Genomic DNA, 72,089 nt, shown 5'->3' on the forward strand with positions numbered 1-72,089 from the left:
AAGCCAATGCCAGTAAAAGGGAGCAGGAATACTTGTATGAAATGTGCCTCTACATTAAAACTGGCTGTGTCACTACACTTTTTTTCCTAATAGCTGGCAAGTTCCTTTTTTTTATAAACCATTTAGACTCACCAGCTCAGGTCATTTCAAGGCTGGGAATTAATTTTCATCTTCCCTTCATATTGGCATGCCCTTAGAGACAGGTGCTTCCTTCTCATCTGCCTTCCACTCTGATATGGTCTCAGGTTAGGAGGGTTGGAACGGTTCCTTTATTTAAAAATTCTTCTATTTATTCACACATTGGGACACTTGTGACATAAACACCAGGATGGACTTGTCAGCAGAAGGAGGTTGGTGTAGCCCCACCTCTCAATACAGACACAGTGTGCAGTAGCTTTAGCAATCAGTGACAATGCTAACACAAAAATGCAGTCTTGCCATTTGCACAGTGATGGTTAATCTGCAAATTTTTAATTATGTGAGTTGGCCTCCAGTTACTGTACACTTAAAAAATACTGTGGAATAAAACATGCATCTCAGACAGCTATGCATTACCTCCACAAATTCTAAAAGAGTGCCTTCAGATTAGGAGACAAGCAGCACAAATCACAGCAACGAGATACGCTTGCAAACATGTAAGGCAATGTAGGTAATAAATACATAGAGGATTTATATATAATTTACTGTTAGGTGATTAAATATCAATGCAAATGTTTCTCAAAGTAGCTTCTAAATATTTTAAGCTTTATTTATGTTTGATACATGCCAATGTATCTATCTCTGTGTAAAATGTCGGGCTTAATTCTTTATCACACTTTGGTCTACTCACATTTATTTTATTACTTTTATTTCTGATTTACTCCAAAATTACTGAGAGGGGTGGTTCAGGTCCTTCATATCTGGGAACAGTAGTACATCTCAAAGACACTTTAGAAATACCAGGATGAATGGCTTCCAGAAACAGATATAATAGCTTGAAGGAAATAGTGACTATCTGTACTACCATTGTTTGGTACATTTTCAGCTGTTCCATAAAATTAATAGAAAATTTCTTAGTAACAGATTTTCACGTGTAGTCTGCATATTAAATTTGGACTCAGAACTATTGCAATCAAGTAGCTTGGGTTTCTATTCATTCACATTTCCAAATTCCAGCAAAGATATTCCTGCAAATTGTCCAGATGCCTCAGAGACAGGGGTTATCTTTCCCGATGATTATGGTTCATGAATGCAAGTGATAGAAAGGGCAAGAGTGTATGGACAGAAAAGATCAGAGGATAACTCTGGCAAGGACAACCACTGTGGACTTTAAGAAAGACATCTATGTGGGGAAATATCTGGCAAAAAACATCTTAAATTTATACAGAAAATTATGTTTGGATCTTAGATGATTACAAATCCAACTGCTGATTGCAGGACATTACATCATGGAAACTCACCTGTTTGATGGAGAATAGGCATCCTTATGCATGAGGGCTTATGCCAACAAACTGGGAGTCCAGCCAAGGTGACAGATCAGAAAAATGAGGTACCAGCTTTGCAGCACCCATAAAGCATCATGGCAGAATACCAGAGCTTCAAAATATTCCAAGTTTGATCTGTGTAAGTGATTTCATGTGATGTCATTTTTTTCCCAGTTAATGGAAATTATGTATTTAAAAGAACAATCTATTCACTGACAGGTAATTCCTTTTTATAAAAATTCAAGCTGGAATACTTTGACAAAGTCCTAGGTATATTTTTTATCCAACAGTACTGCTATAAAATTATTTTTAATCCAATAATCTGCTAATGTAATTTCAAATTCATTTTAAAAAATGTAATAGAATCCATCACATTTTAAGAAGAAAAGAAAATTTCTTTTGCCATCCAAAGGTGAAACTTAGATAACTTGTCATGAAAATTTGTTTATAAAATCATCAAAGGCAAAATTCTCTGTCTGCCATATTTTTTCTCAACTCCACCAACAGAGGGAACAGATTTAGGGTTTGCTTTAGCTCAACTCTAATTAATTGTGGCAAATATAGCAATTATTATGTGAACAAATACAGTACAAGCATGTTTAATTTTTATTCTGTTTTGGTAATCATTTATCTTTCCCCAAATTTAAAGCTTTGCAGAGTTAATGAATGGCTTTCATTTAAATTCTGTAATTTCTCATTCTATATATTGTTCATTAATTTCAGTGAACACTGGATGAAGGAATATTACTATCTGCATCCCAAAAAACCCTAAAAAGTCCTACTCTGAGAAAAGTTGTTCTGTATGGAAACTAAATATTGCAATATCAGTGGTTTTTATTTGGGTAAAATACTCAATAGTATGAAACAATGTGAGTCTGGAAAAAGTCTTGAGAGCATCCATTATTTTCAAAATTAAAAAATTAATGCACTTCTTAGGTCACACATTGTAATAAGGAAAAGTTTATTTTGATTTTTAGGGGTGATGTAATAAGGGAATGTTCCTAAATTATTTGCTGAGTATTTAATTCTAGTAAAAAGACATTGAGAATTACTTTGACTTTTAAGTCTTTTCCTATATATAGTTTATATATATATATATATATATATATATTTTACACACACACACACACACACACACACACACAGAGGTTTTCATGTATATACATAGGAAAATGAGCAAAATATTTATTTGCTTGTAAATATATGTTAATAATACAAAACCACAAGTGTGCTTGCAGGTTTTTGCATATATTTGCAGGGTGAGACTTACTAATTCTGCAGAGACAGTCGTCTCTCTAAAAACCACCTTCTGCTCTCCACCATGAGAGAGTGCAGTGACTTGTCTGCCAGACTTGGGTAGCCTGTGTCCCTGACCTATATCATTCCTGTGCACAAAGAAAAGGCAGGAAAATGGAATTTTCTGCACTTGGCTACTCTTGCAAGCAATTAATATAATGTACTGCTTACATACTAACACACAGAAACAAGTATGTGGCATAAATTATGGTGCTTACTTATAATTAAAGGCTAAAGGCAGTATGAACCTAAACCAAAAAGCCTGTGAACCACTGCTGTTTACACTACATTCATTAAAAAAACAGGGGAAAAGAATTAATCCCCTTTTTATTTTTTTTTTTTCCATCTAGTTGCTCTACTGTTTTATTTTAAGGCAGATATTAGATTATAGTTCTAAAGAAGACACATCCTTTATTATTTAATTTGGTTTTTTAGTTATGATTCACTCCAGATGTGTATTGGTTCATAGCCCCCTCCCTACCAACACCCTGGAAGTTTGGAGAAGAGCAAGGAAACCTCTCCATTTCAATATAAACAATACTTAAATAGTAAGTCAGAGATCTGTTGCCCATAAAACTTAGAAGGGTTTTTTCCTGCATTTTTCCACCTTCGCCATGTCAATGCATTTAAATACATCTTTAATACAGTAGCAGTGCTCTGGTCATGACCTGCTACTGTTTATGTTGCACAACAGCTTTCCTTAGTTGCTGTTTAGTCTTGGAAACCTTCACCATTCAGGCTGAAAATTCTATTTGTTCTCTGCATGGGGCTAAACTTCAGTGGCAGGTTTGGGCAAAAGCATTTGTCAATGAGGGGAGGGTGAATAAACAAACAACTCTTTTAATTGCAAAATTATTGCTTCTGACCAGTTCAATTTTTTTGTTGTTGGCTTTTTTTTGTCCTTTGTTTTATCTGAAATGCAATCTGAAATTTTAGAAGTAATTTTCTTTTGCTGGTTGCTAATGTGTAGACACTGAATTGTATTCCTGAGAATTACTGCAGTTTTCTGTACTTCACACTCCTTTTATAGTGCAAATTCATGTACATTTAGCTGTGAGGAAAAGAACTGGGAGGGGAAGGTCTTGTCAGAAAAGCAATGAAGCAAAACTTAGGATACTTGGATTTAGTTCCTAACAGAGCCGTGCATGCCTTGAATGGTCAAGCTCCTTAGGGACAGATCTTTCAAAAGCACCTGAAGACTTTCCAAGTGCAACTCACTTGCTTTTTGGAAAACGAAAATCATGGTTTTCTTCTCACAGCAGACTTTAAAGGTATATTGGGTATGTCCCAAGAAAGAGGAGCATGTAATAGATTTTCACAAATTCCACTGAAATTATTTTGTAAAAACAGAGATGATAATGCTTCCTTTCTTTCCTCTATCTTGCTACTTTGTGAAAGAAGCTGTGTTTTATTGTGTTTGCTTAGTACAATGAAGCTGGGAGCTGAATAGCAATCTGCTGAATAGTGATGGTGATACTGTGGACAAATTTATACTTCCTATGCCATTCATTTCACAGTCTGAAGGAACAGGGTCACAAATGGTAAATTGATCAAGGGCACCAAATGTCACAGGAGGAATAGACGGCTGAGTATTTCCACAGACCACTGAAACTCAGCCAATTAAATAACTATAAGGGACTGCATTAATTATGGACTTGATTTAAATCATGAGCTTAAAGTTCCAATTAGGAAAACATTTAAAAACATGCTTAAGTCCCATCAAAGGCCATAACTGCATTTCAGCTTTTCACTAGAACTTCATCTGGCATTTAAAATTAAACATGGATTAAAGGATAATTTTTCTATAAAATTCTTTATCTCCCAAAGTAAGTCTTTCAGTAACTTGTCGGTATCTGAACGCAGTTTTGTATCTGTGAAACGCTGTACAATTGTAACTTCAGAAGTCATTGCCAGATGCATTTCTGCATGTATAGCCATGTGAAAAAATATTTTAATATTCACATTGCTGAGAAAATAGTGTTATAGATGCAGACTAAAACCCAGATGAGATTGTCCTAAATTATTTACATATTGTATACTACAGAGTATGAGTATAGAAAATTGCATTTCTAGTGATAAAAGATAACTTAGATTATTAATTAGTGATTTTTTTTCTTCATACCAGGAATTTAAAATTAATTCTGATTAGTCCTGATTTTGCTTAGTAATTAATGGAAATTATACTGTAGGTCCACAGGTATTAGATCTTGCTGTTCTATATGCTTGTCTTCTGAAATCGGTTTGTGCTATTGCATATGCATTATTAAAATCTTTATTCAGGGACATTTATCCAGACATTTTAAAGCATAATGGGGGAACAAGAGTTTCTAAGTGTTCACTGAGTGTCATCTGGCTTTGAATTATTTCAGTGATTGAAATACCTCTGGCACCTTTGGATCAATTGTCAGTGAATTCAGACAATAGCTTAGGGGGGGGGAAATGCAGAATATAATGCTAAGAGATAGTTATGAAAATTCAAAAGATATCAAGATTTCCTACATTTGTCTCACATATTGTATTCCAAACAGTTAATAATATTAAGATGATTAAAATAACTATTCAGATATATGTATGCAAGCAACATAATTTTCTCATCCAATTAATGCAATCAGTAATGATGTTTCTCATGATGTTATTTTCTATTTTGCTCCAGGTTGCTTAAGGTAAGTAGTCTTAGTCTTTTATGTTTAAGAAGACATTGAGTTAATATGTAGAATTCTCTTATTTAAAATGTGTGACATGCTGCTTTTCCTTCTAGATCAAGCAACTGGATTCAGGGGAAGGACACCATCGGCAGAAAATGTCACTGACACAGTATTATATGCTGTGGGTACTGGAAAAAGGCACCCCAGGAAGCACTGCCAGTCCTGCATTTCTCCACACATCCAATGGATATGTAAAGGGACTCAAAGGCATTTTTTATCCTTCAGGAGATGGATCTAGGGAAAGGGGACTGAGGTCCTGCTCCTGCTCACTGTGAAGCTTGGGTCCTTGGTAGGGATGTGTGAAGACTTCACATCACAGGGTACCAGCCCATTCAAAATGGCTTTTTATAACAACTTTTGCAGACATATCTTACACTGGTATCTAGACTGACTTCTTTAGTCTTGTAAAAAATCGCATCTGTTCAGGGGGATCACTGTGACCTGTTCAAGCACAGGTTAGAAAAATCTGATTTTTGGCAGGTGTGTGATGGGGTGCAGGAGCCCTCCAAGTGGATTTAGTTGATAGGACTTGGATGGCTATGTTTATCCCAAACCAGTTCACTGGGAAAATTATAATCCTTGTGAAGTGACTTCCTTGAAACCATCACTTGTATTTCCCACCCTCAGTGAATTCCCTATTTGTCTCTCTCAGTATTTCCTCTCCCCGAAAAAGCTGCTTACTTACAGATAAATTTTCAAGGTCTCTTCATTCTTCCAAATGACTCATATCTCTCCCAGTCTCTCCTCCTGAGCAGAATAATAGGATCCTTCTTGCTGTCATTTATCTCTGTGAACACCCTGAATTATAATAGTCAAGCAAATAAGATTCAAACAAATGTTTTAAATATGGGGTTTTTGGTCTATTACATTTGCATATGATGAAATTATATGACCTTCATGATAGTCCCAAATGAAGTGTACAAAGTGGAATTGGTATAAAAGAGGAACTTTTCAAAGATGATTTCCGTCACTGGATATAACCAGACCTATTATTTTTCTCCTGCAAATGGCTCCCAAGTTGGCCAAAATTACAAATGGATTCTTTAAGGAACATAATTGGAGAGTGCTTTCAAATTTGGTTGTTTCTGAGGAAGTTTTGCACCTTTAATTCATTCTTTATAATAATGGGGTAGTTCCTCACTGTGTCATTATAAATTATGATAGAGATCCAGCTGAGTCCTTGGAATTGAGTGTAAATTTAGTATTAATGTTTCTTGGGAATGTAGAACTTAATGAATAGGAAATTTATAAACGATTGTATTCTACCAAAGCAATCTGCTTGTAAGCTCTTTGTTCTGAATCCCATCCCTTGTGCACAGCCTCAAAAAATCCTTTGGGAGTGTTGAGTAATGCATCAGAGTGAACAGAAGATGGATTTGGAGAGAAGTCAAGATGTTTCTGATCACTTTGGAAAGAGACAATGTCATTATACTAAGCGAACACCAAAGTGAGCTATGGGGTGGAAATTGCAAGGTAAAGCTGAGGGGCTTGTTTTTAGTCCATCATCTACATGCTTTAGACCCTTTAGGAAGACCGTGCTGGTTTTACAGAATGTTGTATTTAAAATAAATATATTAATAGGAGACATTAAAAATCACTGTGGCTTTAGGTAATGTTTTTAATGTTCGGATCTATTTGACACATCTGTCTGGAGCCATGGGAAAACTGCAAATTAAAAAGATCCACAAGATAAGCACACACCAGTGTCTGAGGGAGACTAGTCATTTGGGTAGGCCCTTTTTTCTGCATACTCTGACCCAAATAGCTTATTTTTCCCCTTTGATTTAGAACACAGAAGTTATTTGCTATTTGCAGATCAGGTTATTTGGGTCAAAGCACTGGAGTAGGCCTAAAGTATCTGAACAGTTGGGGGTTTTCTTTTTTTCTGATTTTTTTTGTTGTTTTGGGTTTTTTAGTTGTTTTTTGTTTTTTGGGGTGTTTATTTTGGCGGGGGTTTGTTTGTTCTTTTTTTGCATCGGTTTTGTTCTACTTCACTGCTGCTCCACATTTTAGCATCAGTAACCTGTGCCAGCTCACTGATCCCAGAATAGCAAAACTCCATCTGGGTCGGGGTGCAGGTGGGATAAATATGCCTTGCAGGTGTGTGTGGTAAGGACATATCTTTTAAAACAGAATTAAACATTAGTTTGCAAACTATATGAGCTGCATGCAATAGAAATGATCTTTAATAAGCCACTTGGTGCAGCATTTATGAACTGAAAATATAATTCAAAAAATTATCTGGATTCAGAACTCTGCCACTAGGCAATAACAGGTAGAAGGTTTCGATCAAAAAGTACTGTAGCCAGCAGAGAGGTGCAGGAATCACCTCTTAGTCCAGTTGTCCTTAACATTCGTGGAAGAGCAGGAGCAGCATATTACTATTTTGGTGTTGATAACTAGCTGGGGAATGTTGAAAATACCCATACAGATAAAAAGAGAGGACTGGAGTGTATTTGGGAAGAAAAGATAAAAACTGCTGCTTTGAAAATTATCTGAAACAAGGACAATGTGGGGAAAAGTGATAATGATACAGACTTCAGAAGTGCAAGAGAAGAGATTATTAGTTGTCATAGTAATAGACAAAAATCAGTTTGGGTTTCTATATGCAGAATTAATGAACCGCGAAAGAAGGAAATGATAGTGAGAGAGAACACAGTATGCATACACCCTCCAAGTATACTTGATAAGTCTGATAAATTTCCTTGTAACTCAGCAGGGAGTCACAGAGAGGACATCTCTCAGATGGAGAGAAGGCCTTTGTTTTAGGTTTGGCCCTCAAAGTAGGTGTGTGAAATTTAAATCTGAAAAATCATTGTGGTTTATGCCCCAGCAAGGAGTCTCTTGACTGTCCTGAACATTTTTCTTTCCTTTACAGTTTTCAGTTTTGTCTCACAAGTAGCATCTGAATATGAGTTAGATTTACTGCTCATCCTTCAGTATTCATTGGAGGAGCTTAATCCAGGAATGTTTGGCAAATGTTATTTTATGTGTTGTTTAAATCTATGAAGAATAGGTGTGAAGTTCTGCTTAGCTGAATCTCTGCTAGGTTTTGGGTTTCTGGATTTAATCTGAAGTCGGTACCCTTGTCTACCCATTCCTTAATGAGCTTACAAGTAATAACACGGAAATTGTCCATGAATTAGTGCATTAAAGATGGAGACAAATTTTTTACAAGGGCACGTAATGACAGGCAAAGAGAGAATGACAGGAGGCTAATGCAGCATGCGTGGGATCATGAAGGGTTAGCTGCATTTCCCTGAAAGGTCCCGGGCTATGGGATCGTTCCGGTGGGTGCAGTACAGCACTCCAGCAAGCTTACTCCTTTCACCCGCATGGCTGTAAGGCGCGGACTCACACGCACACACACTCAAGCTGGATAGCTCAGCATTACTAGAGTCAGGAGGGCTCTCCCGTATGGCATTTCCATGGACGAGGTTTATTGCATCCTGCTCCAAAGGAGACCAGAGGCAAAAGAGAGCAGACCACGCAGTGTCCAGGGTTTATGTACCAGAGCGGGGCAAGCATCAGAGACACAGGCAGGACTAGGGAGAGGGAGACAATGGGGAGGGTCTGGGGGTATGCAGGGTAACAAGCCAATGAGACAGACCAAGTCTGCATAGCACCACCAAGCCTGATGGGAGAGGCTTCTCCTTTCTCACCATGAGATTAAAGGGTGTTCTTAAACCTCGGAATGGGACCACCAGCAGGCCTCTGCTATTTCGAAGCTCCTTGGCCCCTCAACCATCACAATCACTGGCTCAGTCAGCTCAACAGGAGGCAGATTTGGATTAGAGATTAGAATGAAACTGTTCTCTGTGAGGGTGGTGAGGCACTGGCACAGGTTGCCCAGGGAAGTTGTGGATGCCCCATCCCTGGAAGTGTTCAAGGCCAGATTGGATGGGGCTTTGAGCAACCTGGTCTGGTGGAAGGTGTCCCTGCCTATTGCAGGGGGTTGGAACTAGAGGATTTTTAAGGTTCCTTCTAACCCAAACCATTCCATGATTCTATGATTTTTTTACAGATCTCCATAGCATCTGTATCATGCAGAATATAAAGGCTGGTTTAGTTTTGCATTTGAAGGGGGGGAAATAGGAAGGGAAAAATATTCAGTCTTTGTCATAAACTGTAGCACTTCCATCAAAGTAAGGTGAGGTCTTTTATCATCTCATCTCATGCGCTCCAGTTTGTTACCAGTCCAACTTGTTCCAATGGCACATGTGAATATTCCCCTTCATAATTCACTGTGTTGGGATAGTAGAAGCAAGGTGAGCAACTCTTTAACCAGCCTTTGCCTCACAGAACTCAAAATATTTTTGTGGTTTTGTTCCATCACATTTTTTTAGATCTTTAAACACCTGAAATAGGGCTCAGGTTCCTTGTTGGCTTGCCTGCAGAGTGACCTGTTTAATAAGGAAAACACCACTTCCAGCTGCAGTGTTTTGGTGTCAGGCATGGAACAATGCTCAGGTAGGAGCTGCTCCTAAAATTAATACCCTCAGAAAACACATCCAAAGGTTTCTTAGGTGCGCTTAGGCTATGGAGGGTAATTGCTGAAAGGTTTGCAGACTTCTGCTTAACAGTCAAAATTGTCATGGATTTAGACAAAAGATAAGTTATTGCTGAGAACCTGAGGAAAAATATTGCTTGCATAAAAGCCTAACCAGGACATTTGACATGCATTTTTCACAACATTTGGATTTGTAAAAAACATTCAGGCTACTAAGTTTTATAACTAAATAAGCAAAGTATGTGCATTTCAACTACAACTTTGCATTATAATATTGCTAGTTTTATCCAGTTATGAACATCTATGATGCTAAGATCAAAGAAAAATATTGCTAAAATTAATGAAAAAACCCAACCCTATTGCTATCAATAGATTAAAAAATAGTTGAAGGAAAAATCCCCACAAAATTAAAGGTTTTCCTCACATATCCTTGCGTTGTTACATGAACATCCTAAACGAATCTGTGCTATATATGATTGTTGCATGATTCAGTGAATGATGAAATTACCTTTGATGGTACTGTTTTACCCATAGGTGTTTCACATGCATTTCCATTAGAAAGAACAAAGTGCTCAGTATTAAGACGAGAGTGCTCTTTAGTGGCCTCAATAGCTGGCTCATTCAACAATTCCAACTGTCAATATGCCAGATATTTCTATGTAGTGTTCCCATTTAATGTTTTAATCAAGAAAAACTACTGTAATAGCACCAAATTTAGCATATAATTAAAACAGAAAATTTTCATATTTTCCCTTTCATGTAACTGTACTAATTCTCTAATAAATTTCATAAAGTTGACTCATATTTCTGCTTTGGCATTCTGACAAAAGAACAGAATTCTTTGCAAGTGTTTGCTTAATTTCCATTTTTCAAAACTAATTTCAATTTTTATTGCTTCATTTAAAATTTATTGATTAAAGTAATATTAAGTCTTGCGAAGCTTTGCCAAAGAAAATGAAAGAAAGAAATTATGTATATTTAATTAGCTACAGTTCTTATTTAGGAACAACTTATTCTTTCTCTTTTAAGGGTGATTTTTCTTATCAAGTGAACTAATTCACTCGTAACACATTAGTCAACCCTGTGAGAAAGATGAGGGGTGAGGGGGCTGAAAAAGTCCTTTCATATTTAAAGCCTGTTCATTTAAGAATATATATATATATAATTTAAAGAAAATTCTGAAAGCTATTTTATAAAATAAAAGTCCTCTGTCTTCCTCAAATCTCCACAAGATTTATATCTCCATCTTGTACTACTCCAGTGTTGGCTTCAACATTGCTACTTCCAGGTAACAGATTTCTGAAGAAACAAAGAATGAAACATGGTAACATGTGAAGATAACAAAAAAAAAAAAAAAAATTAGTAGAGTTGGGCTCCTGAAATTCCTGAATGTTTATTTCAGTTTAAGATTCATGTTTTAGGTATGGATTCCATTAAAACAAGGAAATATTATTGTTGTTTGTTGGCTTTGAAGAGACTTCAAAGTGTTAACTACATAGGTAGTTTTCTCCTATTAAAAGAGGTTTTGTTTTCATGGTCAAATGTGTTTTTTAAATTGGGAGTATGCTCAGCACCTTCACACAGAAGTCATAAATGATCAAGCCACATTAAACAATGAGATGTGTCACATTACAGCATTAACAGTGAACAATAAATCAGTTAATCAAATGTGTGACAAAAGTAATTTTGGGATGAAAATTAAAATTGATTTCTATTAGAAAGAAAAAAAGTAGAACTTACAATTAAGCATCATACTTACACAGATCTAAGGCCATGAATTTAATATACCCTTATTTATAGAAACTAATATTGAAGATGACAAGCTCTGAAAATTGAAATTGTAAGGTTCTTTCTATGATGGCTTTTCTTTAATTCTGTAGAGAAGAATACAAAAATTCAAAATGCTCTCTTTTCCCCAGGCCAGGGAAACATGTTCCAGTGGAGCACTCAATAAAAGAACTTTCCCACTCAAAAGCAACTTTTATAAAAGAAAAAAAATCAGGGATAAAAGCAAAACACACTTATAAAACCACTTGGCAAAACTGAATAATCTACCAAATCTGAGAATGAGAACACTTTGAGGCCACTTCTTCTGCTGCAATTGTAGAGTAGCTGATGAAGTAGTTCATCTTTCCCTTCTTCTCCTAGATAAGCTTTTACCATTTTTGTCCAAACTCCCCAAAACATACAGCTGTCAGGTAGTCAGTCACTTAAACTCCAGCCACATAACCACTGATGTATTTTCTGTTAGATAGATAAATCCCAAAAATCATAAATAAGACCAACCTCTTGTCTTTGAACTTATGTTTGATTTCTTCTTGCCCCAGGCTCTTTTGCATTTTTCATCATTTTATATAAAAACTAACTCCTAAGTAAAGGGTTCTCTTTCCTTCCCCTCTGTTCTTTCTCTTCTTCTCTGTCTCCTCTTCCTCATTTATGGCTCCTTCATTTTGCTGTGGGGGGCTGCAGTCAAATTGACACACATGTCAGTCAATTTGGGCATCATTTTTAGCTATTCCAATATGAAGAGTAGTGGCATATTCATCCTAATATCAGACTCTAACATTGTAATATTTCTATCTTAACATTGTAAAGGTCTCCACAGAACAGGTCTGTGATACAAAAGCAGGTTAGGCATGGTCAATGCTGACAGTTTCTTTGTACCAAAACATGCCAGCAAAAATGTAAGTCTTTATTAGGACATCCATTATGACCCAGGGAATTCTGGTTTGCTCTTATGAATTCTTTTGGGTGTCAAAAAAATACTCCTATCTTCTAAGATTTGACCACAGACTTTAACTTACAGCAATAAATGTCCTGTACTATATGTGTAGTGCTGTACAGCTTCCCTGGTCATCGATCATTTGTTAAGCTGTTTCAGTTTAAAATTATAATAGTAACCACAGGAGCAAGGAAAAATAGCTTCAGGGTACAAATGGCTACAATGCTTTAAAATTCTGTGGTTTTGCCAGTCAATTAGATTTTGAGGTACCACTGGCAGAACAGCCTGTTCTCTGTGTTCTGCTGGTGGGAATGTTCCTCGTGGTACATGTCATATAAAGTACATATTGCCATATTGGTTTTACTTAGTACATGTTTAACAAGAGTGTCCCAACACACTAATTAGTAAGTAACCCAGAGGTCCATTATAAATTGCTAAAAGGACACATATGATAACCCTAGGAAAGAAATATGATTTCCTTTATTTATTATTAATCATTACTATAGTTAAGCAATTAACAAATAAATTCTTTCAGGATTTTAAGGAAAGGCATATTTCTATGTTAATTATTACCACTGAGTTATTAATACTATAGAATAAAACAATTAAGCATTTTAATGTTACTTTGCTTTAAGCAAACAATAACCCTTAAGATTTGTAACCTCCAACCCTCTCAGTAATTTATTTAAATAGCAAAATAATTAATTTTCTAAATTATATAACCATTTTTACTCAGCAAGCCTATTCTCCTAGATGGGTGGGTAAATATGCTGTTCCCACATGCTATTCCAGCTCAGAGTACATTGACAGGAAGCCCATGGTGGCACTACTCTGTGGTAAGTCTATTGACATGCTGGAGTCCCACTGTCAACTTCTAGTTTTGTGTGAAAAGACTCAACAAAATATTTCACGTGTATCTCTAAAAGAAATACTCTAGTGCCAAAGGAAAGAAGATGTGTCCTATTTCCTTTGGTTTGTGTAGAGTAGTTCACTCTCTCTCGAGCAAATATTGGAGTTCTTGTTTCCTTGATTACCATGTCAAGGTTTTCAGTGGAGCAAGAACTGGATTTGTGACTCTGCATCTTAAGAGAGGTGCCCATAGCCCTTGGCTAAGGAATTGCTCTCAGCTTTAGAGGTTTTTTGGTGCACTGAATATTTAATTAGTTATTGCAAAGTGGAGCAGCTTTCAGGCTGAAACAGGAGGGGGAAAATATTTTCCTCCCTCATTAATATCTTATGGGATATTCTCCTGGAAGGTAAGAATTCAGGTCTTCTCAAGCAGAGAAGAGAGTGAACCCAGGTCTCTTACACTCAAGCTCAGGGCATAGGCTTGGAATTAAATTAACTAGAAAGCTGTCTAGTTATAAATGGGTCAGCCTGTGTGTGAGTAAAAATAGTCCGGGTAAGTTGTCACCTTGCTTCTGCTCCTGTGAATCCTAGCTAGGGAGAGGGGTCTGCCTCTGACATGATCCATATTTGAAGAACATTTTTTCACTCCTTAAGCATGTGCACTGAATTTTTGTGAATCCCACTGTTAGAAATTAAGTTGTTCTCCTGCAACGTGTATGAAACCTCCAAGCTAAAGCAAGGATGCACACTTGGTTTGGTGGCTACACAACAGAAAGTCATGGTTTTGTCTAAGTTTTAAGCATGTGTGAACCCTTACTGGAGCCAAAACCTACAGATACCATGCTCCGTGGGTAAAGCAAAGGGAACACATTACAAGCCAGGATAGCAGTATCCTATCCTGATAGATATGCTGGAAGAGAAGTACAGGAAATGATTGAATTCTGCTAGCAAAGTCTGCTTCACTGGACATAAACACTGTGAGGAATTAAAGATTAGACTTGGTAGTAGGTTTAACGTCAACACTAGTTTATTATTTTCTTTATTCTTTTTTTGGGGGTGAATGATCTTTATTTGAATGTGTTTAGCAGCTAAGATTAAAAAAAAGGTTAATTAGAAAAAAGGTCTAAAATGCTTGCCCAGCTGAGATTAATGGAAAATAGAAATCACAATGTGTTTCTCAATAATTTCGCACTGTGTTCTAACCTAGATATTATTTTTTGCTTCTGAAAATCACCAGACCTTTATAGATAGCTTGGGTATTCTATCACTTTGCTTTCTTAAATATTTAAACACTCAGCTGGATTCTTCTTTTTGTGTTCATGTACCAAGTGAAAGATAAAATACAGATAATGGCAAGCATTTTGCTAAATAAAAATTATTTTAGTTTGAGGTTAATTCTCACATTGTGACTATGTTGCTACTAAACATATTTTTATCATTCAGTCAGAAAATACATTTTGGCATCCCGTTTACAATCAGATCTCTGAAAGAAAGACTTATCTGAGAAAGCATTCTAGCAGCTCCAGATTACAGCAGTTATTAATGATGTGAATAAACATTTTTGTAAATTGACACTGAATGATTTCTTTAAGATAACTGAGAATTCCTTCACTCCCACTAAAGCTGTTTTTCCTAGTGAATAAATACCCTTTACAATTTGTGGATTTTCTTACTTTCCAATCTAAATTTAAGCCATGATTCAAAGCTTTTCTTTTGTCAAAGCTTTTTGCATTTCAAAGGACACCTATAGAATATTTCTACTAGAAAGGCATACATGGGTGAGAAAGAAGAATGGAGGACATGAAGTTGATTTCACTTTGCCTCTTTCACTTATAGTCGCTTGATGAAACCTGCCAAATTTGATTTTGGAGTGTGCACATACAGCATATATTAAAGGAGCTAGTAAATTTTCAGAAAGGGAAATCAATAGAATAATTCAATGTGAAAAGCTCATTCTTAACTGATAGATTAGTTGAGGTTTCTTGGCTCACTGTACATGTTAAGAGCAACATTCTAGGCTGCTACTGATGGGAAAAAGTTCATCTTAAGAGGAAATGCGTATGTTGAGGAATGTTGACTTCATAATATATTTTCTATCCAGAAGGTCACAAATACCTGAAGGCACTGCCAAAATAAAGGCCACGTCCTAAATTTTAAATCTTAAAAATAAAGTCCTTAAAATTTATATTTAATAGATCTTATTATTCTATTCCTTTTGTTTGAGCAAAGGTTCAGAGCGATGAACTGATTCAACTAAGGTCAACACTGCAAGTCCACAAAAAAATCCCTGGGGTGAGTGATCCATTTCAAGCCTAGAAAAGGTCTTTTTTGAATTCCCCTCTCTTGTTCAGTCACATAAAATTCTACAGCTCAAAGATAAGCTATCTTTCTACACTCTTCATGTAATCAGTCTGTGTTGTTAATAGCTCACCAGTGAGACGATATATCCGCGTCACCAACCCTTTTGATGGACAGCTTTTTATCAGTAAGTTGCAGAAGCTATATAGTAACAAATTCCAAACTTTCTCTTTTGTACAACAAAAATGTATTTATACTGCCACAGGCAGAATTGTACACTAAAAAACTGAGAGGTATACACATTTCCATAGAACCCCACTTAAACTGATACGTTTGCCAAAATGTCATTGTTCTTTTTATTCCTATTGGTTCAAATTAGTTATTTTTTTACCTCCTAATGAGTTCTCCCTCTCCCCCCTCTCTCTCTCTCCATCTCTCTCTCTATCAGTATCTCTTCAGTATCCCTAGGAATCTGGATCAAAACATTAAGGGTCATTGAATGCAGCGGAATGTGTTTTCTCAGCACTGTAATTAATCAAGGGATTTACTAAATATCCTAAACATGAAAGAATCTGGATATAATGAAAAAAAACCCCAATCCCAAATTTCTTTTCTATTTTGTATATTTTACAAAAAAACACCAATCAATCCGGAACAAACCAACATTAATGTCAGTGCCTGTAGCTGGAGGTACTGTTATGAGAGTGTCTCACATCAGCAGTGAACCTTATTCTTCAGCTGGGTTCAAAACCACTGCTTTATCAAGCCAAAAATTCCAATTATGGAAAAACTTTCCATTGTGAAGATTGATCAGAAATCTTTTCTAGGGCAGAATAAGTTATGAAGACCCTCATTCTATTAGCTCTCTGGTAGATGAAGTAGTCACTTATCCATCAATTCATCTACAGAAAATACTTAAGTACTTTCGTGAAAAATTTACAGATTTTGATGTCAAGTGAGGGAAATGATTCTTTCTATCTGAAAAAGAATCGGGAAGAAACTAATACTGGCTATGTGCCTGCAGAGAGGAGAAACAAACACCTAGCAGGTAAGAAATCTATTCAGATTTGCTGAAGTTCATCAGAAAAAGACAGATGTGTGAGCTAACAGCTCTTTTCTGAGCTGACTGTACCTAAAAATAGTTCATTTGGAGTTTGCATAAACTATAGTTTGGGTTTTATATCCCTAATTTTTATTTTTTACCTCAATTGCCCATGCTTCTGGTGATTTCCTTCAAACAGCTTGAGGAATATACATAAGCCTCCTATCTGTTGTGTACATTGTGCACAATGTTCATGACTTAGATGAGCTCTAAGTGGTCTGTTGTGGTAAAAATGTTTTTAAAATGCTTAGCATAGATTGTGTTTTTATCGAAAAGATTAACATCTGCTTCCAAAAAACAAATATGCAAGCCTGAATGTTCCCTGCAGTATTGGCTTTCGAGGACTGTGTTGATTTGCCATAAGTCTTCTCTTTCACTGAAGTTTGAAGAAGTAGAGAAGTTTTCTCATTTCTAGTTATTAGCTGTGTGTTGAAAGAGATCCCTTCATGTTCCATAACCTCTTCTGTAACATTTTTAGGTGCTTCAAATGTTTGCATTTAACTAAGGACTGTAATGCAAATGTGAGGTGAACTTTGCAGCATCTCTTAAGACAGTTATTTGACCACAATAGGTTTGTAGTTTCAAAGTAGTTTTGAAGTTTCAAAAAATATCATAAAGATCTAGAAAAACAGTAATTCTTGACTGTTCATTATTTAAATGATTGAATTATAAAATGGGGAGAAATAATAATGAAGTTATAAGAAGGGTCGTGAAATCGAATTGTGTTGTAAGATGAAAAGCAGCAGTAATACATGCTGAATTATTTCCTTTAGTCAAAAAACAGACAAGCTTTAAATTAATAGCAGCAACTCAGTTCCTTTAAGGTTAAAGAAGGAATGGGAAAATACTTTTATTTTTGCCCTTAGGGACTGTACATGCTGAAGGAAAAGATAAAATATATCAAACACAGGGTGACTAACAGAGGTGAGTACTGAAATTTAGTATATCTTTATTTACTCTGCTTAGCTTTCTCCTTAACACAAAAGAAGAGAAACAGTTTTACCTTTAATATTGAGAATTATACAACCACCTACAGGTTTCCTGCTTTCTGTAAATTCAGCCTCTTTAGTGTCAATATCAAGATAAATAAATCTCTGGGGTTTATTGAAATTTTATTATTGGGTTTTATATACTCTCTTATATGCTGTATCAGAAATACCTCATGCTGAATGTTAGTCTTAATAGCCATTTCCAGAAGGCTTTTTTTTGTATGTCATGTTTAATAATAAAAAAAAGTTTTGACTGAGCTTGCTGCAGTTTATTTTCAGAATGACTTTCAAATGCACTGTTTATCTGCATGTTGAAGTGAAAATGAAAGCAATATTGTTGACAAGCATATTTTGCTTTTTTTCAGATTTCAAACATTTTCTAAGGTCATGTGGGTATTGCTGGCCAAGCATCAGTAGTTTATTTACTGCTTGATTACAAGTGGAATTGTAAATGGAATGAAATAAGATGGATATGGAGGATTACCAACTAACTGCTGTTGGCATACAACCACATGCTTAAAAATGTCTTCATTCATTAACAGACTCTTTTAGCTTGCCAAGGTTGGAAATGAAATGCAGGTCACAGCTTGTACATTTATCACTGTAAGGAAAGCCTCCTGCCAGTACTGGTTAGGCAAAGTGTACTTGCAGCCATTAGTAGTCCGGTCTGATTACTGGGCTCAATCTGTTACTAACGGCAACCAGTGCCACTGCCAATGCAGTGACAGCATTGTTTCCATCTGTGCCCACAGGAGAAATTTTAAATCTTAGAGTTTAAAATTCTGAAACAACCTTACAGACACAATTAATTAATTTTCTTAGGGATTTTTTAAAGCTGGTGTATCTGCAACCAGCAAACTGACCCCTACCTTCTGCAGAAGCCAAATAGCAATCAGCCAGTATCACCTCAATTATAACTCTACTATGACTTGATATCTCAGGTCTGTGCTCTTAAACTACCTGCAGGTCTCCTTCCCAGCACTGCAGTAAATGCCTGTGCAGCTTCTCCTTCTGAGAGAGAGCTGGTGAGTGCTTGTCAACAAAGCTAAAAGGAGAATTGCTTGAGGGAGTTAATACAGGAGAAAAGGGAGACAGGGGTATGTGGGGGAAGGGAAGGCAGTAGGGAAAAGCAGCAGGATGTAGGGGGTAATGGTGGAAGATTGCTGGTTGGTCCTGGAAAAAAATATTGGACAATATTTATGAAAATAAAGCAATTGCATACAGCCTTATGTTTATTTTTGCTGCTGCATTATGTCTTGTACAACAAATTTTGATCACATAAATGTCATGCTGAGCATTATATCAGCTTTGCTAACTCAAACTCTTTATAAAATTTCTCTCTGTAATAGTAATACTTCTCCTTTGCTGAATAATTGCTTTAAGTCTGAAAAACTGCATTAGAAAGTGGGTGTATCTAAGTATTTTCTTGTGTTTTAAATGTAAGTGTATGATGCAGTAGAACTTTTTAATCTGAGCAGCCTTTTTGTAGTTTACCTTGGAGGTCAGGAGTAAGAGGTAAACAGGCAGTCGATTGTTTCAAGTATAGGCATAATAGTACAAGAAGGTAAGAAGAAGGTGCCAGCTCTGTTTCAGTTCTTAACAAACTAAAATATGCCTACCTTTTGAGCAGATGTATTTTTAAAAAGATCTGTTTTTCTTCTTTGTCTTGAATAGGCCATGGTAAATTTACAACTGGAATTCATCCTCATCAAAGTTTTGTTACACTATAGAAGAAACAGCCAGGACAGTCTAAGATATGACTGACTCTTGTCTGCCTCTACTGTAATTTATTGATCTTCCAGCAGAACTGGAGAAAGAAATTCATAGCTGATATACCACCAGTTTCTTAAGAGAAAACCTGCTAGCAACAGCATGTGTCACACTAGCCTGGCCTGGCTGACTTGGAGATGAAACAGGCCAGCTGGGATGGATGGGCTTCCTGGCAAACTCCAGAAGAAGCAAGATGCCAGGCTGGTTCTAAAGTGGCATTTCTGCCCCAAGCATCCCACAGGAAATTGAGCATAGAGAGCTCTCGTTGGTGCCTTTGTTCCACAAGCAAGGCCAGTTTAGAAAGGTTTTTCCATTCTCCAAAAGGAAAATAAAGAAATATTTTGTTCTCCCAGGGAGTATGTGAGGATGGTCACATGTGTTAGAGCATCTCTGTAACTGGATGATGACCATTTCACTACTGGAGAGTACAAAAAGAGTGGCAGTACCCCTGTGCAAATTAAAATGAGACCTTATGTTGAGAGACTAAAAAGCCAATCTCAGTATAGGAAAAAAAGTGCTTTCCACAATGGCATGGGAGAATGAAGCTGATTGAAAGAAAAAGCAAACAAGAAGATAGAGGGCAAGGCAAGACACTCAGGGTGCAAAGTCAAGAGCATAAAACTGAAACAGAAGAAAACAAAATCAAGAATAACTATTGTGAGAACCAAGATATTTTCAGAGCTCTGACTATACAAGATGGTAAGTGTTTAATAAAGTAAATCTACAAAAATAGAAAGGATTGCATGCACGTATTTTTTGTTCTTGAACATCTTTCTCAATCTCTGAGCAATATCTGATAAATTGTGCAGTTTGTTAAAAAGAAAAAGAGAACCAAAACCCCCACAAAACCAAACAACTGAATAACAATGACTTGTATCAAACAGTTTTGACCTCAACCTGTTTTGAAGTCTGACCATATGCCTTTATGCAAATTTCCTAAATAGCTAATAAACTGAAGCAAAGGCCAAAAGCCTTTGACATACAGGTTTAAAATATCTGAGTACTGGGTTCATTGAAAGGAAAACCATTGAACCAAAGCTTGAATTCCTGTTTTAACCAAATTATTCCAAGATTTGTCAGTTACTGCTGTGCACATTCTGTTACTGTGGTAGTAGTTTAGCAAAAGTCCCTTCTCCAAAACTGAAATTCAGTGTCCTTGACTGGAACTGAGAGAAAAATGGGCAGAAAAAAAGTGATCGTTATCTTCCGGGGTCTAGAGAATAGTAGGAGAAACTCACATAAAACAAGGACTCATCTCTGGAGGTGAGGGTACGATTAATATATTTCAAGATATTAAAGGCCAGAGGGATGTTTTGAACAAATAAGCATAATTTAATTCTTAATGAATTATCAAAAAAAAAAAAAAAAAAGAACCTCCCAAATGACTAGGAGCGAAAATTGAGTTACTACAATCTAATTTTAGCTTAATTCTGTTGAAAGCACTCTTAATATTTAAAAAATGAAATGAAATAGTGTTAATTGTGTGATTTTGAAGAGTGTAATAATTAAGCTGCACTAAACAGGAAAACAGGTGAAGGAGCTCAGGTATATTACAATAGACCAAGGTTTAGACTATCTAAAATTGATGTCATGTGGGAAATAACTGAGCAGTCACTCTTTCATTTCTATGGAGATCTGCTAAGACTGAGACAGCAGCAATGTTTGGAGAAGTTAGAAGACAAAAGGGAAAACTCTGAATCCTGAGATGGTTATAGAGCAATAGATTAGACAAAATGCATTTCTCAAGGTAAAACAAATATTGAAATAAGGACACTTTACAGATTCTTTCTTATTCTGTCCCGAAGTCAGCTCCATGTGCTGTAGTTTTAATGAAAGTACATTGGAGAGAAAGAACAGAGGCAAGTTTTTGATTTGATTATACTTGCAGTTTAAAACAAGGACATGAAATCATCCAAGTTAGAAAAAAGACACAGATGAAAAGATGATGAGAAACAAATGCTAAGGAAAGAAGGGGCAGGGAGGAAGAGGAGAAGAAGGGAGGGGAGGGGAGGGGAAAGAGGAGGGCGGGGGCAGGTGCTTGCTGAGGGCAAGAGATGGTAGGTTCCTGGGAAGGTGGCTGCTGGCCTGGGGGGAGCAGATTAATATATCACAGAATCATAGAATGGCTTGGGTTGGAAGGGACCTTAAAGATCATCTCATTCCAGCCCCCACTGCCGTCTTATCTAGTTTATGATGTGCTGAATCTTACCTTAAATATGCACTTTTAAAAATTATTTCATACTCATATGGCAAGTTAAACAGACCAGTTGAAATACAGCCACACCCATCACATGAATATTGCTCTCTGTCCCTGTATTGCCTGCTGATATGAAAATGTTTCAAGAAGGTAAATTGAATTTTCTTCTGAAAGTATATGGTATATATTCAGAAAGAAGTGTATAATACTAGTACTAAAGATGCTGTCATAAAGACCGGAAAAAAGTTGTCAACTCTCTATGGCAGTTGCATTAGGAGTTAATTCTCTCAGCAATACGCCATGTCATGCTCTCATCTGAAAGTAGATACAATGACTATGACTCAGTTAAACAATACTCAAAATTCAGTCAGTAGAAAGGATATTTCATATTAATTTGAAACTTTTTTTATTTTCCCTCCTCCTCCAATGGCAATGGATTAACATTTTCCTTATTGTCAAAATAACCAAGATAAAAAAAGAAAAACAAAACAGTGTTCTGAATTAGCATAATAGTAACTTTGACACATCTATTGATAGATGCAGAAATCAAACAATTAAGAAGTTAATAAGGAAAAAAAATCTAATCTCCCATGCCACATCTTTCAAATCACAAATATACTCAAAATTTAAAGAGGGTTAAAGTAGAAACATAAGCTCGGCTATATTCAAATTAATTTGAAAGCATGAAATAATCACTGTTGAAAATTGTGCTATTAAAAAAATTCAATTAAGATTCATGACTCACTTCAGTTTTGATTTTATCCCTTCTGCTCTAGAAAGTTGCGAACTGCATATCAAGAGTTCGGTTGGGATTGGGAAGCAATGATGAACATTCATTTCAAGACATTTCTTTTGGATTCAGGCAGTACTGACTGTGTGAAAAAGGGATAAAGATACCTCATTGAATTTCCTACATATTGCAACATCATTGCATCTGACCTGGTTTTCTTCATTAAAGAATGTTTTGATGTTTGTGATTTGGTTTACAATGTTTTGAGAAGGAAATGTTATCAATTATTTTCAGGAACATAACATTTTGGGATTTTACATTTATGATGCATTTTTAGTAACATATTTATTTTGAAAGCAGCAGCAGCAACAGCAGTATGTTTCTTTCTCATTTTACTGCATTTTCTACTATTACCGATAGTAGAAAATCCAGAACTGTTGAACTTCTGCACTGACATCTGCACAAACTGCTCAGCAGTGCAGGAGTGAAACATGCTGCTATATCCATTCTTCTCATTTTAGAAGTCATGGTATTTCTGTTGCTTTTATGGCACACTCTCATGATCAGCTGATCTCATGAGAAACCTCACACCATGGAACCTTCACCTAGACCTGATCTGACTTATGTCAGCATTATGCCAGTGTCAAGGACGATGACTCTGCCCCACCTCCCCAAGTATTGAAGGAAAATAAGTTTTCTGTATGGGGCTTGTATTTTTATAGATGAGTATCTGCATCTGTAGGTAGAAGGACAAGAAAGGAAGCAAAACAAAGACTGATATAAAAGAAAAAGGAATTTTAGTGCTTAAGGCAGCCTTAGTACCTTGAACAAAACACTCTGACAGATGTGAGAAAACTCCGAGACAATCCCAGTCAAATGCTAGATGACCTCTATATATACTCAAGTTACCTTGGAGTTAATCAGGATGATGACATAACCCAGACAAATTATTTAGGCTCCATTACAGATGACAGAGGAAGATTTGTACTTAGGCACAGCATTTCATCTTGCCCATATTAGAGCACAGAAAAATGTGGTCATAGCAGCAGTGAAGCAGAGGAGGAGGATACAATCTTAACAGGAAAGTGAGATGATCAGCCACAGGAAGAATGCACAGAAAATTGCTGCATTATGATAATGGTGTTTTATTGATTTTACAGCATCCTGCAAAGGAATTGTAGCAAGATTTTTAGGAGAAAGCTTTATATGTGTTGCCCCTCCAACATAAATTTTATCATTACTTTTGAAAGGTAACCTCACATGAAGTAGCAAACACTGTCTTTGCATAATTCTGAGCATTATAGGAATACAAAATGTGGTGTAAAATTAATTTAGGTGTAACGAAATCACTGAAGAAACTCTCTCTTGTGGTCTATCAGGACAACTCCAGAGCTGCCAGTTGGCTTATAGAGGCAATTTAGCCTGACTGCTTCAGTTTATCACTATTAATGTATAAAAAGCACTGTTTGTGGTACGGATTAGTTGTTGTCTCATCTCACCTCATGTTCTGAATAATAAATGTTTATGCATGTTGCCTTCAATATGATTTGTCATATAAATGCTATATAATTTAGTTATTAAGATAAGATACTATGTGACAATATTTATGTAGCAGTATCCTCCCAATCACTCAACTGCTTCTAAATGCTAAGGGCCAATTAGATGATTTTTGCCTCTGAGATCTGGTAATCATTTGTTGACAGATATTAAATGATTCATAAAAACACATTCAACTATTTTCTCTCATGAAATAAATAGTTTTCCTTTTCTTTTTTTTCTTTTTTCTTTTTTCTTTTTAATGAATGCAGTGGATAATCAAAGCTCAAGAAGTTTAGAGCACCCAACATTTGAATTGCACTACACATCACTTCAAAACTATAAGCACTTAATTTATAGTGCACTTTTTAAATTAATTGCAAGTCCTACCACCAACATCATATTATTCTCTATGAGGAGATTTTACTATCCAGCTGCTTTGTTCTTTGTACCACCTCAGCATTTTGGCCTACCAAAAGCCAGCTCATCACCTTGCAACACAGTTTCTATGGCAAATGTCTTCTGTTGACAACATCTAGTGCTACACAGTGTAGCACTCCCATAAAAGCTCCCTAAGTTTGTTCCTTTCCTTGGGGCCTGCAACACAGCATTCCCAAAGCAGGAGTAGGGCTTGTAGCTGAAGAGTGGTTCTCAGCACCACTCATGAATTCCATGATCTGTTACAAAGGCTTTCCTCCCACATTTACCTGTTGGTTTGTTGGTCTACAAAATTTAACTGAAGTTAGTGAGTTCCCATTTAATTTATATGAAAGGATAAAAAAAGTCATTTTAACAAAACCTGAACTGACTGCAAGTTTATGAATTGCATCCAGCATAATCCAAGGCAGAGATTCAACCTTGAAGTATTATACCCAGTTAGGTTTGAGGCAGAGTTGGAAATAAATTGGCAGAAAATGTGCATAAATCTGCTACAGTACTTGCTTTGAAGTCTGTATTTACTACAAGCTCATGGGCTAATTACATTATCATAGTTTTGCATTGGCTCATATGATATATAAGTCAGCACAGTAATTTATAGCTTTGCTGCTAAACCAGTGCAGAGGCATCTTGTCAGGCTAGCGGGGTACCCCAGAGAGGCAACTTTTTTTTGCTTTAGAGAACAGTACAGCAACAGCATGAAATTTCTAACAAAATAAACCAGCAGGTCTAGTGCCAGATGCTCATGAGCTGAGTTTGTGGCTGCCATTACCTTCAGTGAAGAGCAGACGTGGTCTGACTGTGAGGCAGCCCTGGAGTCTGCCCAATGTCTTGCCAGACCTCCCACCAGCTCCTCAGCGCAGCATGTGACATATGCTGCTTTCCCACCAGCGATCACAAGGTAACTCCTTGGTTCGGAGTGAGACAGCCACGAGCCACTGAACTTCTGCAGCTCTTTGGATATGTCATATCACGAAGTGCATGTAGTGCCTGATGGTTAATTATGCCTACAAAACACAACACAGCATTTAATGAGCCAGGGCAAAGACCCCTTTCCCTTTCAAAATGACTAATTTTTGAGAGTCTTTTCTCCTTTTCCTATGATCAGAAGGAATTAAAATATATTACCAAGGCATTATGGCATCATAAAAGAGAATTATGTGGTGGATGTGAACAAGGCTATTCTGGTTGTTTTGAGTTTTGGGTGTGGTTTGTTTGGGTTTTTTTCAAACTTGTGCTGCTTCAAGCATCAAGCAACAATGGAGTACAAGTTAAAAATACAAGAAATTCTGTCAGGTATAAGACTTTTGTATTGTTGATATTCATTTTTTATCAGGTAGATATTTTTCAATCAATAGATTCATATACATACATGTACGAATGAAGTATATGTATATATGTATATGTATGACTATTGTCCCAGTTTAAATAATTTTCCATTTGCTATATTTTGCTTTTCTCTTCCTCCCAGAAGTGACTTAGGAAAAAAAAATACAGTGCATAGTACCCTTGTCCTGCTTAATTTACATAAGATTTCTTTTAATATTATACATTCACTTTTCCAACTCAGACATATTTATTATATTTGGGTATTTCTATACGTACAAAAATCTGTCTTTCAGTGTCATCATATGGCTTGCTGCTTCCTAATGATATAGAGTTAACTGCAGGGAAACTTTCCCTAGTTTAAAAAACAAAGGAAAGAAGGAAAAAAAACCCCAACAAACCCAGGTTATTTCTTGCAAATATAAACATATCATATTTTATTTTTAATTTGCATCAAAACCCACAGAGAAACTGGAGGTGAATTTAGGCCCTCACCGGCTTTTTTGCACATTTTTGCTGGTGCATTTAACTTCCTCTGTTTAGCCCCAGCTATTTGCAATGCCTCCCACACTCGTTGGAGCAGGCATCCTGTTAACTAACTTCTTGTTTAAATGAAGGGCTATGCTGACAATTAAATGTAGGATTGTGCATGCTTCAGTGCCATGCCTTATTATAATCAATGTGAGTAGAAGCAGAGTGCTGAAATTATGGGTTTTAGTCTGCATCTGCATGGCATTATTATGCTTATCAAGGTGAAAATGTCAATGCTGAAGAATGTAATTGTGTACCTTAAGCTGCAGCAATAGTTAAACTGAACTTCTGCCCCGACTATTAATGCATCAGTGTTACTCTTAAGAGGCACTGTGAGTCTTTATGTAGGCAGAGCTTTCAATTCTTGAATTTATTTCCTTCCTTTCTGTTTTTATAAGACTTTCAGACATGAGTTTTTTCTGTTTTGGTACTACTTCAATATAGATTTTCTGGTGCAGTTTTTCCTTTTTAACAAAGTCCAGGAGCAGAAAGCACAGTGTAGGTTTGTGCACAGCTCTGCTGCCCTCCAGGAGGTCAAGTGTGAAATGAGTTGAGAGACACATTGACAGCCCATGCAGGAGCCGAAGCTACTCAAGCTAGTTATCAGTAATTCGGATCTGTGGCTCTAGTCTGGGCTCTTATTATATCAAATCAAACCAAATAATCAAATAATTCAGTGAATTATCTATGTTTACTAGATTATAATTTTGATCTGAGCGTTGTCTCATACCAATTATGCATGTTTTATTTGTTGATTTTAATGTTTAGTCATCTTGAATATTTTGTTATTCATTTACATTGAAAACCAAATGCAATTGTCTTAATACAATATATTACTCTGTTGGGTTTCATATACTTGCATTTCTTATAAGTCAGTCACTTGTAAGTTATCTGTAGATAGGGGTATATCACTTCTCTTTACAGAAAGACAGGGGGAATATCGCTTCTCTTTACACAAAGACAGGGGGAATGTTTTCCCCTCCAGTCACAGCGATTCTCTTGAGCTGCTTAAACTGTGCTGAACCCATAAAATTGGCTCAACACATATGCCAAAATACATCCCCACAGCCGCACATTAGTTAGTATTTTCCAAATTATAATATTGAAAATTCTGTTAGTTCTCCTTTTCTTTCTTTCTTTCTTTTCTCCCTTCCCTCCATGATTTCCCTGTACAACAGATTTGGCAGGAAGACAGAGCAGATATGCTAATATAATAAACAAATTTTTTTTTGACATAACTTCAATCTGTTTCAATTTCTTAAAAAAAAAAAAGAAATTGCACAGGCTTCAGGATTTTATGAGTCATTATTTTAAACTGATTTATTTTGTTCTAAAATGCTATTTTTCTACTCTGATTTTTGCCATGAAGAGAAATAGAACAGACATTCAAGGATCTGAGGATTATATACATGATTAAAGTTTGCTTTTCTACTCCTTTGTGTAAAAGGAAGAAAATAGCCAGAAAATACTTGTATTTAGGAATTATTTGGTAATTTCCTTAAAGATAAAATTAATCTTAGCAACATAGAGAGAAGATTTCACTTCTTTTGTTGAAACACTTGGTATAACCTAATAGAAAAAGCAGCCCCCTTGTGCTTTTGAGCAGCTCTAAGGAACTCAGTGCAGAGGTGAAGAAGGGCTGTGGCTGCACATTAAGCAGAGGCAGAGACTGGGAAGATTAATGCTTCTAGATTTACTCCTATATCATTTGTGGAAGTGAAGAAGTTACTCATACCACTCAAAATAAGTAAGAAAAGTTATTTTGCCTTTGGAGCACTGAACCTTGGCATGCTTTCCAGCTGCCAAGCACCAGATTTCTGCTCATCCTTATATGTGGACTACTGGGATCTGGACTTACAGAAATTACAGGTAATGGCATACTTATGCTGCAGGGAGAAGACAAGGTATAAGGCTAAGAGGGTCACATTTCTATTAAATGCTAAATAGCATTAAAAGTGATAAAAATATATTCACTGCCATTTACCAAAAGAAGTGTATTTACTTCTACCGGACTGGGAAAAGAAAGGGACTGGGTTGCTTGGAGCAGTAGTGGATCAGTCTGAGAATCAGAGATTTCTTAGTAATAAATATAAAAGTTGCAGATGTCGAGTTTGTTTCTAATCTTGCTTGCATCAATATAAATCTAGAAAAGCTCCTTGAAACCAATGAAGTAAAACTAATACAAATCAGTATTTTAAAATGAGACAGTCAGCCACTTTTTACACATTACTGTCAGAGCTGTATATCTCCACCGATTTTATTAGAATTGTATATCAACATCAGACTTTTAAATCATTCTACAAACAAACTTCCTGTTGCAATGACAGGTAAGCTCTTTCTATTGCATACATTGAAATATATGTGAGAGGCCATTATCAATTCTGAAGTTGGAAAGCAGAGTCTGCATTTCTGACTTTTTCTCCCTTACTCCCCATGTGGAGTTCTCTATGCAGGCCAATATTCCTGTACAAGCAGAACTTTTAAGGAATCTCCGGGAGCAATAAGCCCTTTGAGAGAGAATCCCAGACTGATTCAGTCTGGAAGCAACCTCTGGAGACCACCTAGCCCACTCCCCTCCCCACTGACACATGATCACCAAGTGGCTTTTGAACACCTCCAAGGACAGAGATTCTGCCACCTCTCTCTGCTGGCCCAGCGCAGAGTAAAGAAGGGCAATGTCATGTAGCTGGAGAGAGAGTTTGTGCTGTTTGTGCCTGCAAGTTGAGTGGGAAGGAGGGGAGACAGGCTGTGACATGACTGCTTTGAAGCTCCTATCAAGTGCAAATAAGGCTCATACTAAATAAGTCCCTGCTAGGGAGCTGTATATTTTTATTTGTAGTGTTTAGCTTGCAACCAAAAATCTGTTTTGGTTCAATTCTTGCAGCATTCAGAAAAGCGTTGAAATGACAATTTACTTCTGGTTCAAGCAAAACAATGGTCTGCACGATTATCAGTTCAGCTTCATGGTTTGATTACAGAAAGCTTTGATTTTAAAACAGTGAGTTTAACTCTGTTGAAGCATCAGACCTCATAATTTTTTATCTAAACCTGACATTTTCCTCATGCATATAACCCCTTTTTGCCCTTCCTCTTTCTCTCTTGCTAATAAACTGCTGACAAGCCATGTTTGATTGCCTTGTGAAGGCAAGAAGATCAAATACATACTGAATATTAACAAAAAAGAAAGAATATCCTCAGGGAGAAAAAAATGCTACAGAACATGCGTTCACTTGTTCTGCTGGAAAGAGTTGTCAGGCACAGTGAAAAACCAGTTCAGAGGCGTCCTGCCACGGTGAGGGAGCAGGATTCTTGGCATCCACACAGGGGCTCTTTAGGGAATGCTCTGCTCACCCCTGTCAGTCCTGGGCTGGGCTGAGGGAGGCAGGAAGGAAAGGAGGAGTGCTGCTCCCAACCACTGACCTCACAGCTATTCTGTCTTTCTCACAAGTGGAGGGTAAAAATTCCTGCTCAAGACTGAAAAACAAGGCCCTTCTTCCCCAGCAGCACTGCGTCTGTTTTGTGCGTTTATTTTTTTTTCCCTAGTTTTGAGTTTGGTTTTTTTTTGTTTGTTTGATTGTAACATTTTTTTCCCCTAGTTAGTTCTACTCTATGGAGAGCGAAACAACCCAGGATTTATCTTTAGCCCTCCGGAATCAGGGCCACATGAGTGATTGCTGGGAAAGCAGTAAGGGACTTACTTGGCTTACAAGTTTAGCACAACCAGTGATTCCCACAGATTACAGAATCATAGAATCTCCTGAGTAGTAAGGGACACACAAGGATCATCAAGTCCAACTCCTGCCCCAACACAGGACATCCCAAGAACCACACCATTGTCCTGAGGGTGTTGTCCAAACATTTCTTCCACTTCCCTGGGGAGCCTATTCTAGTGCTCAGCCACCCTCTGGGTGAAGAACCTTTTCCTACTATCCAACCTAAACCTCCCCTAACACAACTTCATGCTGTTTTCTTGAGTCCTGCCACTGACCAGCACAGAGAATGCCTGTGTGGCCGCTTGCTATTTCCAGTGCTGTACTGGGTGGGCTTAGAGAGCCAGGGAATAAAGCGTGGCTCACATCTTAGCACCTTTGACATGTTGAAATGTTACACGAAAGCTCACATCGCAGTTTAAGAACCAATTTAGTAGCAGCAATTTTGCCTTGAAATTATGCTTAAATATTTCTTTGTGCAGATTCTATAAACATGTTTGCATTTACTGTTCTACACAACTACATATAGAAAAAAAATTGTCTATACATGATCCTTAATCTGTATTTGTGAGTTTGATATTTCTCCTTAGTCTTGTCCATACCAGTTTACCTAATAAAAATATTAATTTACTGCTAGCCTCAGAGCAGGTCCTCTCCTGTCCTCATACTCCAGCCAGAACGCAGAGGTAGCACTGAATAGAAAATAAAACAAAGGAAATATAGAATAAAAGAACTAGAAAGAGATAGGAAAAAAAGTGAAATTTTTTCTTGAGAATAAAACCCAAGAAAATGAGGTCAATACCTTGAATTATTTACAGAGGGCCAGTAACTCAGGTTCTTTCAGCCCACTATATAAGCAGTCTGTTTATTCTGATAAAGCAACAGCTTTTTATGTGTATCAAACAACATATTCAGAGAGCTTACAATGCAGCTATAGCCTCAAAGACAAATGTTTCTCTGGAACACTGAGGAAAAGAAACTCTACAAGTTAATGTTCATGCCTCTTTGTCTGCACAGCATCTCTTGAGTAAAAACATTCTCATTTTCATCATGAGTTAAGGTACAGACATATTAAAAAAATATGTACACACACATATGGAATCTCATATTTTGGAGCTAAATAATGCAGCAATTTATTTTAATATGAATGAAACTGTGACTCATGCTTGACTTAATTTTAAAAAACAATTTCCAGCACAATGAAAGGACCGTATCTTCCTAGCTGCTGTCTTGACCTACTTGACAGGTAAATCAGGTACAGCTTTGTTCCTCCAAGGTTATCCATTCCAGGGATAGGTTTTCTGTTTGGTATGCAGGCTTGCAAAACCACCCTTTGAAGATGTGGAGTTGTCTTGCTCCCTCTAGATGTTAAGCTTCCTTTACACTGTGATGAAGTTTAGGGAAAAGAGTTCTAATCACCAAAGAAATCCTTTAAAGCATTGATGTTTTCAGCTGTTAGATCACCTTGTAACAGCAGCAATGGAGAATTAAAACTGATGTCCAGTTGTGTGTGAAACCTTGGCTCTGCACACAGGCCTCAATGTGACAATAGCAGGAAGCAAACATTGGATTCTAGCTGTTCTTGTGTCAGTCACTGTAAAAAAATTCTAGTGCTAACTTACTTTATGTTACAAACTAATCCATTACTGATGGAGGAATGCAAAGTTAGAAAACAAAATATTTTATTACTTGCAAGTTTCATATTAGAATAGAATAATCCAGACAGAAATACTCAGATATAGTAAATATTTGCAAGTTTGGATAATATGCTTGTCCTCATAATTGAAAGAATTGATCCTGCTGTGTTCACTTCACAGTTCAGAATTATCCCTCATTGTCTCATATATACAGACCCCCTTCCTTTTCAGACTGTACAGGCGAGTAGCTGGTATAAAATATGATTTCACTGCAGGTTAATTTAAAATTTATTAGAAAAGAAGGTGAGGTTTTAGGTGGAAAAAAACCCCACATTAATTCTCAATCCTCTTTTCTGGAACTATGCCTATTTGTCACATAGACTCAATAAATATGATAATAGCATTATATCATTAGCATCTTAACAGACATTCTATTTTTTTAGCAACCCTCTAATGTAGAAATCCCTAAATATGTTTAGCATAACTCGTTCTGATTCAAGAGGAATTTTAAAATCATTTCACAAGATGTCAACTGAACAGTTTCTGTGATTTCCCAGCTCATTCAAGTTTGCTTTATGTTATGCTGCCATTTCTACCTCTGAAAAGCAAGTGTTACAACCTCGAGTGGAACAGTGGCCCTTCAGGCTTTCTGTGGGCACTGCAATCCACACAAGACACAAGACAGATGTTTCAGTCTGGTCAAATGTCTTATGAGCTATTGTGCTTGTTCATCAAAACACCTGTCAAGTAATGGCAGAGGAGTGTGAGCGATGATAGAACAGACCTTTCAGGTCTATTGCGCATACCAAGGGCTGTTTTAGATGTGCTCCAGCCACTCAAGTTTCTTCCATTATGAGATATCAGTTGAATAAATCAAGATTATGCTCAATGGAACAACAATTAGGAATCAACAATTACTTCTATTTAAATGATAGTACTGCTGACACTTCAGCATTTCTGATCTCTACTCATCTGGGAAATTATTCTGCCTTAATTTGGCTTACCTCCCCCGAGAGCTGGTGTCAGAGTAGAAGGACTTGTCTTCTAGTAAGCTTGCTTTGGTGATGCATGAGCATGGTTCTAGTCAGCACATACCATTATTCCATTTCCAGAGCCAGGAAACTTTGGAGCACATAAGCTATTTTACTGATGGAGTGAAAAGTCACATAGTAACCACAAATGTCAAATACGGCATCTGTTCCAGATGATTTATATTGAAGGAAGTGTTTAACCAAATGCCATGTAAGGACAAGCACTTACTCAATTTAAGTGAAAGCCTTACAAATATTTTTAAAATACTACATGGTATGGTGAAATAATACTTTTCACTTTTTGGAGGAACTTCTAAACAATACATTTTACTCAGCTTGTCATTAAGAACTGTTTATAGTCCAAACTTCAAGAAGCCAGGCCCAAGGAGCAGCTTGCTTATGCATCAGTATAAACATCAAATAATCCATTTGAACACTCAGTGAAATAAAACAGGAGCAATTCCTAAGTCAACCACAACCAGTGACAGGTGATTCAGGAAGTGGTGTCCCACAGCTGAGCTTCTGTGACTGGCTGTGTGAGGGTGATTTATTCCTTCACTGCTATGCAGCAACAGGATGCGTACATAGCCGCACAACAGGATTTCTGCTTCGGTTGCTCAGTTTGATCACTTTCTGAATACTGATGGATATATTGAGGACATTAATTAAGTTAATTAAGACATTTCATATGTGAATATAAATTATGCCATTGCAATACAGCAATTTTATGGCTCTGTAACATGCCGTCATTCCTAACACTGAGGTCTTATGGTGATCTTAAACTGAAATAAAGGTGGGTATCTGCTTAGAATAGTATCTGCCTCCTTCTCTCCCTTGTCCTCAGGTCACTGGTCCATCCCTAATATTTGCCAAAACCAACAGCCAAGTTACTTCATCTTAGGCTCAGACTGATTTATTTTTCTCATGCAGACATGCAAACCAGGCCCATGATCCAGCTCCCCACATAATTTCACTAGCACAGCTCTGGGTACAGAGAAGGATGAAAAAGTCAATGTAAGGAATAGAAACAGCCCTGTTATTCATCGGTCAGAGTTTCCATGATCATCCCACTGCAGCCCAGGACACCAAAGGTGGATCTACTATCTCTAAAATTATCTGCTTTTCACTGGCAAAGAAATACAATGTTTATAGTGCAAAAAGCTTAGAATTTCATTTCAAAGTATGATTAACTAAGCAATTCACAACAACTGTTTCATTGTTCTACACTCACCACTCAGTAACTACCACTTAAAAACAAAATGGTTCTTTAATGTGAACTCCTGACAGCAAAAGTACAGGACAACTAACATATGAAATTGTCCTTGGCCTTACTGATTTCCCTGGCAAAATACATAGCGTGGGCTTAAGTGATCATGAAGGGGAGCTGCAAAAAAGCCTACACACAAAAGAGAACAAGCATAACATTGAAAACTACTGGAAAGAGCTTACAACATTCTACCATGGCTGAGACTCACCACAGGAGAGCTACTTTGCAGGTATAAAATACTTACATGCTAAAGCAAAGAGAGAAAACAACACTGCATGAAGGATAAGCAAAAGGAGGAAGATGTGAGAATATGAAAGTCAATAATAAAGAATAAAGGAAGTGTAGGAAGCAAAATGGCACATTGAGAAGCAGGGAAAAAATGGTGATGGGTTGAAACTCTGTAGTATCATGTAATGGAACAAAGATGGAGAGAAAAAGGAATTTTTAAAGACTGCAACTAAAACCAATGCATAAATTTACTTTCTATTTGAGATGCAAATGATTGCTTAGGCCTAGTTTTATTAGATGTTATTTCCTTTGTACTTTTTTTTTACTTTTTTTTAAAAATTATTTGGGATTTTTGTAATAATATTTAAATATTATTTAAATGCTTATCATGTATATGTAAAGCAACAAATAGAGATAATAGCTAAGAGCTTCTTAAATTTTCTGACATTTAACAGTGCACATAATGCAGAGGCTTTATACAATGCTGATAAATTTCCTTGACCTACTGCGGAAATCTGAATAAACATATAATTACGGGCTTTAAAATGGAGTTTTAATGTATAGTGGCACATTAGGACCTGATGTGGTAGGCTTTAAGTAGCCTGTTAGAAAATCTTTACACTTGCAGACAATTCCAGCTATAGTGGGGTCATTGAGGGTTAGTGATTTATTCCTGAAATGAATGGGAGTTTTGTCATTGATTTAACAGAATCGGTAAAGACATTTTGCTTTTTCATTTTTTAATAGTTCTTCTGGACAGCACACTGTATGAACAAAAGTCTCAATCCTATCGGAAATCTAGGTCTGGGACAGTAAAGCCAACAGTTACATGGATTTCTGTTCTCCGAAGCACTGGGAATACAGGGTGATCCATGGCCAAAGTTTCTCCACATCTTTTGCCTCAGACAAACACATGGGTGAATTCAGTGAAAGAAAATCAGAGAACATCAAATTCCTTTAGGAACAGGTACTAGCAGAAAGCATTTCCACTTTCAAGCAAGGAATCAAAGCACCTCAGTCACTTCAAACAGCCAAAGCCTGATGGCATCCACTTCCAAGCTACCCAAGGGTAGGTACATGCATGCAACACTCACTAAATAACTTTGAGCCATATATTAATTAGAGGGATCTGATATTTTGTGAATTATAAAAAGAAATTGGTTAGTTTTGGTAAATGAGTTCATTATTATTTATAACTATATACTGGGGACAAATATAATTTGATTAGGTCTTGTTTGTCTGACATCTTACAGACCCCTGAAATTTCAAAAAGAAATAGTAGGTAAGAATATGTTTGCACTAAACCAATGAAATGATAGTCCAATTTGTATTTTAATAGCTATCTTGTTGTTAACTTCTAAATTTTTATGATTCTGACAGATTTTATCTATAATAGCATAACATAGCATATAATTAATATACAATAAAATACAAAATTGCTGCATACTATAACATAAATGCTATTCTGGGAGAATTTATTCAAATTCCGAGGTCATGATTAGATGTGCTTTGCAGACCCAAGGCAAAGGGACGTTTCCTTTTGAGAGAATATGGTCATGAAGGGGATTGATATGGAATAACAAACATGTTCACTTCCTCATTTACTTCATCGTCACTTCAGAAAGAAGCCTTACCAGATAAATACAGCCGAATTTCCTACAGAAGTCACAAAAGTATGCATTAAAACATGGAGAAACAGTGGAGAATAGAATGGATTGGAACAACAGACACCGGAATGCTAAAGTGTTTTACTGAAATAGGAGTTTTGACAGAGATGAAAGATAAAAATCTGAATTATGAATCTAAGCGCACTGACAGCCTCAGGGTGGGTTTTACCTGACCTATGTGTAAGATAAATAGGGACTGTCCCTACAGCCTCCTCTTCCAAAGTGAAGCACTTTCCTGCATAGTCTTGTTGGCAGTCAGACTTTTTGTACCCAGAGCTGAAGGGTGCCAGATTCTGGAATATGGCTTTTTCTCTTTTACAATCCATATCTTAATGATATTCTATTAATGGTATTATGTTATATTAATTATATATGACATGATACGATATTAATATGTATATTTGCGAGATATATATATATATATATATATATATGTATTGGACTGCAACCTGCTTTGTTAAGCCCACAACAATTCTCACTACGTTCCCCTAGCTGTGGTTGAAAGAAATGATTATTTTGCCAGTTTCTGGGGAAAACTCTAATTTGTCAGAATATGCGGCTCAGATTGCATAGTAAATAAATCCAGGAAAACTACCAGGAAATCCATAATTCCATGGATTTTGCATGTTGATTTGCAAAAATAATTTTTTCTTTTTAAAATAATGTTAGATTTACTTATTTTTATCTTTTAATCTAAGAGCCTAGGAGATAAAACTGACCCCTTCTTCTGGACACTGTAAAAACTGATAGTGTTCAATTTCTGTACAATAATTTACTTGGTCACAAATAATAACCCAACCATTCTTTTGGACACCATGAGAAAAATGTGTATTACTGTAGTAAATATTACCGTAGCCGTAGGGAGGAGAGGAGAGAAGATCCAGCAGGCAGGAATTGTGCAGCAAGATTGATTTATTTAATTATTTTACAAACTCTTTTATAGACTTTTTTCTTCATAGTCTAATTGGACAAAGGATCAGCCACCCCCTGGGTAGATTGGCTAGAAATCCTAAACATCCATTGTCAAAATATTTTTCTACTGTACCATAAACATAGTTCTACAAGGTCGCAGGTGTTCATGGTTTACGGAACTTCTGCTATTATCTTCCGTGAGAGAGAAAAGTATCTCACGGCTTAGAAAGCAGCAGGAAAATTCTTTGCTAACAGCAATATTGTGTCCACAAATGTGTTAATAAAGAAACTTTCAGATGCCCCATATATTTATTTAAAGACCTTTGTTTGAACTGTGAACAAATTTGAGAAGTACCGAGTGCGTACCAGAAGTGTTTTATTCAAGGGAATGATCATAGGCTCTTGTCGAAATGTGTCTTAATAGGACACTCTGTAAAATAAAGGTAGAGACTGAAACAGAAATCAGCTTTAGAAATTTTTGGTGGTACCTTATCCTTGAACTGAAATTCTGTAAAAATTTAGGAATAGGCAGTCATCAGAAATATCCCGTCATATGCATGACAGTACAGGAGTCTAACAAAAGGGAGTTATGTATTGTGCAGTAGTACTTCAACATCGTTAAATAGAAATTGTAAAACCTTTTAAACGAGTGGTTCTTGAAAAGTTTACATCATTTGCTATTGGATACTAGTGATTTCACTGTGCAGCTGATTTAAAGAATGGGGGATCTTGTGAAAGAAAGTCAACTTTTTTTCCCAGTTGGAAGAAGGTGATGGTAGGTGTTTACATGGCAGGATTAATCACAGATCATCACAGATCATTTGCTCAGACTATGAAATGAAATAAACAGTTTTCCTTGGACTACTTTTCATACTACTTACCTTTGCTTTGTATTTAAAAATGAAATTTTGCAAGTAAAAATGTTGTTGCTCTAGTGTCTTTTGGGATGCCTTTAATATTACTGTCTAATTTAGAAAAGGAAACTTTACCCTTTTTTTCAGCATCTATGAAACATTTTTAAAAGTCAGTACAGTATCTGCTTGTCTGTGCATGCAAACAGAAATAACTGTCTGGGGAACATAATCATGGCAAGAGGTCATGTTTGCCCTTTATTTGAAATACTTTTAGACTATCAAGTGGTTTAGAAGTCCCTCAATCAATACCAGAAGTCAAGGAAAGCAGTTTGTTTTATCAACATGAAGATATTTTGAGTTTTCTTAGATGGAATGCTGTTTCCTTCTGCATTTTAATTGAGATTTCATAAAATTACTGTTTTAGTGTATCTGGCAAAAGTGTTTAAGTTGCACTACACTGCAACAGCCACCTGAGACACATATGTTTTAAAAATCTGATGGACCCACATGAGGCTCCTTCTCTTCCTCTTTCCTCTTCTGTCTTCAAAAGGCAAATCGTCATGAAAGATGAGACTCTAAACACCTCCATACACATGTAAAAACAGTAATGGAGTTCTGAGAGATATAAATTTAACCCATATGTACCTTGGATCAGTTTTAATTTTCGTGCTGTGTGTTCTATTAACACAAGAGCAACTTTAAGGTTGGATGTGGATACCCAGGCACATTTCCTATAAACAAATGGTTTTGCATAAAACCAGAGGTGGTTAAAAGAAAGAAGTCTGTCTGAGGTTCAGAGGCTTAGGAATAGATATTTTTAAAGTATTTTATTGTATAGGCCATCTGAATTATTTTAATTTAAACAATTTTAAAAAATTTTTGCTATCTGCAACTTATTGTCTAGTAAAAAAACCCCATAAACCAGTTTGTTTTCATGTAATTATGCTGAAAACTCCCCTATAAAACAAATCCCCAAATCTGCCTGGATCTTTGAATTGAAAAAAAAAACCAACAAAAAAAACCCCAAAAACCCAAGTCAAGACATATTTTTGAAGGACTGATGAAACTCCTACCATACTGGATTGTATGAACATAGACAAGTTGATAATAATAAAGTATTAAAATAGCATTGCTTTTTGGTAAATTCCACATATCTCTTTTGAATCTAATGATTGAAAATTGTCAATTAAATAATGAAATGGAGGATTAATATGTCTTGAAATTGCAGAAGGAGCATGAGTCCAGAGGGACCAGTGTTAATACAAGCTACCAGACTTTGTGACCCAGTAGCTGAGTGAATTATGAGTGCAAACTGCAAAATTATAGTTAATATGGGGAGACGGGCTACAAGAATATGGAGAATTGGGTCCATGTCTAACGTGCTGCACTTTAGTTGAGAGAGGATTTCCGGAAAAACAGTGCTACACATTGAATTTTGATGCACTCTAAAAATCAATGACTTTAATTACTTAAGGAACCCTAATAATTATTAAAACCCAGTTCTTCCATTAAGCCTTTCCAGTCCCTTTTTTTAGAAAAAAAAAAGGAATTAAAATATCTGTAATGTTATGCTAAGAAATATGTGTATTCAAATGAGAAATAACTCTGTTAGAAAAAAATGTAAATGTTCAGCCTGGGTGAGCATTTTCTTAAACAGTCATTATCTCAAAATCAGTACAAAGGCTGAAAAACTAAAATAGCTTATTAATGGACTGAGACTCCTTAAACTTTTTCATAATATGAATCAGGTGTATAGAATCTTTTGGAAAACCTCACTAAGTAACTATGCATCTTTAGGCACTTAAATGTCTTTCGCTATTGTACTCTTGTCAATTGATTTCAATTAGGGTGCTAAGATTTGGAAATATTCTAACTTCTTCACAGATATAAGAACAGTCTCAGGCACAGCCTCTCAGTCGACAAGGTTCACAGAGGCAGGGCTACACCCTGTGCCTGGGTGGACACTGCCATGGATACTGCACGCAGAGGATTCTGCTGGACAGGGTGCTGGGCCATCTTGCCTAGACTCTGCTTTTGACAAGAAAGTTGGGAGCAGATGACCTTTGAGAGCTCCATCCAACCTGGTACTCCATGATTCAATGATTCTGTGAAAAAACTGTTTCAAACATACTTGAAGATACACGGGAATTTAGTGGGTAAAATCTAACTTTTAGTGAGAGAACCTATTGCGGGTTGCAAAGTTTGCATTTCACTTCTATGCAGCTTTTAAAGCTGGGAGGCCAAGTTTCACAAAAGGAAAAGTCAAGAATATCCCTATCGTTGTTGTTTTGAAAGTATAAAGGGATATGAAGCAAAGGGCAAAGCTGAAGCAGGGAGCCTGGTGGTATTCCTCAGATGTGCCACAGGTGATACGAACTACTTTATTAGCTGGGAACAAAGCACTGATGGGAAGCAAACCATGGTTCTTCCCCCTTATAATGGGGTAGCACCCTCTGTGTGCCATGAAGGTACATGGTGTTGTTATTCGGGCTCAGCACAGATTTTGGAGCTCAGTGGATCCTAATACCTGAGCAACAGCTTCATTCCAACAATACTGTGAACATTATTGGCAGGAACAGGCTCTTTTTCTGCACTTTGTGAGGAAAATTCACTGTATCTCCTTTTCTTTTCTTTTCCTATTTTTCCACCTTTCCTGAAAAAAAAAATTCCCAATTTTTTAAGTCCTATCTAATGTTTCATCCTTAAGGATTTCATACCTGTAAACAAAACGACTGAAAGCTGACAGTTGGAAATGTCATGTCTGCTGTCAACCATTCATGAATAATTGACACCAAGATTACCCAGGGAAAGCTGCAATTATCCTGACTCATTAACATATGAACTAAGCCTGGTTTTGTTCTGTAGTTGTAGGATTTTCCTTTAACTCCTTGATGTAGAAGGTAAAAAAACCCCAGCGGGAGTTTGCTATACAAAGAATAAGTCTGAATGAATAAACAAAACCTCAGAACTATGAAGACATATTAGAATTTCAAGTAGTGTTTTGTTTAATCTTGCATATTCTGTTTTGCTACACTGCTATTTTACAGGGGATATCACTGTGACAGATTTGTGTGCTCGCCTAAGGCTTGGAGAACAGCTCTTTGGAAATAGAGGTGTCAATGGGAAGATCTTCTTACCCATGTTTATATTTTCATACCCATCCAGCTGAAGATGTCTAGTCAGGAAACTGAAATAGTTGGTAATCAATCAGAATTCAAGCAAGCTAAGTTGCCTGGATGATAACAGCATTAACAGAGGCAAAAATATTTTTTTTATGGAATTCATTAAAAAAAAAAATGAAGAAGAAAAAGTCTTAACTTGATTTTAAGACTAAGTTTAGCAAATCAGCATTAACCACTGAAACAAGCAGGAAAAGAAAGTAGTGAGAAATTTCACAAGCCAGGAAAAACAAGTAAAGAAACAAACCCACAGTATTTACAAAGATAATGGAAATTACTAACTGCTGCTCCCAAGCATGTTAAATGCTTTCTCTCAACCTGTACAATAGGACAGACTCAATTTTTTTTAGCTGATGTGAGAAGTTGTAGGGTAGCCTTGAGGTTTAGGATAGGATCTGAATTAAAAGTTCTGTTCTTGAAAAAAACCCCTTTGAACTGCAAGTTGAAACCATGAAGCTATTTCCCACAAGTAATTACCATTTTGGATGCCCCTCACTGCTGGTCCTATTGCCTCTAGAAGCACAGCATATATTGGAGGCCATCATATCAATCTATAGAGTTGAATTATAACTTCTTTCGTATAATGAGCTCTCTTTGACAGCTGCACACAGTCAAAGTCATTGTTCAGAAAGGATATCCAAGCTATTGCCTCTCAAGTGTAATACACTTCATTAAAATGCAAGTCATTTCTTAAAACGCACATTCACTGAACTCCAACCCCTCATAAATCTTGTAACATTTCATTTCTTGTTCACAGCTCTGAAATCTTTAAATGTGGGCCTCTGGTAACTTTCTGCATAATCTTAAAACACGTATAAATTTTCCACTTAGTATTTTTCTTCTTTTTTGTACAAAAATTGCAAGAGAAAATGACAAACAGTTTGGAATCTCTTGCCTATATGATATTTGCAGCACACCTGTCAAAAGCAATTATTTAGACACTGGGTCTTCTCGTGCTGTTGAGGACTTCCTGACATCGACCCAAATTTCCCATCCTTTAATTCCATATCTTTGTTCTGGGTGATAATATCTTGGAAAAAATTAATTTTCTTTTTCAAGGTTTATAGGTAATTTCTTTTATGTGGCCTTTATATGATCTTCATTCCCCCTTAGTAAATCCAACACTATCCATCTCAACGCAAACAGAGAAAATAAACAAAAGTTCTTTATGTGTGTAAAGAAGAATAGGGGAATTATGTAGAAAGAGAGGCCAGTTCCTGAAGTTTCCTCTCCATATTTATAAACACAGTATTTGAAACTTACTGCCAAAAAAATACCAATGACAATGATAGATGTGCCCAAAGCCAGCCTGGCTGGAGTTCTGAGCAACCTGGTCTGGTGGAAGGTCTCTACTAACAGCAAGGGAGTTGGAACAAGGTGATCTTAAAGGTCCCTTCCAACCCAAGCCATCCTATGATTCTGTGATATCTACACCATCTTCTCCAATAATTTTATATTTTTATCCAAATCCTTTTTAATCTTTGAGAATTTATCTGTTATTTTTACTTCTAGAGTTCCTCTGGTATCACATATAATAGTCTATTCACTGTCTCTTCAAAATACAATGAGAATCTGAGAACAGATGACTGCTGCTCAGATTTTCTTCTTTGAGAAGGTTCAGTATCAAGCAATATAATACTTATTACTGTAATGTTATAACTGTATATACTGTATTGCATTCAGAACCCACAACTCTCAAGGAGCAGGGCTAGTCTATTTTAAAAATTTTAATATTTAAATTTACACACACTGACACATAATCCTGCAGTGATCTCTAGAACCTGTCAAATAATAATCACTTTATATAGCTGAATACAATCATGCATCATTTTTGCCATAATCAACAGAATAAAATCAATTGCATATAAATATAAGCAAAAATAATCTGTGTAAGTTATAAACAAAAGTAAAATGTTTTCAAGCCATTTGTATGTATAATCCATTTCATCGCGCAGCATTTTTCTTGTACTCGATCAGAACCAAAAAAGCGTCAGAAAACACTTCTCAGAAATATCTAAATTTGCCTTTTATTGGGATTGATTATTGCTTATGTACGGGAATACATACACCTACAAACCCAGCCTCAGTGTGCAGGTTTCAGCACAGAAGCAACCTGAGGGTGGCCTTCCAACCTCTGGAATTTAAATGCCTCTCTCTGTGGAGACTCAGAACAAGATGAGAACTCTAACTGAAGATTAAAGTGGAACACAAGCCTTGCACACAGAGACATCACTTATTCATGAGCACTTACATATGTGATGCTGTAAGTCGGCAAAACGAGTGCGTTTTACCGCACCCAGCCCTATGTCAGTAGAGCTTCATTTCTCTTATTTCTTAAGAGCCAGACACTGAATCCCACTTTTTGAAGAGGTAATTTGCATATAATCTAATTGTCCTCTTTAAATAGTAAACCTTCTGCAGGGTAGCATTGACTAACATTGCCCATTTTAAGGGTCTGTTTTTCCAATGTGGAGGCAGCAATTTATACAAACAGCAGTCACTGCCTTTTATTTAACACAAGAGCATATTAAGAGAAAAGCAACAGGAAATAGTATGCTCCACTTGGAGGCTGTAGTAAAGCTGACAGTATAGTAGAAAAGACTAATCAGTACATAAGAGATTCAAGGTTGCCAGCAATTAATTCTAACAGCAGCTGAGCATATTAAGGGGTTTTGGTCAAATCCTAAGAGTTTTGAAAAAATTTAACTTAATCTTTGCCTTCCACTGAGAGCTGGCCAGGGTCCAGACCATCACTGTATGGGGAGAATATAAAATCCCCTCACACTATTTTCTATAACTTATTAAGCATATGCTAGACACCTATGGGAAAAAAAAAAAAATGAAAAAACCTACTGAGCACATTTTGTTTCTTCATGGAAGGAGCACCTGTTCTTCTTGTCACCCAATTTTTTCAGCTGGTTTAGCTCCCCCTTGTCTTAGTCATTCTCTTAAGTACTGGCAAACTCAAGATGTCAAACATCACTTTAATTTTGTCATGCTAGCGTATTTGCAGCTATGTTCCTGTCACTTTTGAATTCTAGCTTTCAATCAGAAACACTTCAGAATTCTTCCCAGCAGCATAATTTTACAGGCTCAGTTAAAAGCCTAATTCCACACCAAAATGATAATACACAGCATTTCTCAGAGAATTATCATTTTTACGTGGCTTCAGAGGCAAATGTAGAGACTCACATATCTTGTGTTCAAGAAGATTATGTTATGAAGGCAAATTAATCCAAATGATGGCTCATAGTATTTCAGTTTTAACTTGTGAGTAGAAGCTGAGCGACTCCATCAGCCTCCTTCTTTTAGTGCACTGAAATGGGAAGAGCTACAGACACTCTTTCACTGGCCACAGAACAGCTAGAAATGATTGCTGACCTTTACCATAGAATCACAATATTCTGAGTTGGAAGAGACCTTAAAGAACATCCAATTCCAACCCCACTGCTGTGGGCAGGGACACATTCCACTAGACCAGCTTGATCAAAGCCCCAAACAACCTGGCCTTGAACACTTCCTGGGATGAGATATTCCTTAGTTTAATATATTATAAAAATACCTTCACCTCAATGTCTTTAGCTTAAAAGAATATAGAAATGTCTTTGTCTTAACATCTTTAAGGTTGTGTGACCATCTGATGATGAAAGAAATGAAAGTAACGATAAGTGTACCCAGACATGCTGCTTTCCATTTGTTGCTCCTTTCCCTGTTCTTTTCCATGTGTTCTCTAAATCCATCACTGGCTTTCTTCCTCACAGTCTGGCTGTGGAGCTGTCTGCTCAGGAGCCCTTAAGGCCATCAAGCGCTGCTATTTGAACCACTTCACTTTCCTCAACAAGAACTTAGATGCCTTGCTCCTCAAAACCCAAAGAGACCTTTAACATAAAATACAGCCTCTCACTAAAAGAAATGAAAAGGAGTTTTGTGGATAAACAAGACATTGTGTATTTTATTCCATATATTATTATTCCTTCATAATTCCTTCTAGAACACACATGGAATAATCATTTATATGAGAAAGGGGTTTTGTTGTTGTTTTTGTTGGGGTTTTTGGCCTTGTTGGTTTTGGGGATTTCTTTTCATGAAATACCTTTCTGGATATGAAGAAGAGGATGAGTTTTCCTATTGTCTTTCTGTACAAAGTGTCAATTGGTTGCAAATTTTGGTATCTCCGTATTGTTAAAAGCAGCAAGTGTTGAGTGCCCTTTTTACTAGACCTAGCATCCTTGATTTACTCAATCTTATCTTTTAGATGCTTTGAGTCATTTCTTTCTCTTCCACTATTCTATAGGCTCTGTTCAGTTAACTTGGATAATTCCAGTTCTCCAAAGGGGAGCACAGTGAAATCATAGATGCTGGACAGGACCTAGGACACCTTGGGCTGGAAGGAACCTTGGGACGTCTCCAGTCCCATCTGCTTATTAAAGCACTATATCAAGATTGTATAACACTGTGTGTCCACTCAGATTCTCTAAACCTCTGAGCACCCCTGGGTAAAACTGATGAGGCTCAGTGAGTTTGCCAGCACCTGACTCAAATTTCAGGTAACTTGTTTCTAATTACAGCTTTAGACTTTTCTCCCTATAATCTATGCTAACTGCACTAATTGGTACATTTTTAGTGGGAACTGAAAACTAAATAATCAACTTCCCTTGGCATTGCTTTCTGATAATATTCTCAACTTCGGGACCAACATTTTCTTTCACTTTCTTCTACTAGCAATAGAGGGTGCTTGCTGCTAATCCTGGTATCTTTAGGAATCTGCAGTTTCTGTATACCTTTATTTTTCTTATTTAAATGGAGGTTGCAGATTTTATATTTTCTTTGTGCCCATTCATCTAAATGTAAGCTAAAAAAATAAATACATTTATTTTTTCCATATATTCTCTATTTTCCATATCTGTAGTTATCTGCAGAACTGTAGAAAGGATTTATCAAGTAAGCATACAATGAAAAATCTAAGAGGAATGTTTGATGTATCAAAAAATAAAAATCAGTTTTCTCCTTCTTGCTCTTGCTCCAACTGCAAAATGGAATACACATTAATGTGTTACAATCTAATTTATTTTCTTTTTAAATTATAATCAGGTTCCACGGTTAGTTTTTCATCATATATATTTGAAAAAGAAAATAATTCACTACTCCAATATGCCTTTATCTTATATTGATAATGGAGAGATGGGGCTGCTGAAGCATTACAAAGTCATTTTATGTTATTTTGCTGAAGTTATTGTTGTTTTATTATTAAATGATTTCTTCTACTGGGTTTTCTTAAATATGATGATTCATATCCTAAATACATTAAAGGATCACTGTATAGAAATATCTGACCAGAGTCATAGGACTGAATTATGTGTGAATAGATGAAGACACAGCTTAAGTACACAGAAGAGACTCAATCCACAGCATAAGTATAAAGAAAATTAAAAAAAATAATAGTCTCAAGGATATTAGAGATCTCAGGTCTTATTCTCCTAAGCTCTAGTGATTCTAGGTCATACTACAATTGCAAAATAGTAATAAAAAAATGCCTTGCTATACTTAGATGGAAACATCAATATTTTAGAAATATCTAAAATATAAAATATATAAGGTTTTGCAATATTGGTAAAAAAACAGAGCAAAATCTAATTAAGGCCATTTTACAGGTTGCAAAAGAAATATCTGTCCAAATAGTTTTCCACTTCTCTCCTTTTTTTCAGTTAAAGGACCTTTTGTTTTTTGAAGCCAGCAGCCACTTCTCGCCAGACAGAAATACATTTGAAGACTGTGTTTTTGGCCATGTAATACCAACAACAGTGTCACATATGGAGAGCTTTATTAATGTTATTACTAAAGAGCATAGGACTTGGATGGAGATGGTGAAGAGGGCATAACCAGCAATCGTGGGAAATAAAAGTATTATTGCTTCCCACTGAAATGCAAACGGAGACCACTGAGAGACGGGAAGATCGGAAGTCCCACCAGACTGTGCAATCAGGCTGAACCCTTGCAGTACATAGAATCATAGAATCACAGAAGAGTTTGTGTTGGAACCCTGGGTTCAGAGAATTCCAGTCTTTCAGTGCTGACAGGCAGTGATCTCAAAAGCACACTGCATTTGACCCGAGGCCTTGGGAAAGGCTTCCCTTTTTATGTGATAGCACTGAGATTTTTGCTGTGTAATTAAAAAGAAATTTGTTATGTCACTGGGTAGAATATGTGGAGATGTAGAAAAATTAAGTTTATGGGATTTAGTAACAAGATGGAGGATTTGAGGTGTGGATTAGTTCTTCTTCTTTCCTCCTTCTTCTTCACAAATTTGGGTGTCCTGATACTGGTTCAAAAAACCCTCAGTGCAGAACATGAATAATTAGTTATTGGATTATAAGTAAAAACAAATTAGTTGGCATTCCATAATTGGATAGATTGGACTTTAAAAGACCTTGGAAGGGAGCACTTGAGGACCATTTTCCACCTTGTTAACTTAGAGGCACACTCTGTGCAGCTATGCCATAGATAAGAAATAATAAACATCAAATTAGAAGAAGAAGCCTGTGTCTCCTGCGTTTTAATCTGAACTCTGAGTAAAAGAACTCTCGAATCAGAGGCAAAATGAAAATAGAGAAATCAACAGGTTTGGGTTTGAAGGAACCTTAAAGACCATTTAGTTCCAGCTTCCCCACCTTCCACCAGAACAGTTTGCTGAGAGCTCCATCCAACCTGGCTTTAAACACTTTCATGGATGGGGCAACCACAACTTCTCTGGGCAAGTGCCTCACCATTCTCCCAGTACAGGTCAGTAGCTCCCAGGGTCCTCCTTTCCACCCTTTTTAAGTATGGGTACAATGTTTCCCCTTTTCCAGTCACCTGGGACTGCCATGACTTTTCAAATATCACAGAGAGTGGCTTGGCAACTACATTTGCTGATTCCCTCAGGATTGTGCAATGCATCTCACCAGGTTCCAGAGATCTATGTTCTTCTTCCCTTTTACAGTATTGAACACACAAATCAAGAGGAGGGAAGAAGAAATTGATAGGCACCAGTGTTCTGTGCAAATATTTTTTGAAGTATATGTGAACGACCTGTGTTCTTTACCAAAGCATATTGCAGTACGGAGTAGGAAATTAACTATTTGAGGGTAAATCTTCTCATCGTAACTCTTTTTTAAGTTAATCTTTTTCAGCATTTATTATGCAAGTTTGTATATAGTAAGTTTTAAACTGCATAGTGGTTGGTCAGACAAAAGATACAGAATTATTTCAGTTCCTTTGAGACAAATCTCTCTCTTAAGGGCCCTCTTCCTCTACATGTTTGTGTGATTGTAACAAAAAGGATTTACAAAAATAAGAAGAACCAGTATTTTATAACTTGCAGCAGAGGACTTGTGGCTCATCATTTCTGAAAACCTGGAGTTTATAGTAAGCCAATTTTACGTCTGAAGTCAGAAGGGTAAATAAATGATGTGTATAGAAAACCATGTGAAAAAGTGTGATACTGCAAATGTCTAATCACATGGTTTCAGCAGGACGTTAGGAATGTAAATAGGAGTTAAGAACCCCTGCTGAACTTGGAGCATGGTTAACTTTATATACTTGAGTAATATATAAATCGATGGGAATTCAATATAACAATAAGTAATCTTATATTTAGAGGAATAAAGCTGAGATTATTCTTCTCGGTTATGTGCAGTTACTCACATATCATTTGATATCCTTTTATTTTCATATCATTTAAATTCACATTTCAGTTTTCCTTATGGTTTGCTGAACTGCATAAATGTTTGGTTTATTGATATTTTGTGAATAATGAGGTCCACTAGTACATTCTTGTAACTCATAAAATACCAGCAAGCTCCACATTTAATCAGCAAAATATAACCTTTGGATTCTGAGTTGCTAAATGAAAGAAATTTGATCCTATTGGTTTTTGAAAATAATGAGATCACTCAGTAGCATCACTTAATTCTAATAAGTATTTGTTTGACATGTCACACTATTATTTTTATAGTGGTATAAATACATCTTATTTTACCAATTCACTTATAATGGTATATAATATATATAAATCGTTCCCATATCAAAATACGTATTTTTATTAACATATTTTATCACTCATTTTTTAATGAATACTAATATTATATTATATTATATTTTCACATATACTAATTACAGTCATATATAAACAAATGCAGGAAAACTCAGCCTGTTATGAGAAAGGAGAAAAAACCTCACTGTTTTCATCCTAGTCTGTAGATACAAAAATACTGCCAGCAAGGATTTTCTTGCTATTTTCTAAGCCCATGGGAGACTTTTCTCTCTCACAGAAGAGGTAGCAGAGTTATGTAAACAATCAAACACCTGCAGCCTTGAAAAGTCTTGTTTATAGTACAGTAGAAAAATATTTTGACAATGGATGTTTTAGGATTTTAGCCAATCATCCCCAAGGGGTGGCTGATCCTTTGTCCAATTAGACTATGAAGAAAAAAGTCTATAAAAGAGTTTGTAAAATAATTAAATGAATCAATCTTGCTGCACAATTCCTGCCTGCTGGATCTTCTCTCCTCCTCCTCCCTACGGCTGCGGAACACAGTGATATACCCTAGGGTTGCAGTAATACTAGTCAGACTAAGTAAGGGTGTCGAGGGTTCTGAAACCTGAACAGGAAATCAAGGCTTCAGGTAAATTCAGGTTTCAAAGCCTGAAGTCAACTACCTCTAGGCCAGTACAATCTCTGGGTGATATTTTTCGTAATTAATCTCTGGTAACTAAGAAATACACCAAGCATGTTATATATATGAACAGCAAAAGCATCGTCACAGCTACTTTAATTTGAGAAGGTTGGCTAGAAATAAAGTTCTTCCAGCTTAAGGCTGCCGCAGACCTCTAGTTTGAAGAGTCCTACAGACTGAATCATTGATATTGAGAGCCTCTTCAAACCACCATTGAAACTGAAAAAAAGTCTGATCTCTTTGCTATTGGTAAGCGATGTTTTTCATGTAGTGTGTGTGTGTTTACCCTCAATTTTTCTTTCTTATTTTCTGTACAAAACTTTGACACATGACAAGCCAGGCTGATTCAAAAACACTGCATCTGTGGACAAAGGAAACAATAAAGGAAATTAGATGGCACAGTTGTAGCATGACATATTAAATTCTGTTTTAACTTACAGCTTGAAATTTTACACTTGTAAAAAATGCAAATCTATATTCTCATATGGAAAGATGCAATGGGTATGCAGATTGTGACTATCATATTTCAGATGTGAGGTTTCTTGCAGCAGAATATTTTTCTTTAGTAGTCTATAAAACTTTTACAAGATCTGGGCAGACATAGTTGTCAAAAGTTACCCTTTTTTTACCCAAATCATCCTCTTAATCAAATAATAACTATGTTTTCTGTCACTTTGAAGCTTTCAAAATCTTACACGGGATCTTATGGTACAGAAACATACCAAGGAAGGTGACACACTGCTTTTCCAAGAAAGAAAATTTACATTTATAATTATAGATTTTGACTACTTTTGTCTGTAAAATGTCATAGATAAGTGAGAAATGACATTTTAGTCTATTCCAAACCATTCATGATTTTAGGCACCAGAAGGGTAGTACTGATGTTTGAGCTTAGCCTACGTATAAAGCGGACAATCTGTAACAGCTATGGCATTATAATAGTAAATGTATCTGCATTTGAACTCAAACATAAAGCATGTAATAAGCTCTCTAACAGTTAATTAAGACAGTATAATTATGACCTACTAATCTTTGGTATACCTGATGGCATTAAAACAGGAATGTTATCAAGGATGCATCAGAGACTTCTTTTTATAGCCTTTAGGTAGAAAATAATAGCAGACTGGTGTGGTTTTAACTATTGGTTTTAAACCCCACGTATTGAGGAGGTGCTACCCGTAGGAGATATATAGTGTTAGCCATTTCAGAATGGTTGAAGCAATGATCTGATTTTTATTTTGTGCAATAATACTGATTCTTTATGTGTCTTAGGCAGGGCCATCCTTTCAGTTGCAACACAGCTTTAATTCTTATCTGACAGTTTTAATCTTTCAGCCAAAAACTTCAGCACTGCATCACCCAGGTGTAACTTCAGTTGTCACAACCATTTAAGGGCCAAAAAGGTATTGTCATCCCCACTGATTTTATTTTGACCTTTTAAAAGAAATTTGGGACAGACTAAGAAAAAAGCTAATAATTCTAATTCGTAATTATTTTCAGGTATTAACAAAACTACTTAACTGCAGTAAAGAGGCTCAAATGTATTAAAAAAGCTCTTAGCCATCAAAACTACATTAGTAATATATGGGAAAGAACTGATTTAACAGAAGTCAGCCCCGAAGTCCATTAATAATTAATAATTTCTGCCTCCAAATTTGTCTATAAATATTAAGCCCAGTAAAATGCCACTGTACAAAGAGTAACAGAGAATGTAAGCAAGAAGAATATCAAAAGAAAGTTCACATAATAGGAATATTTTTTCAAAAGTGTTTGTTAGTTTAGTTTTCAATATTACCACTTTCAATGATGAATCATAGCATCAAATGCAATAAAACGCATATATGACAGAAAAATTAATATAATTTCAGGCCAATTGAATACCTCAACTTATCAATAACAAACTACTGTTACTTATCCAATAACAAACTACAAATAATATTTCTCAAAATCATCAACTTTGATAACTTTGAGTCAGATTACCAGAGCACTACTTTTCACCTGATCTCATTTTTCTCTTACAATTATTGTTAATCTCAGAGAGATGGGTTTTTTTCATTTTTTGGTACAGGATATTGTATTTTTGAAGCAAGGAAGAGCTACATGATATGGAATCTTGCCAGCTTCTGATTAACAATAAAAATGTTAAGAGTATTGGACTGTAATATGATAAGATTAAACTGTGAAACAGGTTTGATTATAAAAGACCTCATCTGAAAAAAAGGTAATACTGATGTAAAATGTTATATATTATGGCTGAGAAGAAATAATAAACCAACTTATGCATATACTAAAAGTTAAAATATTCAATTATATTTTAGAAGACATTCTTATCAGTGAAACACACTTGCTCTACCAAAATAAAAGTTGCATAATTGGAAATGAAAAAGTTATAGCTGTGTCCTTCAACTTTTTCCAAGGTGCCTGTTGAATTTTTTCTGGAAGAACACTTATTTCAGGGGGAGGAAAAATAAACCAACTTTTATTTAATTCAGTTATTTTCCTCTTAGCTACACCATTCTTGTAAACATCTCCAGTGCAGATCATATTTTAGGATAAGTATTAAACCGATAACCCATGGACCTACATGAATATTTGCTTATTCATTTTGGATATGGAAAAAATGCAGCACACAGCTCTTCTTTACACATGCTCATACTGTATTTTTTGGTTTGATTAGTCAGCTGGTTTTGAAGGTGTCATCTTTATGCTTTTGGTAAAATGTGGTTTCAGGTATCGTGGTTTATTCAGGCTTTTATAGAGACACTGCTACCTCCTAATTCAGTGTCCAATACAAACACAACGTATTAGCTTCTGAGGAATGATCAAATACAGTGGCTGTTTGAATTAGATACAATCAAAACATTAAATTTGCTGAATGGTACAAATATTTGACAATTCATTTACTCAGATTCAGAATAGGTTTTGTAAAACCCTTCTCAAACCTAGAACAAACTTTAGACTTAATCCTACTAATCCTGCAAAGCTGAAAAACATAAAAAATAGCAAATTAGTTTTGCAGCGTGTCCTGTTGGTCATGCAGGTCAGAAGATTCAGGCTGTAAAAAACAAAGTGGTAGGTTAACAGGTCAAGCTGAAAGCTGAAATGCATTTTATTGTGTCCCAGGATCTAACCAGGTAATTCCTCTTCAAGGGATTTGAAACAGCTGACGATCACAGAGGCTCAGAGGCGTCACTGGTTGAATGCATTGGTAACCTCCCTCCTGTAACTGTTTACCTGGTATCAAATTAACAAATCCCTCTCATCAGTACTTTTTAATACTGTTACATTAAGGATTAAATCCTGTTTTTCTGCTCAAGGCAGAAGTCCTTATTCTTTGGGCACCTAAGTATATTGCAATGGACACAGTTATAATTCACCACCATAGGTTTTCTGACCCAGATGAGCATACAGAGACTTATGCAAAAAAGCTCATTGCGGGAAATGTGAAGTTTGGAGCTGGGAGTCAAAAGTTCAGTGTGTAGTCCTGCTACTCTTTGGATCATGAGAACAAACCACTTGCTGCTGTGAACTTACAGACATTATTACTTCCATCAAAAGTAAGAAGATTACATCCTATCAGATGAATGGTAGGAGATACCATTATAAAAGCCGCAATGTTAATGAAAATACCTAAATTTATGGTCTCTTGCTGCCATAATTTTCAGGATTTCAGAAAAATATTTTTGTTTCTACTCTAATTCTATTTAAGATATTGTATTGGAGGTTTTCATTTAGATAATGTGCATATCCTCATATTTGAAATTAAAATATTCATAGATTTTCTGGATCACTAGGGAAAGCAATTATATTACATGCTGGTATGCTGTTGATCCTTTATAGATGTTTAAGCAGCACTCAGCATTTATTTTCCATTTTGTGTTCTGTACTTAATGAGGAATTCTTTAGTGGATTTCCCTGTGCGATGCAGTAGAATACAGAGAGTATTGAAAATAGACAAATGTGGAGAATACTCTTCATGTTGTGTCAAGTCTACTCTTCTAGACATGCTATTTTACATTAAATAACCCAGATATGACTGCAGCTTTCTTTCTCCATGGACAATTGGCACTGTTCTAGTTCAACAACAGTTGGTTTCTATGTAATACTATATTGGTTCTGTTACTGTTAAGTAAGCAGAAGTAAAATAAGCTTTAATGTTCTTTTGAGGAGGCAAAACAGGATGTGTATGACACTGCATTTTGCCCACATGTATAAATGAACACAGACAGGTACTATTTGTTTAAAAAAAAAAAAGGACAACTAAATGTTCAGCAGACCTTGATTTTGGAAGAACACTCTTCATAAACACTTTGGTGCATAACTTCACGGTTAACTGAAAAGGTGCTAGTACAGCATCTTTACAGGTTATTGTTACATGGCTTGCAAAAGTCTAAAGCTATCCCAAATGTCAACATAAATGCTAAGAATACCTTCAGGCTAGGAAAAAGCCCACTGAGTCTGGGCTCATTTCATTACATTTCACTTCATTTCATTTCATCAGACTTCACTCAAAGCAACTAAAAATATAAATTTAACTTTCACATGTAAAAAAATATTTTCATTTTATCAACTGTCAGTTGGATTTTGTATTATTTTCCCTACTTGCCAGTCTGTGTAGCACTACAATCTTGGGGAAGAAGTGCTGAAAATGCCCAGTGGAAAAGGATCTGGGACTGCGGGTTGACAGTGGCTGAACACGAGCCAGCACATGTCCAGGTGGCCAAGAAGGCCAATGGTATCCTGGGCCCGTATCAGGAAAAGTATGGCCAGCAGGACCAGGGTAGTGACCATCCTTCTGTATTTAGCACTGGGGAGGCCACACCAGTTTTGTGCTTCTCACTAGAAAAGGACATTGAGGTGCAGGAACATGTGCAGAGAAGAGGAACGGAGCTGGTGAAGGGTCTGGAGCACAAGTCTGATGAGGAGGGGCTGATGGATCTGGGTCTGTTTAACCTGGAAAAAAGAGGAATCAGAGAAGATTTCATCACTCTCTACAACTCCCTGAAAGGAGGATGTAGTCTGGTGGGAGTAAGGCTCTTCTCCCAGGCAACAAATTAGAGAATGAAAGGAAGCTACCTCAAGTTGCAACAGGGGAAGTTTAGATTGGATGTTAAGAAAAATTTCCTCACCAAAAGAGTTGTCAAGTATTGGAACAGGCTGCCCTGGGAAGTGGTTGAGTCATCACCCCTAGAGGTATTTAAAAGTGTAGGTGTGGCACTCAGAGACATTGTTTAGTGGTGACTTGGCAGTGTTGGGTTAGTGGTTGGACTTGATTACCTTACAGATCTTATCCAACCTAAACAATTCTATGATAATAAGTCCCCTCCTTTAAAAAAAAAAAAAAATTGCAATAGAATTATTGCATTTTAGCAAAACAAGTCAACTAAACATCACCTTTACAGCCAAAATGCTGTAGTAGGCATTTTTTGTACCATAAATAAATGTATCTTTTCCTCCCTATTGAACTTCAATATTTTTGCAGCAGCCATTTTGTAATTGTGCTAATGTGCTTCTTAACAGCATGTTATGGTAACAGTTTTGCTCCAGATCCTTGAAGAAGAGTCTTGTAAAACACATAAGTTTTGATGCATATGGAAGCTAATAGAGTTATTTCCACCATGTGTATGTGCTGGAAATCAGATTCAATCACCTGGCCAGTGCATTTTAAATTTGGCAATCTTTCCACTCAATTGAGATCAGCAGATTGTTGAGCATTCGTGGGTCAGGACTTTTTATTAGAAGACACTGGTGTTATGTTCTTACTTAAAACAATTCATCATTGCCCTTTCCATCTGAATAACTTTTACCTTTTGAGAGTTAATTTACTATATAATGTTTGATTTGATAGGCCCTGAATCTTCTCATCACAAGTTACTTAACATTACATTTTTCCTACTTTTTAAGTTACAAAATCATGGTTGATAAATTCATAGTTAATAAAATAAACTGTTCTGCCAGATGAATTCGGAAGAAAACAGAATAGCAAAATAGCCTATTCCCTTCATAGTTGGGGTAGAAAAGTGTTTTGCTAAAGAAGGGTATGAATAGATGCATAAATGCTCAACTCTTTCACAGACCAGAAATGGCTCTCTGGAGACATCCAGCCAAGTTTAGTCACAGGGCACACTGACTCTCTCATTCAGTACCATACAAGCACTTTGCATTGGAGCCAGGGTAATGTACTTTATCATTGTCATATTATCTATACGTAAACAAAAAAATGCCCAGGTTTTGGTACAGATGAACATCCAAAAAATGAATTACAAGGGTTTACCTAAGGGAAAAATCCAAACCAAATACCTGACCTGCTAAAGTGCACTATTCCTTCATTAACTTTTTAAAATCTTTCTTAGTTCTTCTGAGTTCTCCTTACATAAATTGAATTACTATACTAAGTGATCAACACAAAAATTAAAAAGCAAAGTAACGAATAAGAGCAAAAAGAGAACATTTGCACTGCAAATGCTAACAGGAGCTAAGTGTATAGCTTTTATACTGAATTACTTTACAGTGGCTGATGACAAGAGAAAGCATTGTAGTTATGCTTCAGCACGCTCCAGAGCAGATCTGCTGAAATCTCTACTTTCTCTCGAAATCTCTATCTTCTATTTCTACATCCCAGAAGAAAGACACGTATTCATATTCAGAAATTGTATACAAACTTTAATTTAGCACAAGTACTTCAGCTGAATTAAAGCAGAAGTAGCAACAGCAAATTTTACATCAGAAGATGGAAGATATATATTTTTTGGTACACTGGAATCATCTTCCTTACCAGAATGTCAAGGATTCCTATAAAAGCAAATATCCAGCACAGATCATGTTTCTTAGATTTAGTGAATTCTGTCTTGCTCCTACAAATTCCACAAGAAATTTCTTTACCCTTTCCTCTGGACTAAAAACAAAGTTTCTCAGAGGAGTAAAAAACTGCAATTCTCTTTATTCTAAGCTAATAACAGCTCCTGAATGAGTCTCTGCCATAATTTAAGAAGCCTAAGGATGTAATTATACAAATGAATTATTGAAAGGTAATTTTACTCTATTTTGGCCATTCTGTTCAAAGCCTACATATTTATGCTCATTCTCTGAGGTAATTGATTTGGAAAACATAAATGTAAAGTATTATGCAACAAATGATGGTGCCCTACTTATGAGATTATTAATATTTTCTTTCTTACATTAAAAAGAAAAAAAAGTACAGAATATTAATTTCAAAATCAGGAGGAGAAACTTCTCATTAGGTAAAACAATCCCTTTAAAAAACCCACTCTTTCCTAACATCGCATTACCAAAAATTGTAAGCTAATGTTTTAAATTTCTTTTTATTTTTTCCCTCTGAGTTCTGAGACTTGCAGGGCTTTTCATGATCACCTTTCATAATCAAGGAAGAGAAGAGATTTTCTCTGTATGAATTCTGAAATAAGCATGGGCTCATATAGCTCAAATTTAATTGCAGCTGTAGTGTTACTTCTGATTAAAAGTCCCAGACCATGCAGGGGAAAAACTGCGAATGTTTCAATGCAAGGAACATCCTCAAGAAGAAATCTCAGTGACCTGAGAGTGCTTTTTTCACTGAATATGATCCTATTAGTCCAGTGTTTCTTCAGTTTTTCCACATTAGGAACTATCTACCATGTTCTAAGTAGAATTCTCTCTTTTTATTATTGCAAAGGCATAGTTGCTGTGATAGATAGCAACAGAGAAGTGCATTTGGAAAAATCAATAAGAGCAAAGGTGTGAAGGAGCTTGTTCTTTGTCACTGCAGTTTGGTTACTAAGATGAACAAAAAACGTACAGAACAATAATATACCAAAAGCTGATCAGAAAATCAGAGGCAAGCCTTTCAAGGAATATCTTCTCTACAAAATTAAGAGTTTTCTGGTGAAAAAACAAAAAACCAAGAAAAATTCCCTTTGCCCTTTGGATAAAAAAAATAAAACTTATGATCTTCAATTAATAGAGCAGTACACCCTGTAAGTTGCAATTATAATTCTGAGCAATTTTCCCCCTTTCTATGTGCCAAAGTTCATTGTTAGATTATATGTGGTTTTCTCATGGTTTCCCATTGAAGGTTACGGGCGCTTCATGATGATGATGCAAGAGGGGAGTTCAAGCCTCAAGACGGAGCCTCATGGCCTACAGAGAGTAATGAGAACATTCTTACCTAATTATTCACCTACTTCAACCTGAGGGTTTGTCTGCTCTGATGTTCACTTATGAAATATTTCTGAATCTATCAGCAATAAAACCCTTCATATTCTTTGAAATAGTTCAGGTGGGTGACAAAGGTGCTTAGCTTTATATTGTAAACAGATTGTAATATACTGATAGTATTTTTAGTCCATCTTTATGTGTTAAAAAATTTACAAAGCGATACTGCTCTCCCCACTGCAATGTCACCCGTGATGCAGCTTTGTATCAAAATAACAAAAAACTTTCCAGTATCAGTAGTACAGAAGGTAAACAATCACTATTTCCAATTCACAGTTATCTACTTAATTTTAGTTTTCAAAAACAAACAGACAAGTAAAATGTGACATGTTTTGCTGAGATTTCAACAATACATATCTAAGTGTCTTTTTTACTTGAAATTATTCCTTACAAAAATATATATTCCAACCATTTGAATTTATTATATGGTGGAGGCAGCACTATATCATTAGGGTTAAAAGGTAAACTTTTGAATTTCTTTGTGACTATTCTAATGTATTACCTTTCATAACACTGGGTTTTATTAAAGCCCACAAGCCCACACAAACCCCCAAAGCCTGTAAATACAGAAATGCCAGGTGTATATACTGTATGAAACATGTTCAGGGCAGCTACGCCTGAAACGAAGTGGGTAAGTTATTATTTTGAGACCTTACACTGCCTGTTATAGAGTGTAGCTTATGCCCAGGAATGCTGTGCCAGCCTGAGCCTGAAACCAGCTATTTATCAACTGGTAATGCGAGGAACATTGTTTAATTAACCAAACAGAGTTTTCTACATTGTATGCTCACAGTAAAATATGAACCAGCCACTGCAACAGTCATGATGGTGCCACCAATACATCCAGAAAACAATTCAACACAACTGGATAGGATGGAAAGGGAAAAGGAGGTGTTCAGTGGATTAATGTATTCAGGACTAACAAAGCGAGTGAGCTACTGAAACGTGACACCATGCTCATACGCCCAGGCAAAGCACCTCTATATGCCCACAGGGACTATCATTGTTGTTACTCTGGCTGCACAGATCAGCCAGAGTATTTTACATCTTAGAGGCATTCTTTAGTCTCATGGCCTCTCCTTGCTCTCAACGAGGATGGCTGAATTGACTTCTGCCCCTAAAGGTTGCTAAATCCCAAAATCATCGTGAATCAGAACTCTTAGACATGGTAGTTCATAGATCAATATATTAACACAGACTAAAATCAATGGTGGTTTGCATTAATATGCTAAATTTTGAATCGCAGCACTTTAGGACCAGACCCACTGCTCTTCAGCCAGTTTTGGGACTTGTAAGTGCCACTCAATGGATGTGATGGACAGCTGGAGGTGACAACCTCTTAAATTGTCCTAGCTTGGACTAGTAAAGCTTGTCAAAGAGAAATCATTAAAAAGAAATACCCCGACCTTCCCTATTTCCTAGTCTAGCTTTCTACACTTCTGCTCCTAGAAAAGAGCAACTTTTATTCATCGTTGGTGTCTGCAAACTCTTCCTCTCCCTTTTCTCTATATTTTTCTCAATTAAACTGCAAATAAACAGCCAGTATTTTTCCTTGTCCATTGTTAAAGCCTTGCCATTTTGCTTAGCTTATTACCTTATCAGTACCTCTCACCTTCCATATTAAGTTACCTCTTGACTTGTCATAATCTGAACAACATAAAAATATAAGTGAAAAACCTGGAAGTTTTCAGCTCAACAATTTTTAATACATGAAAGCTATAACAGTATCACTGATTATGCCAATACTTGGATCAGTTTTGATTCAGAGACATATTCTGTAACTTGGAAAAGTAGACATGAGTTGATAAAAAAGAGCTAAAATATATATTTTGAATAAGTGTCTGTAAAATTCTTTCACTTACAGAAATAATGCAGAATACTATCAATTTTATACATAGGATATCTTTTAAATTAATACAAGGAAACAGGACACTTAAATAGCTAATTTTTCTGTCATATGGTTGCCCAACAGAATGACCTAATTATAATAGCCTTTCCTTTGTTTATGGAAAAATGTGAGGTTTGGGTTTTTCTGTTTGTTTTTTCCTATGTAAATACAGTTGTGGAGGACACAAAGCATGTAAGGTAGGAAGCAGAGCTAACCGTGTCCAAGATTGTTCATGCATTCAGGGTTCTCCAGGTTGGAACTATGAAAGAATTCTCTCGCAGGCTGAGCTGCAGGAATTTAAAAATATTTTTGCTTTCTCTCATTGTCTGAAGGGTTAGTTGTGTACTTCACAGGTTCTCCTGACAGAAGACAGGTTAGTCCAACAAATTCCTCTTGCTGCTCCATCAGTCTACGACAGCACTGATGCCCGTCATCTATTTTATTGCTACTCCATAGTTTTGGTAGGTTTTTTTGCACTCCAGTTGGCTATAGAGTTTCTTTGCCTGTACTGCAGCAGGAGTACACAGGGGGAAGTAGCAAACTCCCAGTTCCTGCAGGCTTCAACTTAAAGTACATGGAACACAAACAATCTTCCCACGTGGAATGGCCTTTGGTTTCTGGCCTGTACATAGAGTTCCCTACAGCAAAAACCACATAAGCTGCCTGCTCATGTACTTGAGGTTGTCACAGGTACTCGCACCGTTTTCCAAATCATATTTTTGCCAAGACTGCCTACAGGGCTATGTAAATCATAGTCATAGAATGGTAAAGTGGTTGCAACCCCCTGCCAATGACAGGGACACCGTCCACTAGAGCAGGTGGTTCACAGCCCCATCTAATGATCAAAGACCATCTACACATGCAATTCATTCTGGAGAAAGTCAGTCCCATAAATGTAAAAATATCTGTGTGAACACAACTGAGTTAAATGGGAAGAAATTCAGATCTTTTACTCCTCTCTTGCCTATAAATCATTTTGCATTTGAGAAAATGAAACTGCAGCTGTGTTCTTGTGCCTACCTTTCTACACTGAAATCCTTTGGTGGTCTCTGACAATTTTTAGAGCTCCTCATCCTATTTCAGTAAGTCATATTCTTTCACATTCTCTTCTTCCCAGATACTGCGGGACATTATCCCTTGGTTTTTTGTCTGCTCTGCTTCTCCCTGCAATGATCTACAGCATTTCTTGAATGTCTTACCTGAAGGGAAGAGGACACATCCTTCCCACCTGCATGTTGCAGTGCTTCCAAAACACAGACACAGCTCATTCTTAGTCTAGGGAAAAAAAAAAAAAAGGTTTACAAACTTTGTAAGATAAGGCACAGAAAAGAACATATGGCACTGCCTAATCTGGGCCAAAATGCAAGTGCTGTAGAGCTGCAGTTGAGATAAAGGAATTGGAAGTAGGAGTGAAAGGAGGAGGACCATACTTTTAAGACAGAAAAGACATGTCTAACCAGACTTTAGCTCGCAAGCTACAAAGAACCAGACAGGATGCCAGAATACAACTTCATTTCATGTCAACATGGCAGCAGTGATAAAAATACCAATACTGAGACTAAGGATTCTTTTTGAAGCACAGACCTGGCATCGGAAACGTTTTTGTTTGCTGGAAATCTGTTCAGGCAGTACATAAATCATTCAGACTCCTTTAACCCTCTTCCATCTCCACTGACTGCTAGAAAGCAGGAAGTTTTCCAGTGCCACAAGGGCACAGAATACTAAATAATTGCTAGCTTGCTTTCATGCTGCAAGTCCAGCCATACATGTGCAGTTACAGACCAGCTCTGCCTGTTTCATAAGGGGTGGGTATGATGACCTTGACTCTATTCTGACTCCAATTTCCACAAGCTCCTTGTTAGTCTCTTATCAGTTGCTCAAAATTGTAACCAGTGCTCTGAATATAGATGCCTTCTTCACTCTACCATTTTCCTGGTTAAAATGAAGCCCCCTGAATATCCCCCTTTGCCACCATCACCTCACACACACACTTTTCATAAGCATTGTAGGAATCTGTTACTGTTCACAGGGGAAAGTCAGGTCACTTTTGCTAACCTCAGTGTTGCCTTCATTATCTGTCTTGCCACATCCCCTACTCCCTACAAACGGCACACACATGCACACAAAAAGAAACACAAAACATTGTAAATTTTGAGCACTTGGTGATATGATAAAAAGGCAAGCAAAATGAAGATAAGGAAGAGAATTAAGAAAAATTCACAAACACTTAAGGTGTGCACAATGGCATTGCTAAAATGCCATTTTTGTAAAGGTAAAAATCTGTGAAATTTTTTTGTAAAACTAACAAAAAATTCTTTAGTGGGGGTTTCTTTTTTTATTTATTTATGACCAGTACATATATTTGAAATGCTTTTTTTTAATGTAAGCATAACTTTTAGAAGGGTTTTTTTGTTGTTTTTCCACTAAGGCTCTTATCAACATCATTTCTCATTTATACCGAGGTATATAATAGTAATTTCCAAAGCATAAACAGGCAGCCAGCCACAAATGCAAATTACTGGAAACCATTACCCTTTTTTTTTCCTTAAAAGCCTGAAATGGACAACACAGCATGACACAATGGTGTCTGAACCCACTGCTGATAACATGAACTGGAATTTTAGAGAAAGAAAGTGTACTAGCCATAATACCACATGAAAAGACCCACATTTTGCTGCTTGTTTAGTAGGCAGGCATAGTCTTCTAGACAGTATGAAAAAACGTGTTATTTTAGTGAACGTCATGAATATGTACCCTTACAAGACTCTACTTTCCTTTCTCCTATAGGTATATGGGATTTGCTCCCATGGATTAGTGCAAGGCTGACTGAAGAACACTTAGATGTAATTACCAACCTGACCTCATCAGAAACTGTATTTCCTTTCACCCTCAACTTGTGCCCTCCTAATATTGTTAATTAGATACCTGGCCTCATGCAGCCTTCTCAGTGATAAATGTAATGCCGTGCAGCAGCAAAACAGCATAAAGACCATATCTAGCAGCTCTGTGGGCAAAGCTCTCTGGATAAAAGTGAAAGAAAGGATTCACCAGCTTCAGGAAAGACACTCTTAAAACAGCAATGTAAACCATGTGTTGTGGAAAATAAAAAAAACCAAGTCAAAACAAACCCCAACGAAATACCTTCATGTCCTCACACCAAAAAAAAAGAAAAAAAAGGGGCAAACACCCTCTTATTTGCTACCCCTGACACTAAACAGTGCAACAGGACTACAGAAGGTGGGTTGTTTTAACACTACAGTCTCCCCAGACTATAAATTCTCCCCGGTGAATGTAGCTCATAATGGAAAGAGACAAGGAATCCTGTACTGCAACAACGCACAGACATTACTTAGCCTATGCCAAAGCCACCACCTGATTTATACATCCAGTTAGAGGCCTTTAGGGTAAATTCATGTGCCAAGATACACTTAAAACCAGCAAGGCAGCTGATAGTAAGCCTTTCTAGACACTGCAATATTCTGTTCTCTTTAGGTAATGCCTCAATCCCAAATGTCAGCATGAACATCGTGATACTGGAACCTAGACAGACTCAGTAAGAGAAGCTATGCCATTGAATGTCCCCATAATGAGTGACTGGCTCCTTGTCACCCTCATTCTTATATCTCATTGAGTTTATTTCATTTCATTTTATGTTGTTCATCTTTTTTTTTTTTTAATATTTACTTTTCCCACTGATTCCAGTTTATAACGTCTTAAGAGCTCCTGTGAAGCACTAGACTTTCAAGTCAGCCAGATGGATCAATGTAATAAACATGGAGCCTCAGATTTCATTATTCAGATATCAAAGTAAATTTGGTCTCAAGCACAGGATGCCAATGAATTAATTCCAGGGTATTAAAAGCTAAATGTACACACACTGAAATATCTGTTTACAAACAGAAAACAGACATGAGCAGATCTGGTTTAAGATCAGTTTGTCTTCCTTACAACTTCAAATGTTCTCATGGGCCATCAGGTCTTAGAATCTAACATTAAAATATTTGAAGCGAAACAAGATTATCTTTAAAAACATCTTGTTCTCTTTCTTGCCAGCAGAGGCACACTGTGCCCTATACCATGGAAATTTGAATTTGTTTTAGAACATCTGTGATCTAAATCATATTTCAGTGCCTAGAAGATACTCTTCTTTTCCTATTCATTCAATACTGAGGTTCGCTCAATTTTCCATGTCTAAAGGTACTTCTACTAAGAAAAATGACAGTGTTCAGAAGTTGAACAGAGCTCTTCAAAGTTCTATCTTACGTACATATTTTTAAGTTCTCTTATAACAGCTCCTGATTTCAACAGCAACATTCCTAACACCTTACCTTAAACATGAGCAGTCATTGTAGCAGGAGGCCCCTGAACTATAGTCTATATTAGTAATACTGTGCATTGCAATAATCAAATTTTCAATGTAAATTCCTCCCAGAAAAAACAATATTCTCTCCATTAAGTCAAAGTAAACAAAGTAAGTCTGATTCATTTTAGCCCTATTTTTAAAGCACTCCTTTAAGTATGTCCCTCAGGCAACAAAGAATTTGCAAAGAGTTCTGGTGAAACAGTAAAAAGACCTCACTTTCAGTGTTTCTTAAATCTTGCTTTTTTTTTTTTTTCAACTTCACAGCGTTTTTAACACACAGAAGAAAGCACATCAAAGTGCAATACTTGCTGTTTTCTCCCTACCCTGATATATGCTAAATATAATATCCAGGATAGGACAAGATAATGGATTCAAGCAAAGAAAAGGAGCATAGTGCTAGTTGTGTGTAGCTCCCTCAGAATACACAGAGTATTGTGGGAACTAGAGAATTACATTTGCTACTATTTTACCCTAAATATTTTATTTTCAATTCAGTACTACATGGACACAAGGAACTGCATTTGGTTTTAAATTTCTAATATGAAATTATAACTTTTCAAGGTAATTGTAATACAGTCATATTTCTCTTAGGTTCACAGACAATTGCAAAGCTGATTAGCATATATAAAGACAAAGCATTTATGTGTATTTAAAAAGAGGTATTTCACTTATTATGGCAAACAGATGAATGAAAAAATCACACTAATTTCAACACTAGAGAAGTTTAAATAAAGGTTACTAATTCTTTACATCAAGTTTGAGTCACCTATAACTGCCTATTCATATTTTAAAGGTATCTATTTTATAGGTGGAGACAAGATTTTTCTATCTCATTTTGGAACTTAGGTAACAGAAATAGACTCATCTTTGGGTTAATCTTTGTTTCCTGCTCATGAATCCCTGTAAAACTGAAATAAGATATTAATGATTGACAAATAATAACAGGGAGACTGTAATATTTAATTTTCTTCCTTTTGAATGGTCTAAACAAGGAAATAAATGTTCAAAATATTTTCATGTAAGATGAATGGGTCCTTTTTCTACAATACCCAAAAGAAATTCAAGAAATAATGTCACTCCTGAGAAAAGCATAAATCCATAACAAGCAATCCTTCTGGAATCTTACTACAAGAGTCAGAGAAAAACCCAGGTTAATAAAAATATAGGCACACTCTGAAAGTAGACCATCATATGTGCAGCTATGAAATTTAAATGGCTTCAGAGTTGCTTCAATATCTTTAAAGTTGACAAATGTGCTGCTCTTTCTCATGAAGACTAATTTTTTTCTATCCTGTTGATTTTTATTGACATAAATACAAATATTAATCATACACCAATAGCACAATTACTTTTGCTTTTGGAGCCCTAATTGTTCCTGAAGTATTTCTGGTGCTTTTACAAAATACAAATATAAACAAGTTTTAACTCACATGCCAGAGTTTTTTTCAGAAGCTTAAGACAATATAAAGGAATTAAGATGATGCAGAAACTCTAATGTCAAAAAAGTATTTCTATAAGCAATTCATGGAAGCCAGAGCTTGATTATAAGCAACAGCAATGTGATAACCAAAAAACAGCCATACACATTTTTGAGTGTGTAGGGACATGCTAATTGACAGTAGATGGAACAAGTTTATAGGCCCATCAAGCCACATAAAGGAGAGTGCCTAAATTCTAAGCTTCCTTTCTCTGGCATATAATTTTCACAACAGAGGGATGAAATATTGCCAATTATATAAAGGAAATTATCTTGAGTCTCCTACCTTCCATTCAAGATACACTAGCCCTTTCAAAATGTTTTTTTTTGTTTGTTTGTTTGTTAGTTGCTTTCTGTGAGAAAGAGAAGGAAAAAAATCCAACAAATACAATGGTACAGAAACCCCAGAAATTGCTTCTTCCTGTTATTGAGCAAGAAGCTTTATTTGATCATGAAAACTGACCTTTCTTCTGGTTTTACCTCATTTTTTCCGGTGCTTCTCCATCTTGCTTTTATTCTTTTATTTTTATCTGTCCTTACTTTTATTCTTTAGCAAAACATCAGGCATTTGCAATGACTAAAATTTTCCATCCAAGTTAAAACATATGCATGCTTTTTCTTCTCGCTTTTTCCTGCTTAGAATGTGGACAACCTAAAGCAGTTGAGTTAAGACAAATCTTTTATCTAATTGAAAACTCACAGCCCCTGGTAGTCTTGCATTATCAGGATTCATTGGCTCTAACTCATCTTTTGTTCTCAGACCCAGAGGCTACAGAATAACAAGAGTTAAGAGAGTTGCTTAAGGAAAAATCTGTCTAGGAGTAAGTCTAGTTGTCAATATTGAAGAGATAATCTAATAATCTATGATCCCACAGAGATTCATATTTTCATTTAACTTGGCTAATTAGACCTACAACTCTAAGGATCTGCAAATACCCTTTAATGCTACTGATGGTAGAAATCTGACTGTAAGTAAAGCTGTGACATTAGTGTGTGGGAGATTTAGATCATCTCTTTGTCTTCTAAATACTTAATGACAAAAAAGCAAGTCCTTTGAGGAGGTGACTTCTAGCTCCTGTAAAATAAGGTCAAAATGGGTCTCTCTTTAAGTCCCTTAGAAAAGAGTCCAAAAAAACTTTAAAGATAAAGCTTAATTTAAAAATTTATTCAAAGATTAAGAAGCTAAAGAAATCTATCGATGGAATATTAAAAATAATTAAAATTGGTACTGTCTTGATAGTGGCCTTTAAAGTTCCTCTTAAATATACATTCCAAGCAAGGAGGAACACAGTTTCAATTCATGAGGTTTTGGTGACAGGACTTTTGTACTTATTTAGGCACCTTTCTTTCAAACCTGTTAAATAAACAACTTATTGTATTAATTTGTCTCATTTCAACTTTAGAACAGAGTAAAATAGAGTAGAGAAGAATAGAACAGAGCATTTCAGTTGGAATGGACCTACGAGGACGATCAAGTCCAACTGCCTGATCAATTCAGGGCTGACCAAGAGTTAAAGCATGTTATTAAGGGCATTGCCCAAATCCCTCTTGAACATCAATAGGCTTGTGGCATCAATAACCTCCCTAGGGACACTGTTTCCGTGTCTGACCACCCTGTTGATAAAGAAATGCTTCCAAATGTAAGGTGTAAATCTCCTGTGGCACAGCTCGGAACTGCTCCCGTGTGTCCTATCACTGGATAACAGGAAGTAGAGCTCAGCACTTCCCTCTCCATGTCCCCTCCTCAGGAAGCTGCAGAGAGCAATGAGATCTCCCTTCAGTCTCCTTTAATCCAAACTAGACAAACCCAAAGTCCTCAGCCGTTCCTCACTATACATTCCAGTCAGCCCTTGAGGACTCCTTGATACTGACTGCTGGCCCCAAGAGGTCTAGAAGGAGATCAGGTGTGAATTCTGTTCCCTCCTCCTTGGTTTCCCCCACTTGCAGCCACCAGACACTCCTTACAATCATCACTAAACTGAATGGCTGCCTGCAAAGCCTTAACACCACTGTTGTTTTACCCACATTTGCCCACCCGGATGCAGACTTACTAAAGCTGACCTGGTGAATCAAAGAGTTTCAGAATAACTGCCTGCTTTCTCACGTTGCTTTAAATTTTAAAAACCACCAAGGCCTACTTGCAAAAACAGATCCATAAAGACTTAAGTGGGATTTGCAGTATGTGTGGGCGGTAGTTAAAGGAATGGGGAAATGAAAAAAAAAATCCCAACTGATCTTCTGCTAATGTTTTTTCTTGGAAGCAACAGAAAACATTGTCTTCTATAAGCAGCAGAGACAATTATGCCAAGTATGAATGCTACAGTTACTCAGTAATAGAAGAAACAGAGATGTTGATCCCATTTTCAAGTCAGAATCTCAAGCTATGCTTGAAAAGGAAGTAGTGATCAATATTTTCAATAAAAAATAATTGCAACATCATTTGTTATGTAAAACTCCAAACTTTAGGAATAAACATCTATCTACATATATATACTAACTTAGTACTACATGAGGAGGTTTGGTAAATACATAACATACTGACATTTCATTCTGTCAGTAACCAGCATCAGTAAGAAAAATAATTGTATAATTGAAGAAATAAGACTGAAGGTGAACAGTGAACTCGGCAGGTGAATCTTCTATTCAGTGCCGATGAACAGTAGCACACATGGGCCCTCTTTACAGAAATGTTATCTATGTCCCAGGTAAAGTAGGTATGAAATCCAGAAACTTTAAATGCTTTCTGACTGCATTTGCTCAGTGAAAGCCAGAGACTAGAAATCTCCTCATTCCCTCATCTTGCACAGCTGCTGTATGTATTATCCAATTCTGAAATCACTTAAAAATATACTAAAGGAAGACTCCTGGGTCACCATATCTTTTAAGGTTATATGGATTTTTTTTTAAGTCTCAAAGATCAACCTGTGCTTAGACAGCCATCTCAGTAGCTATGCATTACACAGGCAAGAGTTAAACAAGTTACATGCTACAAAAGAGCTAGCGTTCAGGTGCATTTGGTGCATAATCAATGAAAGTGATTTGTCAGATTAGTTGAGAGAAATGTCATGGAAATAATGAGTAGTGTCCACTGCAGGTTGCGAGAAAGACCTGGTATATCATATTGACTACACTGACTATAAATAAATGTTTCCTTCTTTGAGGCCACCTCTATTATCCTCAGCTCTTCACTGACAATCATTTTTAGGTAGGGAGCAGTGCTAAGGAAACTTAAGATTAAATACAGGAAGTACTTTTACAAGCAGGGCAGGCTGATAAATCCAAGTAGTCTCATCCTGCACCATGGAAACAAACCAGCTTTGGGCTGAAAGTCCAGTTGAAAATCTATGCATTTTATAACCATGGACATGATTCTGTATTCTTATCACTACACTCATTTCAGGCACAAGCTGACAAAAACAGACCCCTTCTGAATGCATTTCTGCAAGTGTCATACTCATTTTGAAACTTTGTAAGTCTGCAGGCTGGAAGGAATGAAATATATTTTTCAGATTCAGCACCAGAAAACAGGAGTGAATAAAAAACAATGTATTTATGATATGATGAACATGAACAAATGGTTTCAAGCCATCATTAATATGCTGTCTGGAAACTGTAATTTGGCACTGTGTAATGCCTGGTGTCTGAAGCAGAAACATACTGGTCTAAAAGAAATGCTGTTTTTACTTGTAATGAAAATGTGAAAAAAAATCCCCTAATTTTAAATTAAGAAGTCTCTTGTTATGTGTCATTATGACTGTATTTCAGGTCTTTTTGATTGCTTTTGTACTCCTAATTTTACTAGTTATCTCTTTAGCATCAAGTTACTCAAAAGTCTACTTGTTCCCTTTACTTCTCAGTGTAGGTGTGAGTGACTGACTTGTGTGCATAACTTGTTTATTATAGCCCTGACTAAATATTTAATGCTATGGAGAGGTATGGAAATTGTTATGAATTGCAGACAGCGGTGGGTGTTGAGAGTCACTTGTCATTTAGAACAGATGCAAACAACCATTAAAAGCTCTTTTATGCAACTATGTAACTGAAGCAAGAACTATTGGACAACTCTGAGAAAAGATACCATCCTTCCCATTCCCTAACACCATAATTTTGGGAGCTAGCCAGGTCCCAGGATATGAATAGCTTAAATACCATTTGAAGGGAATTATTAAATTATTTTAGAGGACCAAACAGAAATATGAAACATAGTAAACAAGCACTAAGGTGTCTCAACAGGTATAGTAGCATGTCTGCAAAAAAGCTTTAAAAGTAAGTTCTCATTTCTGAGCTGAATGATGGCCACAGGAGGTCATAAACAAGGAATATTCCCTAAGTCAGGAATATAAGATCTGGGGAGTCTTTTACACATAAACTATAAGAATTGCTTCATTAGGATCATACCTGATCCTAAATGTTTTGCTATTAACACCAACACACAAAGACCAAGCTTTGGAAAATGCTTCAATAGCTGAGTTACACTATTTCTCTAATTCATTAGCTATTGTCCTCTTTTAGGGAGAGTCACCCTAATTTCCACTGAAAAAACTGTTGAACAATTGATTCTGTAAAATTCTACCTACGGTTAAAAAATTAGGCATAGTGTTGTTGCTTACCATGTGTCTGAAAGGAAAAATGTTTCACAGACATGGAGTGAACCAGATGGAATGACAAAGGAAGTTGGGAGTCATTAAATTGCAGAGAGGGAAAAAGATGCTGTGGAAGAAAATTAAAGAGCTAAAAGGCACATATGCCACATAGAACAAAAAAAGAACCAAGGAAAATACTTCTATATCTCCCTGCAAACTATTAAAGGCATAAAGAGTGAGAAATGTTTTGAGATTTCTTTTTTGTTTGAAGTTTTTTGGCTTTGTTTTCTGAAAGACAGTTTTGCCAAAAGATTTACGAGAGTCAGTATCAGTACAGATAAAAGTGTCTTAAAAATTCTTCCTGTAAGCCATTTTCTTGTTTCATTATTTTACTCTCACAGAAAGTGTTGCTTATTTTCTCCTCCTTTGAAGAGGAAAAAGACTATCAACTACCACATTTAAAAAATAAAAAAAAAAAGAAAGTCTTTGAACTAAAATTAGCCGTGGTATTTCAAGCTATTATTATTAAGTTGCAATCGTCTGTACCATCAAAGGAATGAGTCAGTGTAAACCCAGTATCACTTATTAGTTCTTAAGATTAGCTGCAAATGTAAAGCTGGCATAAGTCAGTGTAAGTTAGCCACAGCTGTAAAGCTGTGTTGATACATGCTTGTCCTGCTCTCACCAGTTGCTAAAACTCAGAAGCCACTTTCTAAAGCTGGATGGGTACAGTGTGTGGAAGGCAGCCTCTGCTCCAAGACCTCTGATCTAGGACACCTGGACACTTGACACTCTCACAAATCAAGGCTACTGGCACCACTCACAGGGAACAAGGAACTCATCCAAACCAGCAGCTCATCTCCTTCACTAATCCCAGAGAAGGCTACATTCCACTATAACTTAATTTACCTGTGACTCCTTTGTTTTTCTAGATCCTATTGGATTATTTAGCAATTTAAAGTCACAGAGATGTGACCAAGGCTTTGTCTACATGTGGCTGCATCTGGGTAGGATTCGTCCTTCCAAACAGGGAGCTGGAGAAGGGTCTGGAGCACAAGTCCTTGGAGGAACAGCTGAGGGAGCTGGGGGTGTTTAGCCTGGAGAAAATGAGGCTCAGGGGGAATCTTATCACTCTCTACAGCTCCCTGAAAGGAGGTTGTAACCAGGTGAGGGTCAGCCTCTTCTCCCAGGTAATAAGTGATAGGTCAGGAAGAAGTGGCCTCAAATTATCCCATGGGAAGTTTAGATTGGATGTGAGGAAAGATATCTTCACTGTAAGGGTTATCAAGCATTAGAATAGACTGCCCAAGGTTGAGTTAGATTTATTAAACCACATGACTGAAGACATCAGTGTTGAATGAATACCCAGAAATACTGAGCAATAAATTCAAGGCTGGAATATGTTATTTGGTAAGAAGGATTTGGAATTTGCATGTGTTGACCCACAACTCCGAAACTAACCCTAACCCTAAGCCTAACCCTAAGCCTAACCCTAACATTTTGATAATGTGTCCAGAAAGAGTGACAGGAGGAAGGCTGCAGCTGTATGAGCCTCTGTGTTACCTCATGTGCTCTGCAGAGGGGCCCAATACCCTGCTATCCTGTACATGCTTATCCTGAAGTTGTCTTCAGTTTGGTTAAATGCCAGACAAAAGCACATGGAACTGGGAAATCCACCAGAAGTGAACAATCACCAAAGTGAGCCCATATCATTCACAGTCAAATGAAAAGCCAAATAGGGTGTGGATAAAACCTGACTGAACTAATTATTTAAACACTGATCTAACACATTACAAACTGCAGCTTCTTTTACGTTGTGTTTTGCCTCTTCCAACTTAACAATAAACTTTTTCCTTGATCAGTTTTTAGATGTTTTCAAGCATTTAAGATTCTAATTACTTCTCAG

The 72,089-nt window shown here is 36.4% G+C and overlaps 2 long non-coding RNA genes across 2 annotated transcripts; both read left to right on the plus strand.

Annotated features, from left to right (window-relative positions):
* Nucleotides 1-18,846: 18,846 nt before the first annotated feature.
* On the plus strand, nt 18,847-24,328 carry LOC125326380. The gene is made up of 3 exons (XR_007203794.1): nt 18,847-18,959; nt 19,609-20,403; nt 22,678-24,328. It is a non-coding gene; the product is annotated as an uncharacterized LOC125326380 (long non-coding RNA).
* A 25,592-nt stretch (nt 24,329-49,920) lies between these two features.
* On the plus strand, nt 49,921-54,873 carry LOC125325863. The gene is made up of 3 exons (XR_007203588.1): nt 49,921-49,931; nt 51,396-51,398; nt 54,797-54,873. It is a non-coding gene; the product is annotated as an uncharacterized LOC125325863 (long non-coding RNA).
* Nucleotides 54,874-72,089: the final 17,216 nt, after the last annotated feature.

The sequence above is a fragment of the Corvus hawaiiensis genome, chromosome 5 (assembly GCF_020740725.1).
Source record: "Corvus hawaiiensis isolate bCorHaw1 chromosome 5, bCorHaw1.pri.cur, whole genome shotgun sequence".
NCBI classification, from domain to species: domain Eukaryota; kingdom Metazoa; phylum Chordata; class Aves; order Passeriformes; family Corvidae; genus Corvus; species Corvus hawaiiensis.